General features: G+C 32.2%; 2 protein-coding genes across 2 annotated transcripts; one reads left to right on the top strand and one right to left on the bottom strand.

Annotated features, from left to right (window-relative positions):
• Positions 1-410: 410 nt before the first annotated feature.
• aux (cyclin-G-associated kinase) lies at positions 411-34,142 on the bottom strand. Its single transcript, XM_072522494.1, has 17 exons — positions 33,937-34,142; positions 33,823-33,884; positions 33,594-33,768; positions 33,265-33,530; positions 32,751-32,973; positions 29,556-29,806; positions 27,338-27,534; positions 23,751-24,090; positions 21,180-21,427; positions 19,411-19,516; positions 19,090-19,265; positions 14,707-14,900; positions 11,547-11,680; positions 9,417-9,807; positions 8,692-9,098; positions 6,205-6,366; positions 411-3,217 (listed from the first exon to the last, which is right to left on the bottom strand). Exons 1-17 carry the CDS (start codon positions 34,067-34,069, stop codon positions 3,110-3,112), a joined length of 3,573 nt encoding a protein of 1,190 aa, XP_072378595.1. The 5' UTR covers positions 34,070-34,142; the 3' UTR covers positions 411-3,109.
• Positions 34,143-34,679: 537 nt separating this feature from the next.
• LOC140434327 (LMBR1 domain-containing protein 2 homolog) lies at positions 34,680-52,852 on the top strand. The gene is made up of 10 exons (XM_072522495.1): positions 34,680-34,986; positions 37,619-37,800; positions 38,834-38,998; positions 39,053-39,263; positions 39,419-39,595; positions 39,867-40,226; positions 41,734-41,973; positions 42,151-42,352; positions 45,502-45,612; positions 48,809-52,852. Exons 1-10 carry the CDS (start codon positions 34,813-34,815, stop codon positions 49,087-49,089), a joined length of 2,103 nt encoding a protein of 700 aa, XP_072378596.1. The 5' UTR covers positions 34,680-34,812; the 3' UTR covers positions 49,090-52,852.
• The last annotated feature ends 4,742 nt before the right edge of the window (positions 52,853-57,594 follow it).

The raw sequence follows: 57,594 nt of genomic DNA on the forward strand, positions 1-57,594 counted from the left end.
ATAGGAAGCTCTGAAGATGGCATGTGTCATGTTGAAAGTACTTTGCTGATTTTAATAAAAAAATTTATACACTATCAAATTTTTGAAAACACACACCTGTTGCGAGTTTGACCTATATTTTAGAAGTCTGTAGAAGTCATACAGTCTTTTTCACAATTTGATTAAATTTATACTGCCACTGTAGTGATAGGAGAGGTAATGGGATCTTCGGTTTGGACAAACATTGTGTGACTAGCGTGGGAGATTATACTATTTTAAAGATTTCTAGCACGTCGTAACTATTTCTAAGAACGTGTTATCTCGTATTCGGCAGCTAACGTGTTAAATACATAATTTCTGATTTCATCAAAATAACTTCAGTCCCTTGTATTTTTTGTGACAAGAAATACTGAAAAAGAAAAAGAAACAACACCGAGACAAACAATTTTATTTTGAATATTGCAACATCCACGTAAAACTGGAATCTTCTGAACTTCTCTCAACAAAAAATAAACATTTTAAAATTCTTACCTAAAAAACGTATGAACACAGTCACAATATAAAAATAGAATATATTGTAAACATAAAATGTCTCTAGATATATTTAACGCAAATTAATATCATAAATTTTGTTTATTTTTAACAATTTCAACCTCTAAAGTATTAGCGAAGATACATTGTCACTAGACAATCAAACTTTAGAAAAACTAAATTGCTTCTTAACACAGGTTTTTTCTTTGTTTCATAACAAATGGCGTTTTAGATAAAGCAGAGTAAATATAACAAGCCTAGATCACATATTTTAGACCTGTTGTACATAATATTGAATTGTTATTGATATCACGGTCTTAGTTGGCAAAATTGTACAATATATTTCATTAGGGACGTTTTATATCATATAAGACTTTTACAACCTGTGTCAACAAGTGTTAATACATACTATTTCAGGAGTCCGACGGTTTTACGTCGCTTCGCAGCACGTTGACGGCTGTATCATTTTTAGAAATGAAAATGTCGTTGTTGTTGCCGAGAATCTATATAGAAATTACCGATATTCACACGGTATTTGCACTGTTGCCAGGTTTTCCTGTATATTTTAAGATTTTTAGGGAATACCTGCATTTCGTGCGTTGGCTAGGTTATTTTTGAACACAATGCAGTATTTTTTATGTATTTTAATTTACAAATTTCATTCTTCTTCAAAGAGAGGAAAATGCAATACTTGGGTCATGTGCTGAGAGGCGAAAGATATGAATTACTTCAAGTTATACTGGAAGGAAAAGTAAAGGGCAAAAGATCAGTAGGAAGACGCCAGAACTCGTGGCTGAAAGACCTGAGGAGATGGTTCGACCGCTCATCCGCAGAGATCTTTCGCGCAGCAGTTTCCAAAACTACAATTGCCATTTGGATCGCCAACCTTCGAAAGGAGACGGCGCAATGAGAAGAAGAAGATTCTGCATAACTTTTAGGAAATAACAGTACCTCAAAATGATGGAGCTCCTCTATATACTGTTGAAGTGAGAGAATATTTAAGCAGAACGTGTTTACAAGGAAGTGGTGTTCTATGTTATTCTTATATATGGCCACTTAAACACAGTGTACAAAAAAAATCCTGATAATATTCAAGAATTAGAACGTGGAATAACATCAAGAGAATACAGTAGACAGGCGAGTTAGAAAATGTTGTACGTAGTTTCAAAGGTTGGATTACTTGCTGTATGGTAATAAAACAGCATTTTATTATCTACCATATTTAGATATAGCCAGCATTAAATGACAAATATTCATGATTACTTAGCTAGCCTAAAAATCCTGAAATATACAAGGCGCCTTATTAGAAGAAACAAATTCGCTGTATTGTTTAAAAAACGGAGGATCTGATAACAAAGCAAATACCATACGAAGCTTACCCATATTAAACAACTCCTATAAAAACAAATTTATTAATTCTCCTCATAGTGGCTTCTGAAATAATTCGAGTATTATACACTGTATAAAATACTTATTTTATTACAGTCATATGTCAGCTTTCACTTTCAATCCGAAGTGTTACTTAGTTGCGATATGATTTGTTATTCTGAGCATGCACATTTTCTGTTCGTTAAACACAGAGAATACAATGGATAGCCTTACATTTCATGTGTAAGTACTTTGTTACTTTTAAAAATACATTTCTTATGGATTTTTGACGACATTCACATCTATACGTTTGTAGGTTATGTTATGATTATGTCATAACATACTATGTATATGAAATGACACTAGTCATAAGCGTAGTGAGGGGTCCTCTGCATACAACAGTACTAGCTAGACTTTGAAAGTGGGTTTGAAAGAAATCCACGAAATTTTCTTCTATTTTAACTTACTTTTTTCTTAAAAAAAAAAAATAAAATTAATTTGTCATAGAAGTGATAAGACTTTTCATTCAAAAACTCCTTCCTGTATTTATTGATTAATGATCTAATGATGGTTTTGTAGATCTTAATTTTTACTATTTTTATTGGGAATTAACTACAATTTTAGTTTAAAAGATGTTTATTTTGACGTTTCGATTTTCACTTCGGATGGAAATTTAAGAAATGAGAAAATGATTTCCGATTTTTTTGCGGTATATCTTTCTTGCTTTTTGAGTAACTAAACTAGACTTTAAAATTAACGATGGTATACAGCCAACTACAGGGATTTTCCCATTAATTTTTTTAAAATTAATATTGATTTAACACACCATTGTTTTGTTTACAGTATTTTAGAAGTAAGCAGTTTGCGCTCTGCGCACGCTTTTTAGAAACAGCGCATGTTTTAACTTAATTTAAAACGAAATCCTCCCGCTCGATCCTCAGTACGGCCCTGTCTCATTTGACTTTACATAACGTTCCTATTTTTTTATAGTTAAAAATTTGTTGTGCGAATATACATGAATTATTTGCTTAGAAAAACGCCATTTGTCATCGAAACATTACTGAGTACGGTCCTCACTTTAGAGCTACAGTTAAAAATACGTATTTATGAGTAGTAGATACGGAAACGCGGCTAGGTCTAAAATAAATAGCTTCTTTAAATAATAAATTATAAGTTACTGGAATGTTTTAAAATAGTAAAATATTAGATAGCTATCAAGGAATTATGTTAGTTAAGAAAACATGTTTTGCTGGGTAGCGTCGTTTTCGAAATCGCTCCAAGCATTGTTCAGTTCCATAAATATGAGCTTCGCCAAATTTTCATTATCCGTACCGGTTTGCTACAACAAATAAATATGGTATGATAAGTCTACAATATAACAGATAACAAAAAAATCAATTGTATAAAATAAGATTATTTATAATTAAATTTATGTTCATTTATAATTAAGTATCTTGTAGTGATTTAATCCAAAAAGCGATTGGCGTATGTTAAGAAAAACTTTTTACATGATCCGTTATGATGGCTGAAATACTAAATAAATATTAAAAAAAAGAGGTCAATCTTTGTAAATGGGTATATTTTATTTATTTTAGTAACTCAGTTACCAACTGAAGTCCGTTTGAAGAGGTTTACTCTCCGGACACTGGAACTCACTTAAAGCATGGGTGTATGTTACCTGAAGTAAAATTTAATTAAAATATTAAACATCAAATAATATTAATAACATCATGTACAATCTTTGGTAACTTTATATATTTTAAAGGGTTTTTACTCTAATATTTTGGTGTCTCAGGCATGGTAACCTGTATTTTTAACCTGATAATGGAACTGTTGTTCCGAAAACGTTCGTGTTTTTGATGTAGCCCTTTTAAGGGTTTTTATAAAATATACCCATTTACAAAGATTAACCTCTTTTTGTGATACGTGGTATACAGCCAGCTGCAGGAATTATTTTCCTTGTTGATTTTGAATAAATATTGATTAGGACACACCCCAAACGAAATAATAGTCTAAGCAGTAGATAGAAGCCAGTTATGCACTTCTAATGAAGGCAAGAACGCCTTTTGGGACGAAAAAGTAATTTTACTGTTCAAATATGTTGAAAAAGGAAAACCCATAACTAAAAAATACTAATTCTTAACCTGTATAAAAGTGAAAGCAAGCATTTATGAAAACAGACCCCGTTTAGTTTTTTCCATTAGAACAATCCACCTACTCACAAAAGTGTATTGGTAATGAGAAAATTGATAGTAATAGTAATGTACCTTGCCCCACTTCTATAGGTACTTCCCCCGTTCCCCACTTCTTGACCGATATAGAGAGGAGATAAAATCACTAAAGACATTACAGATAAACTATAAACAGTGATCTTGGAGTCTTCGAAATAAATAAAGCAAACGAGGGTCCATTCAAAATTGTCACATTAACTTAACTAAAGCATAAAACGAATGTCAAAAGATATAAAGAATACGCTAAGATAAAAAAATATAGTACTTAATTTTATTAGATAATAAAAAAATTGCAAATTCTAGAACAGTGAGGGATCCACACTATGAAACATCTACTTTATTCACTAGATTTGACTCCCTCGGACACATATTTATTATCAATCGGAAAAATCTCCTTCCTGAGCAGCACTTTTCGACCAATCAAGAAGCCATTGCGAATGTGATAAATACCTACTCTGCCACACTTCCAGGGGAATACTACAAAAAAAAAACGGCAGTTTGATTTTTCAAAATTGAGTTCCAAGATGTTTTTAGACCACCCTCGTAACTAAATTAGAAAATAATTTCTTTTTCATGGATAACACTGCACTACACTGTTAAATGAAGGGAACACTTCTGAAAAACTACAAATAGTGAACAACCAAATCAATAATTGAATAAAAGTGGTAGCTAAGACTGAGTTATCATCAAAGAGATTCAAATAACGTAATGGGAAAAGAGAATAGAAGTAAAAAGAAAGAGAAATAGATAAAGCAAGCAAGAATAAGGACAAAGAAAAGATAAAAAGAAAGAAATAACACCAGCTTTTAGAACAAACAACAACTTAAGCAAATATATTAAAAACAACAAGAGCCAAAATAAAAAGCACTTACACAGCGGTGTATACAAACTTAAATGTGGCGACTGCCCAAAAACTTACATCGGTCAAACTGGTTGAACTGTTAACACACGTATAGCAGAACATATTATAGCTTTCTATAATAGAAAAACAGATTCTACATACGCATTTCACCTTCTAGACCATAATCATTCTTTTAATGACGAATTTCAAATTCTTCACATCCAAAATAAAGGCTTTAACCTATCTTTATTAGATTCTATGGAAATTACTAAATTAAAAAATACAGACATAATTCTGAATGACCAACTTGGAACAAACAGTTTTCCCCTCCTTAACCTATTCAGTTAAAAGACTATAAAGTGTAAACACATACCAAAAATAGATAACTTGAGAAAGGCACTCTGCCGAAACAGCTGTATTGATAAGATATTATAATAAATTTTGTGGAAGTTTTGAAAACAAAGTTTTCATTGTTATATTGTTATATAAAATGAATTTCCATCAAGTAACGCTCGAAAGAAAATTGTTACATCACCATAAAAATTTTAAAAATACATAAAATAATAATCAAAATATGGAAAGAATGGGGTAAAAATGATCCATAAAGCAAAGCGATTAAAATTATGATGACGACAAATCGATAACAGATGCAGTGTGATTTTTTAAAATTGAGTTCCAAGATTTTTTTAGACCATTTTCGTAACTAAATTAGAAAAAAATATGAAAAAATAATTTCCTTTGTCATGGGTAATACTGCACTACAGTGTTCGATGAAGGGTACACTGTTGAAAAACTACAAAATAGTTGGCAACCAAATCAATAATTGAATAAAAGTGGTAGATAAGAGTGAGTTAGCATCAAAGAGCCAAATCGCCTAATAGGAAAAGTGAATATGTAGAAGTAAAAAGAAAGAGAAATAAATAAAGCAGGCGAGCACTCAGAAAAAATTGTTATATCAACATAAAAAATTTAAAAAATATATAAAATTATACTAAAAGGATAGAAAGAACACGCTAAGTTTGATCCATAAACCAAAGCGATTAAAACTATGATAATGATGAAGACTAATAATTTTACTAGAGTATGTACACAATTACAAACCCAAGAGAAGGAAACTTCTATCAACACCTGGATCAATATTGATTCAAATTGCGCAGAATAAACGAATGTAAAAACAAGAAAAAAAGTGTACATCCAAAATTATCACTTTTATATCGTATTAAATAAAATAAACTAGAGTTCTATAATGCTTACCTTATCTGGATGAACTGCTAAACACGCCTTTCTATAAGCCTTCTTAACATCAGCAGGTGAAACCAGTGTGTGCATTTCACATTTGTTCCATTTCGCTCCTTCCCAAAGAATTGTGTGCATCGAACATAAAAGGGCTCTTATATTATTTTTCTTTCCTTCTTGCTATAAAAAAAAAACTCGTGTTCGTACTTCAATCAATTTATGCAAACATTATCAATAGTATAAAGTGATTATTTCGTACATATTAACCAAATGGCATTAAAAAATGTGGCCAAAAAAATAAATATGGCATTTTAATTGTCTATTTGCCTAATTTATAAAATTCTTATTAGAGTTTTCAAAAACAGTAAACAGGGTGAAATTTTTGATATGAACAAAACGAACTAATTTTTTTAAACCGGACCTGATTTTTCCAGTTTTAATCAGGTCCGGTTTATTTGTTAAATGTTAAATTAAATGTTTGTTCAAAAAAAATTAATTTTTGCAAGAAAAGTTAAATTTTTTTACATCAATGGTTCACTTTGCTAAACTTTTTCATGGTCAAATTTAATTTATAAGGAACTAATAGAACCAAAACACATAGAAAAGGATACGTGGATTGACTACCTAAAAAACTCCATGCAGAGAAAGAACAAACGACGCTAGAACCGGAAACACCAGAAATTACCACAAATGAAGAACTTAAAATAAATGTACAGGAAGTTCGGAAAATACTTGAAAACCTGAAAAACAGAAAAGCAGCAGGTAAAGACGGGATACCAAACGAGTTACTGAAATATTATGGAGCAACAATGACAGAACAACTAACAACATTAATTAATAAAATTATAAAACACAATAAAATACCGGAAGAATGGAGAACAAGCGAACTAATTCTACTATTCAAAAAAGGAGATAAAAAAACAGCCAGAAAACTACAGAGATATAAACTTGTTAAATACTACGCTAAAACTTACAACTAAAATTTTACAAGTGCTAACAAATCAGAGGATAAGTTTAGCAGATGAACAACAGGGTTTTCGTAGTGGAAGATCGTGTACAGATGCAATATTCGTTATAAAGCAAATTACTGAGAAATCACTAGAGTATAATAGACCAGCATTTGTGTGTCTGATTGACCTAAAGAAAGCGTTTGACAGAGTAAGACTCAAAGATGTAATCCATCTTCTGTATAATAGAGAAGTTCCCCTAAATATTATAAAAACTATCGATAACATCTACCAAAACAACAAAATGGAAGTCAGAATAGATGGACAGCTTACAGAGCCTATAGAGATAGGTAGCGGAATAAGACAAGGGGATTCATTGAGCCCCATGTTCTTCAATTTGATCATGGATGAAATCCTCAAAACCGTTAACAAAGGAAGAGGATACAGAATGGGAAACAGAGAAATCAAAATACTCTGTTACGCAGACTACGCAATATTGATAGCCCAAGACGAAGATAGTCTGCAAAGACTGGTCCAGAGTTTTAACATAAGAGCAAAAGAATTTAATATGGCAATCTCGTCTTAGAAAACCAAAACAAAAGTAGTCAACAAAGAACCAACCAGATGGAAAATAGAAATTGATGGCATCAGTATTGAACAAGTAATGGAAATAAAATACCTGGGAGTTACACTGTCTAGCTGTGGAGACCTGGACAAGGAAGTGAGAGATCAAGTACAAAAAGCAAATAGACTGGAGTAAGACTATATGGCGAAACAGACACATTGACACTGAGATGAAGTCAAGAATTTATAAAGCCACTGTAAGACCAATAATGACATATGCCTCAGAAACAAGACCCGACACAGCCACAACGAAAAGGCTGTAAACTGCAGAGATAAGAGTACTGAGAAGAATTAGAGAAAATACGCTGAGAGATCGAAAGAGAAGTGAAGACATTAGAAGAAAATGTAACGTACAGTGTATAAATGAATGGACACAAAATAGAAAAAAAAAAAGAATGGAATAACCACATAAGCAGAATGGAGGAGACCCGTGTCGTCAAAATAGCAAGAGATAAGTCACCAATTGGCAGAAGAAGTATCGGACGACCGCGCAAAAGATGGAGTAACAACCTTCCATAGAGGTATTAATCCACCAATGAACAAGCAGAATGGCTCATAAAGAGGAAGAAGAAGACGAAGAAATTTAATTTATTTAATTAAAAATTAAGTAATTATGTGAGAAAAAAAAAATAAATATGTCATTTTAATTGCCTATTTGCCTAATTTATAAAATTCTTATAAGGAGTTTTTAAAAACCGTATACAGGTTGAAATTTTTGCTATGAACAAAACGAACTAATTTTTTTTATCATATCTCTCAAAGCAATCGTGCGTTGGGTAACGGAACGAAAGGTTGAAAGATGTACCTTTCATTTTCTCTCCCTCACTCAACCTTCCTTTGACTGTTACCGTTTTACGTCAACATTTTTGGCATTAAATAATTATTGCAACGTAGATTGCAAATATAAAAACAATGTAATAATATTAGTACTTACCCATTCCATAACTTTCATCTTTTCTGGATCCATATAAGTAGACATCTCTTCTTTCCTCATGGCATTCATAGTTCTCGGAGCATTATCCTTTTTTCCGGTAAAACTGTACCCCTGAGAACCCAACAAATCTCCGAACACGTCGTCGCTTTTCACCTTTCCTTTAGGCTCGTTTTGTTGTTGCTGCTGCTGCTGCTGTTGTTGGTTCTTGTTCAAAGTGTCGAAGTGTGCACGGTTGTAATCTGCTCCACCTAAAGGTGACCGGGCCTGGTGTTTGGGGGTGGCCGTATTCGAGCTCGGAATGTGCTGGGGCGTCGTTGGTGGCACTGTATTAGGGGTTTGAGATCCGCTGGTTGGAGTTGTCGATGGTGGGACCGTGGATCCGAAGTTTAGGCCTCCACCCAAATTACCTACAGTAATAATAACGAAATTGATATATAATAATCGGTTTCACACCGTTACACGCCGGTCTCCAATACTCAATCACTACTGGGCTTCTCTATTTCTCACTTCTTAGATTTGCTTCCTTCAGACATTTTTTTATTTCCAAATTTTGAAAATTTGGCATTTTGGCGCAATTCTGTGATTGGACAAACGTATTGGACCGATTGTTTTGAACTTAAGCTAGATTTTATTGTGGAAAAAATCCATTTTTTTATATGTATATGCTAATATTTTTACTATTGAGTCGAGAATTTTTCACCTTGTCCTTATAACTATAAACTTACCGAAATCTGCAAACGGATCAGTGGGTTTTTGTTCCTTCGCGTGATTTTGAGGCGTCGCGTTTTGAGCTGGAGCAGGTGTCGGAGTTGTAAAGTTGCTCCATCCACCTAAAAGATTATTGCCATCGCCAGCGCCACCTAGCGACGCGAACGGATCGAATACATTGCTAGCGTTGTCGTTCGTGTTGGGTTTATTGATTGGAGCCGAATTAAAACTAGCGAAATCTTCGTTTCCGGAGTCACCGCCCAGCTGGCTTAATAGGTCGAAGTTGGAACTTGGCGAGAGCGAGATTTTAGCGGCTGGAGGCTCTGCGCTTGAGGAAGAATTGAGATTCAGTAGATCGACGGCTTCTATTAATGGTTCTGGTTGGCTCGGCTTTGGAGGTGGAGGGGGCTATAATAAAAATATATTGAAAATGAAGATTTTAGAACTTATTTTCAGTAGCAGTCTTCAGTATAATATCTATTTTACACGTAATTCGCGTACTAGATGACATAACACCACTTTAACTAAGATAAAATAAAATACTTGCACATAGTGTAGACGTATGCAGTACAGTGTTGAACTATTGGTTGTCATAAGGAAATATATTTCCCAAATTACTTGACAGTAAGGTTAAGATAAAACTATCTGAATCGAAGATCGTCGTGTGCAGAACGACAAATGGCTTTATGGATGTCAAGCCCAATAAGTCATCTAACATCTTACCGGAGCTGCCAAGCATTTTCTGCAATTAAATATAAGGAACGGCTTAACTCAGTAGCAAAAATAATCCTTAATAACTCCAAAAAAACGACAATGTCACTTATTATAAATATGCCCCGGATAGAAAGCTTGAGAAATGACATACCAGCTACACTGCGACTGTACTGTGCTTACACAGTATCCATCCACCAGTATCACATCATATATCGTTTTTATATATGTATAAGAAACAAGGCTTATTCAGGTGGCGATACCTAACAATAACAGAGCTTGCTTGGAGCCAAATCTTTGATCAGGTTCGGAATCACCACGGGCTGTAGTAGCAGTAGAAGTTTTCATTTACCTATTTTAATTTCATGATCAATGTACTTTATAGATATTAAAACAACCAAAAAGGATTATGATTTGTTGCTTATTTCATACATAATTTGATACTGTATCGAATCTGGACCTGTGCGGATGGATGAATGACCTGTACTTTAGGCGAGAATCATGAGGGACCGGGGACTACTTAACTTGAATTTTCTAGAATGCCATCTGTGGGGTTGTAAAACAGATTTGGATGAATAAACTACTTCTGGATTTGTCGACTGTTTACCTTATTTCATCATATATTATTCAATAGCTATATAAAAACCGATGATTGTTATGGACAGTTAATCTAGTCTGTACATTCATTATTAGTGGTACTATAGCAATAGTTGAGGGCTATAATTAAATAAACTTGATGAGAAACTTCTCCAACATTTTTATCCCATCTAAAGTGTGATTTTGCTCGAGCTCTTTAAAATAGTGTTACAAAAGTTTTGCCTACGACCTCATTGTTCATTGCAAAATGACGTACTCTGATCTATTTTCTCAAGTTTGGGAACAGAAAATAGTCGCCCGAGATTAAATCCGACTAATATGGTGGGTGGTTGACCAATTTGTATCCCATAGTGTAATTTTGCCTGTGCGATGGCCGACGTATGGGCAGGGATGTTTTTTCGATAGAAGAAAATTTTTTTGCGAGACAATCGGCGTTTTTCCTTAAGCCGGCATCGAAATGGTCCAATAGTACACACACAGTACACACAGTACACACTAATTACTGCTTTATCGCGTTTCGAGGAATCAAAAAGAATAAATAATACCTTTCGTATCTAGAACAATCGCTATCAATTTTTCGGTATATACGGTGGTCTTGGCCTTTTTACGGTGATTCCTCGCCGCTTTTTATAAACTACTTTGACTGTTCTTGCATTTATGCGTATAAAAATAGGCTCATATTAAACGACGTCTATTAAAACCAAAGTAATGGCTGAGAGATGTCAAAATAAAGAGCAATCTGTTCTCAAGTAACGCCATCTATGACTGAATTATTGTCAAACAACCTACGATTGTAAATTTACGGAAATCATATTAATTTGAGTTTGAAAGATACTTACAGCTTGTTCAACATCTGAAGAGGAATCCTCATTATCTTGAAGAATACTGGTAGGCGGAGGAGGTGGTCGAACAGGTCTCTCTGGCGGCCTTTTCGGTGGCATTTCCGGTTTATTCACGGGGGCTGGTGTGCTAACTACAAAATGAGGCAAATATACAATAATGGACATAATCGCACAGAATTTTTTTACGGGAAAAAATGGAATTAAACAGCCTATTGAAGTGAGCATCTATTATATCGCAAATAAAATGTTTCTTTTAAGTTTTTAAGAAAAAGTCGTCTATAGCAGCGATAACTTATAATATTTTATAGGCCTCCATTTTCAACTTTAAATAGCGCGGCGTTTCGTGTTTACAAATATACTTTAGTCTTCAAATAAATGTAATTAAATTTGGGGATAAATAATTGCAAGACAATATACAAGTTCTCCACTTTCTTGAATCAAAGGGGATGACAAGAAAAAGAAGACGACACGTAAAAAACAAATTGACAAACACGACAAGAGAAAATGACAGTTACCATTTTTAGTCTACAATAAATCAGATAAATAAGCCTGTAACGTCAGAGTGGGAGCAGTTTACAATGCTATTGAGATAAAAAAAAATTTCACAAACTCGAATGGACTATACACTGCTTCCCGTGCTTTAAAACACTTTAAACGATCAGGAAAAACTAACAAGAACAAAAATCAAATGACTAGCAAAATTGTTTTTTAAGTAACCTTTGACTTGATACATTTTCCTGTTATACAGAGTGTTTTAAAAAAAGGTAACACCGTTTCTAGGACAGGTAAAAACTCAAAAATAATTGGGGTTTGCTTAATAAAAAAAATTCGGTGTTCTCGAATTGAGAACCGCTACCTGAACAGCCAAAATAAGTGCACCGAATTACGGACCGAACGAGATTTTAATGAGTAAGGAAATATTTAAGAATAAAATATTATTTTAGGTTTAGTTTATTTTGAGCTATCTTGAAAGGTAGTCAAAATGAGTGAAATTAAAATGATCGTAAGTGAAAAGGGAAACTCGTTACTTGTGTTGGATGATTATAAGTATCGTGAAAAAAAGTGCTTAAAAGTGGTGAAAAGTTTTGGACATGTACGGTAAATAAATATAACGCAAAATTGTTTACGCTAGTTTAGGTTAGGTTAGGTTGGGTTAGGTTAGGTTAGGTTAGGAATAAGGGAAAACAGTGATGCTATGAATTCTTTGACAAGAAAAGACATTACCTACGTAAGAAATAATATGTATTTCAACCTGTATTTCCGATGCGAAAGTGTAAATATTAAATGTAAATATGTGTACCTCTTTTATTTTTATAAATATTAAATGTAAAGAGGTGTGACGCTTTTATGTTTAAAATATTGTTTCTTAAATAGGCAATAAATATCTACGATTATTGGGATTCGTACTTTTAATAATATTTTATACCTTCTTGAAGTCTTGGTCCTCAATTCGTGCGATTTTTTCAGGTATAAAAGTAAACCCTTACTTAAAATTTCATTTTGGTCCTCAATTCGTGTCTGCCCGAAAAATTTGTAACGCCAACCATTTTTAATATAAAAGGCGTAGAAAAAAAAATGTTAAACATAATCGATGTATTGATAGAGGTATAGAAGCTCCGATTCATTGGCCTCCTCGGTCATGCGATTTTAATCCTTTGGACTACACAGTTTGGTCGTATGTTAAGGAAAAAGTATACGCTACAGAGGTAAATTCATGTCAAGAATTGGAAGACAGAATTCAACGTCACTTTAATGACACCATAGCTGATCCCCAATTGTTTAGAAGATTAATGGATTCTTTAGAAAAAAGGATAGACTTGTGTATTCGTAAAAACGGAGAACATTTTGAACACGTACTTAATTGAATTTTATTTTATGTTCTTAGTCTTTATTTTAATTTTCTTCTTGTGATTTTTTTAAATTAATAACTTAATCATTACTTTATACCAGCATCGGTTGTTACTTCATAATTTTCAAAACAAAATATTTTGAAAACTCAACACAGTGTCGAGTTTTACCAAGAGTACCTTTTTGGTGTAAAATTGTATGACTTTTAGGTTCACTTGGAATTTTGATTAATAATTCTACCCTTAAATAAGTTATGTTGAATAATACTTGATACGAACCTTGTAACTAGCGTCCTCTATGAGAGTCAGATATAAAAAAAAATTCAAGGGATGTATCAGCTTCCAAAACATAATTCTTATAAAATTTTATTACAATGTTTTTCAACTATTTTTCAGTTTTTTACCTATCCTAGAGCCTGTGTTACCTTTTTTTGAAACACCCTGTATACTATTTGTCCTTTCTTGCAGATTCAATCTAAAATTTTCATATTTTTTTATAATAAGGTACGTTCTGGCACACTTTTGTTATTTTCTCTTTTTTCTTTATTTATGACCTCATTTTAAAATATATCTGGAAAAATTCGTTTCACTACAAACTTACCATAATAAAATTGTCATCTCAATGAACTTTTTGTTTTGAACAGTAGTTTATTTACTCCAAACCATGAGTAAGCAAAAAGAACTGTTTAACATCATTAAAAAGAGAAAAACGCAATAGACGAGTCACATATAGAACTGTGAAAGATACTAGCTGCTTAGATTCACAATGAAGCTTCAAAGATCATTAGGACAATGCCAAAATGTTCGGTTAAAACACTTGAGATGGTTTGACACCATCCTTCGAAGAAGATCTGGTTAGTCTCATAATTTTCCATAAGCAAAATTACACGATTCAGTCAGATTCAAAGAGTGAGAAGAAGAAATTATTTTGTAGAGCAGACAATTGGGAAAATAAATCTGGCAATGAAGTTCCTAAAAAATATTTAAATACCTAATATAGCGTAAGACGACCAGACTACAGCAGTAGAACTGATCGATAACCTGCTGGATTATGAGACGCGTTCGCAACGTCGGTGGCAGAAGTCTCCAGATCTGGGTATTTAAATCCGGTTTTTTGGTTATTATAGAGCCAATCTGTAAATGCATTTCAAGAAACAATTCTACAAGTAAATAAAAGTTGTAAATAAATGGTAAAATATTACAGTTTTTTGTACATCACTGGAGGTACAAAAGAAAAATATCCATTCTAAGAATTCCCCACTACCCTATTTGAATTTAACAGTTACTATTATAATGTAGAAGATACCTACCAAAATTATCTACAGTTTCGTCTTTTTCGATTTGTGAAGTGAACATCGTATCGATCACTCGTTTGGTTTGATCAGTCTGCCATGGAGCTGGTTGTGAAGGTTTTCGTTCCGTATCCGTGACGAATACGTTAAGTGACACCGTGAATCTGTCCTGGAAATGGTCCTGGCCCTCCGCTAAATCATCTAAATCCGATCTAAAAACAATATTAATATCTTATAGGACTTTGTGAGACTCGAATGCTTGTAGCGATTTCTATACAAAGGAACATGAAGTCAAAAGGCTTCTTTTTCATCGATTTCGATTTAAGTACACAGCAAAATCCTTTATTTCACATTAAAAATCCACGAAATAGGTATAGGGAAATGAAGAGACTCGAACTAAAAAGAAATATCACTGTCTACATATAGCATTTTTCATATAAAAATGCTTGCACGTCACAATTTATATAAAGTGACGTCACTTATATTTAAAATTTCCAGAACGTCAACCTTAGAGTTAAAATTTTCCTAACACAGCTAATAATACGAAACCCATACGGAATTGCTCGATGTTTCATAGGCGTCAACATGGTGTAATAATCAGAAAAATAAAATCATCATTATATTGAAAATTTTAGAATTATATTGATTAAATAACCAAAAACATTTGTTATTATTAATACAGTATACTCCCTCTATAACGCACACGGTTATTACGAGGTTTCGCTTATAACGAGGTACATTAGATGTCCCGTGAAATTTCTATTGAAATGTAACCCTCTATAGCGAGGTAAATTTGCTTATAACGAGCGAAAACAAGATTGAAAAACGTGTTTTTTACGTTTTGGCCCGGCTGTAGCTATAAATAAATACCCTTTTTAACTGCGGGTAGCCCGCAATAAACTTCTTACAATTTATGATTCTTAGTCGGAAATGTAAAATTTATGATTCACAAGTGTCATTGTATTGGGTTTACCATTCACACCTAATAATATGGGTCCTAATAGACAAGATGTGAAAAGTGTTTTAAAGGTTGTCAGAAACTTTATCCAATGACAAAACGCAAATGAAGAAGCATAAAACTGTTTCACATCTTTAAAAACTATGATAGATAGAATACTGGACAATTTAAAGTAGTCAAAAATGACAAAATAACTTTATACGCTTTATACATATTTACAGAATACAGATTTTTTGTTTTAACGTATATCATTGACAGTCAAAGTAAACAACTCTTTTTTGTTTTAATGCATTTCATTGACAATAAAAGTAAACAACTTTGTTTTAAAAACGCCATTTAAACAATATTTATTAGCATCTTATATTGCTCCGAATGGCTTCACTATATAAAGTTAATGTTTTAGAAAACTACATATTCATATGTATGCACAGTATTATTGTTGTTGGATATAACGAGATACGCTTATAACGAGGTAATTAGTCTGCCATTTCAGTTCTCGTTATAGAGGGAGTCTACTCTAATATAAATTTTATGAAATAAGTCTTTAAGTTTAATATTCCACAAAATAATAATTTTAATTAAATAGATTAGTCAATTGTACGCAACTGATACAGGAATACTTCAAATTTTATTGACAGTTCCGCGTGTGGCAAAAGTGTATAAAGTGTTGCCGCTTTTTTAGAGTAAGAATTTTGTTTATGTTTTGATTTCTTGCACAATTTGATCATAATATAATATATATTAATAATTGTATTTATAAATACATATTAAATTTAGATTAATAGCTTTAAAAACTAATTATTGTTGTGTATTGTGATTGTGCTTAAATAAATAGTCTGTAGAAAGCTGATAAGCTTTCATATAAGATAGATTATTTTGAACAAGAAATAATGACGGGACGTTTTTACTATTAAAGCCCCAAAAGAGGTAAGTTTAAAATTTAGAATATATAATTTTGTATTAAAATGTTTTCTAATGGATTTTAGTGTGTTGCAGTAGTCTTAAAACTAAGTGTATTTACTGATAATATAATAGTTTGACAAATAGTTGACATTTTAAAAATTCCTCACTTACTAACTATTCTGATGTTTTCGAAACGCTGTGGGGTTCTGACGTCGTAAATCTTGAATGACGTGCAAGCATTTTTATATGAAAAATGCTATATACAGGGTTATTCTTTGAAGACAACTATACATAGAAAGCAGATATTTGAAACGAACATGAAAATATTCAAACGAAAAGCAACCAACAAGAAAAAAGGATTAAAATAGATAAGAATCTAGTTTCTGGGAAAAGATTACCAGTTAGCAACATATTAACAACAAATCTACAGGTAGTTTTATAGTACCAATTTTTAAGCGTCATCTGTCAAAAGTTGAAGTATTATTTTTGAAATTACAGGCGTTAAGTGATGCTACTTTTGCAATTTTAAAAACAACGGAAAAATCTAAATTGGGTAAATTTATGCTTCTTTATGGGAAAAATACTGTTCAAGCAAAGACTTGATAAGTGTTATTTGGACTCTGCTTTACCGGAAACAACGGTTAATATTTGGTATGTTCTTCTTCTTCAGGTTCCTTCTCCTATCGGAGGTTGGAAATCATCATCGCTATTTTAATTTTATTGGCCGCGCTTCTGAATAATTCTAATGAGCTGCAACGGAACCACTCTCTCAAATTTCTTAGCCAGGATATTTTGCGACGTCCTGGGTTCTCTTCCCTTCCATAATTAACCTAATTAATACGTACTTCTCGCCCCTCATTATCTTTCTAATCTTTCTAATTTTAACAGTTTTTATGACTTCACATTCTTTCTTCATTCTTTGTAACACCTCTATATTAGTTACTTTTTCAGTCCACAATATTCTGTAGATTCTCCTGTAGCACCACATCTCAAAGGAGTTTAATTTTTTGATTTCAGACTGTTTTATTGTCCACGCTTCCATGTCGTATAGTAAAGTAGAAAAAACGTAACAACTTAGCATTCTTGTGCGGATCTCTAGATGAAGGTTAACGTTGCAAAGTAAGTTCTTCAATTTTATGAACGTGTTTCCATTTCTATTCTAGATCTGATTTCTTTTGTTTGATCATCTTCGGTTAGCCACGTTCCTAAATATTTATATGTTGTTACTCTTTCGATCGTTGTATTATTGATGATCAGGTTATCTACATTTTGTGGTTTTTTTGAGAATATCATTGATTTTCTTGAGATTCATTTGCAGTCCGTACCTTTCCCATGCATTGTATACATGTTGTATTATGTACTGTAGATCTTCCATGTCACTTGCAAATATGACCGTATCGTCCGCATATCTAATATTATTAATGCTATTTCCATTGACCAAAATACCTTCCACAATATCCAATAAAGCTTCTTGAAATATCACTTCACTGTAGACGTTGAATAAGAGTGGTGAAAGTATGCACCCTTGTCGAACTCCTCTAAGTATACTTACTTCCTCTGTCAGTTCTCCTTCGACTCTTATTCTTGCTTTCTGATTTTGATACAGATTCGATATTCGATAGATCTCTACTATCTATGTTTTTGGTCATAAGAATACTTAAAAGCTTTTCATGTTGAACTCTGTCAAAAGCTTTTTTAAAATATATGAAGCAAGCATATATGTCCTGATTCATATCCAGACATCGTTGTGTCAGAACATTGACTCCGAATAATGCTTCTCTAGTTCCTAGAACCTTTCTAAAACCCATCTGTGAATCACTTATTTCTTGTTCTAATTTCATGTGGATTCTGTTATGTATGATTTTAAGGATGGTTTTCAATGTGTGGCTCTTTAATGCAATTGTCCGATAGTCATTGCAATCTTTAGCATTTGTGATTTTTGGAATCGTTACAAAAATTGAGAGAAGCCATTCTTTGGGTATGTGTCCCGTCTTGTATATGGAGTTAAAAAGGTCTACCAAGACATCAATATTATCTTCATCAATTATCTTCAATAGTTCAATTGGTATATTATGGTCGCCCAAATTCGACAGTTGTCGCAGAAAACAAAAACATCAATACAATGGTTTTGGCCGATCGTTAATTGACGTTGCTCCAGAAGCAGGAGGTTGTAGGTAACAGAATATAGTGTATTCACGAGTTTGAATGAACATTTGTCAAAACAAACAAAACAAAACAAACAGAAAACTGTGTTAAAAATTGGTGGAGAAATTGCTCATGGTTGTGGTTTGTCACTGCTTAAGAACGATAACCATCAGTTTTTACACGCATAAAACATGGATTCTCCACTTCACTCTCGAGTCAGGTGCGTAGATAACAGCAGGTGAAAGCGTTCAAAGCGAACAAACACCTACAGTTTGACAATACATTGAAATTGCTTAGAATAGAAAAGAATGAGAAAAAGAGGGAACGCCTGTGTAGAAAAATGGATCTTTTTATAATATATATAATTCATTAATACTCTAATACGTAATACTCACTTCATATATTTTATACAGGTGTCTTCTTCTGGTATATAACCCGTATGTAGTTGAATTTGAAAAATTTTGATACCGGTTGCTTTGCCCTGCGTCATTACACCACCCAGTATATTTCTGGCATGGTATACTATTACGGATACATCCCCACATACAGTGGCGTTAATTTGAAGGAAACACTAAAAAACAAACATCTTAAAGTTGTATATTAAAATCAATTTTTCAAGAACTTGTGTAAATTAAGTAATTCGTTTTATTCAAAGACTAGACTGTTAGCAAACCACCCTTGTATAAAACTTATTAAATGCCATTATTACTGCTTACCTTTCCTTCTGCTATATTAAAAAGCCTCATTCTTTCATAATCTTGTAAAGTAGATAAAATACATCTATTTTCACTATAAACTTCTACGTAAGGCCTGCAACCATCCCTATAAAACATAATTAGAGATTTATTTAAAGTTATAAATTTTAGTCGATATGAATAGTTTTTTCTGCAAGGTTAGATTATTTACAAAAGCTCATGAACCTGACTAACTAATTTGGTGACTTCAATCTGCGAACGAATCAATGAAAGGCGACTGCCGCGCAATTTAGAATAAAATTAAAATTGTCAATGTTTTTAGGATTCATTTTTTTTCGGCCATGCGTATATCCAATGTTCATGAGGTTTTGCATCAATTCTACCCGAAAATGCTATTGTACAATTTAAAACCTTAATAGTAAAGGACCTGAAACACGCAATGAGAGATACGATGGAGAAAAATGTTAAATATACAAATAGGAATTAAATCAGCCCTAAAGATAGGAAACAAAACATGTCTGTTGCAGTTGTAAAACCAAGAAGAGAAGGTAAAATTAATGCACAAAAATAACTAAAACAATTTAAAGAAGAAAGATGATTTGAAAGTATTAGAGAACAAAATGCAGAATGAATTAAATAAAATTTCCAAAAAGTTCGAAATGAAAGTAACTCTGTATAAAAGACAATAGATGGCAGACTATAAAGATGTTTAGGAAACGGAAATGAAAAATCCGAAGTGGAAATCGAAACGTCCAAAATACATCAATTGTGGCTAATTCCCATGCAACATAGAAATGTCAGAAGAAAATAGTTTCAGAACAATATTGATATATTTGTAAGGGAGGAAACGAAACAAGCGAATTAGCATAAAAATGATTTATAATTTTATAGTTAGTCATCAGTTAAAAAATTTCGTAGTGGTGTTCTAGTCCATATCTGACAGAACTTGTATGTTGAAGCAATAAAAAATTAGGTTTAATGCCAGGGTCCTCCAAAAACGTATTTTTTAATAAATTTTATTTATAGTACAAAAGATATTTCAAAATCAAACTTTTTACAAGTGAAAGTAGATACAAGTACAAACAGTACATTAAACTACTTGAATCTTTTTTTCAAAATGGAAGCTCTGAAAATGGCTACTCAGTTCATCCAAAATGTCATCATTTCTTAGAAACGAATCATCCGAAAGCAAAAAACAAAATGGTTTCATATTCTGTATCGAATTGGCTATGGTCGATATTACAATGAAACAATTCACCGAAAAAAAAAAAAAAAACAAAATGGCGGAATATTTCGACCCTTTTTATACTTTTAATTGTTTATAACTTTTTTAAATAACAATGAATAATTTTGGTTGTAGTACCGACCAAAGAGAGACATCTAAAGGGTAAAATGTCGTTTAGTTTATGTTGATAAGTGCAATAGTTTCGAAATACGAGTAACAGTTGAAAAAACGTAGTTTCGAGAAAAGCCGATTAAAGTAAACAGCTGCTGTCACCCGGTCCACTTGAGAGGCCGGATTAACCGCTTAGCGCACACCGCTCTCCCCTCCCCTCTATATATTCCAAGGTCGCGTGGGTCTTCGGGACTAATTCTATACTACACAATTTTTGAAAAAAAAAATCGATTTTTTGAAATTTGTTTGAAGAAACCTGGCAATAGACATGCATGCTCCATCAGAGAATACATATCAGGATATAAAATGGGAATTTTATAGTAAAATTTAACTGATATTTAATAAAATACCAAATATCACCTAATGCGTCTGTCAAAATACAAAGCCAACTTACCTTATTTTTGTAAAAAGCGGAACAGGTTGCATTTGTATCGAAACTAAAGTTACGGGGTTATAATGCGGATAGAGAGGCGGGTTTCGGACAATGTCAGCCAGGTAATAAAGGTACCTAAGTTCAGATGGTCTCATGTTAGGAGGGCATCGTTTTACGGCGAACATTTGAAGAGCGTCTTCTGGCACTTGAAACAATCCTGAGTATATCAATAACGCACACACTAGTGTCGCTGAAGTTGCCTTTCCGTCCTACAAAAAAAAAACAACTTACAAATTAAATTTTACCAGAAATATTCAATTTTCCATGACTGTGGCGCATAAACCGGGCTGACTTTCACCGATGACATGGTTTGTAGATATATGCGGAGACCTGCGACTTAAGAAAACCCAACAAGAAAGAGTCTAACGGAGTCAAATTGTACGATCTCGATGGACAGTTCAAATTACCTCCATGTGAGGTGATTAGAGGTGATTGTAGAGGTGCCAGGACTGTTGGGTTAGTGGTGGACACTAGACTGAGAAATTTTTTCACAGGATACAGGTTGGTTGGTTTAACTGGAAACGAATGAGCGGGGTACTCTGTGATCGAAGAATCTGGAAAGGGCTGAAAGGAAAGATAAGAGTGTGGTGAGACCTCCATATCACAAATCCATCAAGTTTTCTGACAGAGGGACCAAATGTACAGATTATGCAGGATTTTCCATCGACTCATACCACAAATTCAACAATTTTCCTAACATAAGGAATAATTGTAGGGATCATGCTGGTTTTTCACTGAGACATACTTCAAATCCATAAATTTTCATGACATAGCGACGAAATGTAGGATTATGCAGCCTTTTTCTCTGATTCAGACCACAAATCCATCAATTTTCCTAAAATAAGGACTAATTGTAGAGATTAAGCAGGTTTTTCACTGAGTTATAATTCAAATCCATATATTTTCATGACATAGCGACGACATGCAGGATTATGCAACATATTTTACTGATTCATACCACAAATCCATCAGTTTCCTTGAGAGAGGGACTAAATGTAGGGATTGTCCAAAATTTTACATTGATACATACCGCAGATCCATCAATTTTCCTAACATACGGACTAATTGTAGGGATTATGCAGGTTTTTCATTGAGTCTCACTTCAATGCCATAAATTTTCTTAACATCGAGAATAAATGTAAGATTATGCAGCTTTTTTCACTGATTCATACCACAAATCCATCAAATTTCCTGACAGAAGGACTAAAAGTAGGGATTATACAGGATTTTCCATCGACAGTAAAAAACCTTCATAATCTCTACATTTTCTCATTATGTTAGGAAAATGAATGTATTTGTGGCATGAATCAGTGAAAAACCTGCATATTTAGTCTATATGTCAAGAAAATTTATGGATTTGAAGTATGGTTCAGTGAAAAACCTGTATAATTCCTAGATTTACTCCTTATGTTAGAAAAATTGATGGATTTGTGGTATGAATCAATGGAAAGTTCTGCATAGTCTCTACATTTAGTCTCTATGTCAGGAAAATTTATGGGTTTGAAGTATGAGTCAGTGAATAAACAGCATAATCCTGAATAATCTCCACATAACTTTCCAATAAATGGAAAATCCTACATAATCTCTACATTTAGTCCATCTATCAGGAAAATTGATGAATTTGTGGTATGAATCAGTGAAAAATTCTGCATAATCCTACATTTATTTTTGATTTTAGGAAAATTCATGGATTTGACGTAAGATTCAGCATAATCCCTACATTTACTGCTTATGTGAATAAAATTGCCATCAATATGTTCTATGAGTTAATGGATAATCCTGTATAATTCCCACATTTAGTCCTGCTGTGACGAAAAAAGCTGCTTACTCCTACATTTAGTTTTTATGTCAGGAGAATTTATGGATTTGAAGTACGAATAAGTGTAAACGATGCATAATTATTACATTTACTAGTTCATTTATTCCCAAACAATATTTCTTGTAATCTTTTGGCACGTTCTCGCCAGAATCCGACTTAGTTTATGCGCATCTTCATCAAATTTGAATAGAGATAACCGTGTAACCCTGCAAACTCACTAACTATCTTTGGTTCTTCTGTCAGGAAAACTGATGAATTTTAAATTTGAATCAGTGCAAAATCATTACATTTAGTCCCAATCTCTTTCATATCTTCTGATCTTTTTGTATGTTTTCGCCAGAATCCGAATTAATTTTTGCGAATCTTCCACGGTGCGAAACTAAAAATAGTTGAATAGAAAAACAAAGAACACACAAAGATTCTCCTTCAGTAAAGAGGCAAAAATGGTTTTGTCCAAGAAACGTGTGTTGTGTGATACTAGTGGAATTACCTTAAAAAATCTACGATTTGCCAAATTTATTCCTACAAGCCAGACTAACAGGAATAAATTTCGGTAAAAAATCCACTGACAACCTAAAGACGCTCAGATTAATATTACACCCATTGAACATGCGTTTTATTTGTCAGGTGCCATGTAATTATCGAAAACCCTCTTATCTATCTACCTATTTTTTTAATGGTTAATAAAATAATCAAAATACTTATACACTTACCGTACAATGTATCACAACTACATTTCTACTATCTCCCGCTAAGTACTGATAAATATCCTCGCACAATTGATACATGGAATTCAAAAGTGGAGCCCTAAACGTTTCCGGATAAGCGAAAGAACAGTCTACGATTCTGGCTTGTCCGAATTTTGAGTGGTAAGGTTTGCGGCTTAAATTATACACGGAATATTTAAAGTTCGGGTGTCTAGAGTCCAAAAACAGTCGAACGTCCTCGATGTGGTTGGTTTTGTACGTAGATTCGAATCCTTCCGAAGGATACGGCATCACTAGTATTCTAGAACTTATGTAGTGGATGTCCAAGTCAGTCCGCGCCATGCTTCTGAAAAATTCAATTTGTTCTTAGTACATACAATATATCTAAACAGCCAAAATATTACAAAATTTCAAATATTCAAGAAAATTTTGATAAAAATAGAAGAATGAGTGTTTATTAAAATTAGGTATCAATTACAGATCCATCGACTTCCATAAGCCTTTTCATCAGCCGCCGTGTTTTTCGTACAGTTTAGTTTATACATTAATAAAGAAATATCTATTAAATTATAAAATTTTAATTAAAGAAAGAAATAAAATTGTTTATAAATAAAAAAAGGCTTTGGAAAATTTATAAAATAATATGTATTTTCTTTAAATGATTTAGAGCGTGTATACTCTATTCGCTCCATGCGTGACTGACGCGACACCTACCGCCTTCATCTCACAGTTTTGGACCTACCAATTTTCAGGTTAAACATTATGACATATGTTTGACATTGTTAAATACATGCGAAATTGACAATTATTAATAATTAACTTTTTAATTATATTTTTTCAGTTTATGTACAAAATAAATGTAGTATTAAAAACTGGGTTTCTCAAAATTCAACATAATTTATCTTTTCAACCCCAAACGGAAAAGAAAGGGAAAAATCTAGTACTGGCAAATCAAGTTTTTCACGTGAAAGAGCATATAATTAAAAAGAGTAATAGTAAAAGTTATGATATAAAAGCTACCATAAATTCAACATAATTTATCTTTTCAACCCCAAACGGAAAAGAAAGGGAAAAATCTAGTACTGGCAAATCAAGTTTTTCACGTGAAAGAGCATATAATTAAAAAGAGTAATAGTAAAAGTTATGATATAAAAGCTAAAGTCATCAGGCACCCTGCAGTTAGCTTGAAGCTTTATAAAATATTTAAGGTAAATTATTTATATTTTTCCTATTTCAACTGCATAAAAATGAAGTTATGTGATATTTACTTTTTCATATTAATAGCACGGATCCATCTTTTTATTTCCTCTAATTTATATGTAATCTTTGGGAACCTATAAAAACAACACTTACTATTTTTGCTATTATTAGCACAATTAAATACGCAACATTTATTTGCACACATTTTTGATAAAATTTATGCGTAAAAAGGTAGTTCCAATTTTGTCATATTTCGCCGCTACGCACGCTGGCATCGTTTCAAGGTACCCCTACCATGATCACGCACGGAGCGAATAACGACATCGCTTGGTTGTTCCTTTTCGTATAGGTATCATAATAATAATCGATTAAAAAATTGATTTTTAATTCAGGCACTTTTTTCCTTATTTCCGTATGTTTTTTTAATAACTAGACTTCGGTATTTTCATCTTAATTATGTGTTCACATACACTTTCTTGTTATTTATATTACTAACCTAACCTAACATGTTTGTTTACAAAAAACTGCACGAAAAAAATGGCTATGACAAAACTATGTAGTTTTGATTCGGATGTAAAGTTGTGAATTTAAATTTAACCTATCATAACCAGTAGAACGGATTCTTTTTAAAATAGCAAAAACATAGCTAAAAGTTCCTAATTTGTTTTTGATTCTTCTTCTTCTTAAAGTGCCTATCCGTTCCGGATGTTGGCGATCATCACGGCTATCTTTACTTTATTTATTGCAGCGCGGAACAGTTCAGTGGTAGTCGTGTTATACCACTTTCGTAAATTTTGAAGCCAGGAAATGCGTCTTCTTCCCGGTCCTCTCTTACCATTTACTTTCTCTTGGAGAATCAGCTGGAGAAGGCCGTAACGTTCTTGATTTCTCATTACATGTCCTAGATATTCCAACTTTTTAGTTTTGACGGTCATGAGAATTTCACATTCTTTCCCCATTCTACGCAGGACCTCCACATTAGTAACTCTGTCAACCCAGGATATACGTAAGATGCGCCTATAACACCACATTTCGAAAGCTTCGAGCCGATTCATAGATGCAACAGTCAGTGTCCATGCTTCCATTCCGTAGAGCAGAACTGTGAATATGTAGCAGTTCAATAGACGGCATTTTGTTTTTAATGATATGTCTCGACTGTTGAAAATGGTTCTCATATTGGTATATTGCTCGACTCTTTCGATATTCTGTTGGTTGATTGTAAGTTGAGCGTTTAGTATTGGTTTTTTACTAATTGTCATAAATTTGGTTTTCTTTATGTTAAGAGCTAGTCCGTATCTGTTGCTGACTTCTGTTATGCGATTTGTTAATATCTGTAAGTCATTCAGATTATCGGCAAAAACTATAGTGTTCTGCATATCTAATGTTATTCAACCATTCACCGTTTATTAGTATTCCTTTCGCACAACCGTCTAAAGCTTCCTTAAATACCCATTCAGAATAAATGTTGAACAACAATGGAGACAAAATACAGCCCTGTCGTACTCCACGTTCTATTGCAATTTTATCAGTTAACTGGTCTTCTATTTTGATTTTGGCCGTTTGATTGTAGTAAATGTTTCTGATAATTCTAAGATCTTTGTTGTCAATTCCAATTTCTTGCATTAGAGTCATTAATTTGTCATGTTTTACTCTGTCAAATGCCTTCTGGTAATCTATAAAGCATACGTATACGTATATTTTTGATTAGTATTAAACAAAAGAGGCGCCATCTACATAAAGCGTCTTTTCATGCTGTCTTCGTCGGGGATAACGTGTTTATATATTTTCTTATGATCTATATAATCTGTATGATCTATTACCATATCCTATTTTTCTTCTTGACATTTTCTTTGCTGGTCGACCTTTTTGACCGCCCTTTAAGTAATTTTCAATCGAAGTACGACTACGTTTGGCGATAAACCTTCAAAACGAAGAATTTTTAACGTGGCTGTATTAAGTTTTATTAATTTCGTCAAAAATGCGGGATATTCAGTGCCATGTATGGACTGCGCTGAATATGTTTCACTTTATCTCGTATTTAGAACAAATTTGAGTGAAAACTGCACATTTTTTCAAAGAAAGGACTATCGTTTTTCTTCCAATTTCACAAACTTTGGCGATATAATTATCAAAAAGAAAGAATTTTTGTTGTTACGGTATTTAGATTTAGTAATTTCATCAAAAATATGCGTCATGTAGTCCCATCTATGGAGTGCACCGAAAACTTCACCTTACCTCCTAAATGGAACAAATTTTGGTAAGAACTGCACATTTTTTAACGAAGGCTCTTATGTATTTCTTCCTCTGACACTATTCTATATGACATAATCTACACGATAAATAAAATTAAGGCTACAACGAAGCACAATATAAAAAATAAAAAGTGTTCTTACTGTTGCACTGTCGCCATCACTTTACTACTAGTGTCTTTGAGATTTTTCAAAAAGCTACCAGCCCCTCCTTTAATGGACGAGAACAATCCGGATTGTTTAGCTTCCATGGGTCTTTGCTGTTGTTGCTGTTGCTGCTGCTGTTGTTGTTGTTGAGGTGGAGCGTGTCTTTGTGGTGGTGGAGTCGGTCTGGGAGGAGCCTGAAATATTTTTTGTTTAAAATAGAATAGAGTGCTGAGTGCTAGAAGTGATTACAATTAGCTAGTTGCAGTACGAACTAGGAAGAAATAAATTTCCTATTTTTGGTCCCATCCAACCCGGAAGGTTTGATAACAAGACGACACGACACTTTGCTAACAATATCTCTTCGTCAACTTTTAAAAGTATATATATATATATATATATATATATATATATTTCCACCAATTATATATTGAGAAAATTGAAGATATATAAGATCAAATGTAGAAAAATCTAAAAATATTGGCAGCGCGAAACTGGAAAACCAAGCCAAATAATAGTGGGGAATGGAAACTGATCCTAGAACCGAGCAAGAACAATGGTTTCTAGAACCAAGGATTATGAGATTGGTTTACATTATTTTTAATAAAACCTTTTTTTGAACTATTTAGAAAAACATTTGTTGTTCAGGTTAAAAATGCAGCTTGAGCAATCTAAACTCGAACTTATTGAGCTCCATCATTATGTAGAGATAGGATTGAATGACAGAGATATCATTCAGCTTCATTGGAATTTTTCTCAAACAACACACCACTTGCTTCCTTCCACTCATCAATCCCCTTAATTCTACTGCATGAATCTCCATCTATTTCCCCATTACTCTGTAATACCAATCCGAGGTACCTAAAATGATTTCTTTCCAAAACTTACTTTTCACAATCAGTCACAATTCAGTTAAAAAAGAAAAATATTTAAGTAACAATACAAAAAATAAGGCAAAAAAATATAATGTAACCTAACCTAACCAAACCTACAATAGTTGCTTTATACTATGTCTAAAGACTAGGGATGGTTGGAACAGGGGTTTTTCAACAACTGTTATAACCTGTTTCAGTTCCAAAAATTACCTGTTTCAAAAAAACCGCTTCAGTTCCAAACTGTTCTAACACTAACACTGACACTGTGTTACGTACGGGTTGCTTCAGTACCGGTTCGGTTTGTTCCAGAAAGTTTGTTGCGTTAACAATAGACCATTGTATTTGTGGTTGTATGTTTTGAAAGTTTGAAGTCTTGTCGCGAGTCGCAGTAGAATTAAATTTTAGATAGTTTTATTGCCGGTTTAATACCTACGTGCTATTTTTCTTTTAAGTAAAATATTCTTTTATGATGAGTTCGAATTCTTTATTGAAAATGGAAAGTGTATCAAGGCACAATAAAAGTAGGCCAGTTTGGAACTTTGTTACCATAGTTGACAACACGATTGCGAAGTGTAATCTGTGTCAGTTACAAATCACAAGTTACAAGTCGTATAAATCATCAATAACAAACTTAAAAAAACATATTGAAAGAAAGCATCCAACTGTGAACATTCCACAAAAATCTGTTATGTGTGTAAGTAGTGACATTGGAAATATAGAAAACGTTGTGGACAGCGCCAGGGTTGTCACCATTACCACTACTAGCTGCAATTCACAGTAGTCAAGTATACACTGGTCTCCTGGTCTGTTGTGTGATGAAAACTGTTATATTGGAACAGGAAAACTTATTGATCAATATCTGTTCCAACCTGTTCCATATAAAAACCTGTTTCGAAAAGAACAGATCCTGTTCCAAAGTGGCATCTCTACTAAAGACATTCTCAAAAGCACGTCCTAATAAAACAAGGTCTATTTTATTCCCATTTAAAAATATCCTGTTCATTGGAGAATTTTTACAAAATTACACTGTTAAAATTTGATTGCAAAATTTTGAGATAATCTAGTGAATCTAGAAAAGACATCAAATTACCATAGGTTAAATGACGTTCGCTCAAATGACTTCAGGAGAAATTATGTTAGGTCAAATGTCCTTTAGGCGATCTGTTTTAGATAAAGTGCCTTTAGGTCAAATGTATTTAGGCGCGAAGTGTTGCGTTAAGTGCTATATGTTTGATGATGTTTTAGCGAGCATTCGTTGCGATAATATATCTCTACTGATTTGATGTCATTAAAACTGATAGTGTTAGATACGATGCAAACAAATAATAAATGTTAAATATTACCTGTTGTGGAGGCGGTCTTGAGGCATCAACAGCTGGAGGGGCAGGTCTAGAGGGTGGCACCTTCGTAGCATTATTAGAAGGTCCATCGTAAAAGGTTGACTGTGATTGAGGTTCTGAGCTTTTGTGATGTGGAGTCGATAAGATAAGAGGTGCCTTAAGATCGTACCCGTTAGATTCCGCTATGACAGCAAGTCTTTCAAGAATATCTGATACTGTAATTCTTTGTTGTGGGTTGGCTTGCAAACATCCTCCTAATAATGACAGTGTTAGTTAAAGGGCATTTTTCTAAATTATTTTAATTTAATAAATTTATACATTGAAAGGTAAATACACATAAGTTCTGCGTCCAAAATTTTTTGGTCATATAAATGCTATTAGCATTGTCACAGAGACTTGCAAAAGTCATCTTGACTTAAAATGTTCATTAACACAACCATCTTGAGCTTATTAACTAGATTATCGACTAAAAATTAATCTTGGCCACAGCTTTTTTGCTAAATTTTTGAATTCAAATGTGGTCATAGCCTTGTTCCGGGACGAATTTCGTGAAGATAGACCAAAATCGACTGTTGCTTTAATAAATATCGATGCTGTGCGTGAGGTAATATTGCAAAATCGTCATGTTACTACCATGACATTGACGCACGTTTGGGTATGAGTTCCACATGAGTAGATTTAATATCAAATGAAAATGTGGTTGTTAAAAAGATTTGTACAAAAAGACTCATGTTGATGAGTTTAAATGTTAAAAAAAAATACTAAAATCTGGTATTAAAAAGAGGCTTAAAAGATTGTGACGAGTGAGTAGACAATGGAAAGTACTTGGTCGCCTATTTCTTCAGAAAACTCGGACATACTGCCAAGATATGATTAAAACAAGATACACCTACGAATTCTAAATTTTACAAAATTTTTTAATAATTTTACATGCCAAAGGTATTAAAAAAACCGCCAAAGATGGACACTGTCAGTTTTTATGGGTTAGTTAACACAGTGATTTTTTACGTCTTAAAAACAATGTATAATCCGCTATTTATTCTTGATTTAGCTCCATATGAATTCCTTTTCTTCCCGTCCATCAATTATGACTGTCTGATTCAATAGTCATCGCCAAAGGTGTATTTATCTTCTTAAAAAATATTCATGAAAGAACAGTAAATCAATTTTTTATTAGAAACATTTGTTTTTATAGCTTATTGGCCCAAAAATTAGGAAGTAACCTTCGAAATATGACAGATTTAAGCCATATAAAACTCACTCCCTCTAAGGGAACAATTCACTCATCCCAGATACCTACAGTATCACAATAATTGCGCTCCGAGGGTACTCATTCCATGTTATTCATGTTTTACATACTAGGTGATCTGGTATGCCAGGGTATTCTCAAAAATGTTCTTATGCATCTAGACGTTAGGAGCAGTATTGATTTTTTCATGATCTTAGAAATATATTCACTAAAACCCAGCTGTATGATATTCTCTAATCAAACCTAGTTTCATAGGCTTGATAGTGATATTGATATTTACCGTTTTGCACCTGAAAAGCTTTAATGATATATTTAAGGTAATTTCTGGTTAAACATTCTTGATCCTAAAGGACAAGTAGAAAGCTGTCTGTTTTGGGAAATATCTTCCCTGATGTCTACTAATTTTTCGACACTGTATTGTCAACATAGTCTTGGCTGACTTTATCTGGATACTGCATATGCAGAGGTTTCCTCCTCCATATATACATTTTTTCTATGTACAATAGATAGTACTGTGTGTGCATTTATTTTTGCCTAAGCTCATCTAAGTTAAAAGCAGGTTGTAAAATAGATGTTTGAAATTGTGATCCTTCTGAATTTTAAGTATATAGTCTTATGGAAGAACATTGTAAAGACCAACAAAATTTATCTTACAGCCTTATCACATCTGATAATCTTATCTGACCACACTATTTTAAATCAGATTATAACTATATGTCAACTGCTTAGTTTTTGTTTCTATTATAATATTATCTTCCAACTTGAGAAGTTTTAAATAAAAAAATACAAAAATTATTCATTAATATATTTTTTGTTTCAATTTTTGATTTTTCCATGTATACTATCGAATCCAATTACAATTTTATGATGCTCTTTTATTTATTATCACAACTGTCATCACAACTGTGTTAAAATTTTGGAAAATACACTTTTTGTGGATTTTTTCTTAAAATAGGGTGCTACATTTATTTGTATTGTAGATAAAATGTTCTTTTAGCCTCATACACTGTTCCTATGTTCATGGATTTCAGATAGGTTTAAGCACCTGCTGCTGAGCCTTTTTTTTAGATAAAATTTTGCTTCAAAGGGTACTTAAACTATGTTCTCACTGCAAGGCTCATGTGTGCTCGCATTTTGGTTTTTTATGGCCTACATTTTAATTTTTTGTGTTCTTTAACGTGTAAAGAAAAACTAAATATATGAAATAAGATAGATACACAAGAAGCAGAAATACAGCTGGAAAACATGGGAGAGGAAAGAGAGACATATAACATCCCAACAGAGGAATAAGTAATTAAGGCAATTAAAAAACTGACAAAGCACAAATCGCCTAGAGCAGATGGCATTCCTAAGCCTTCTATCTTGTTAAACATTAATATTTTTTCACTCACTCACTAATAATTGTATTTTTTACACAATTTCTCTTTTATACTGAAATTTCTGGAAACAATTCAAATAATAAACACTAAATAATATTTTTTAAAGCAATGTCAGCTGCAACAATAGAAATATAATTAGGTATACATTTTAAAGCCTGAATTAAGTAAGTTATATAATAAAAATTAAGTAAGCTGAGTAAGCATTGTTATCAAACAAAAATTATCTAGTTATTTTCCATAACAAATTAACTGGTATAAGGTTTCCCTTTATCTTTAGAAATATGAGACAACAAAAGAAACAACTGTTGAATTAATAGGTATCATTCTTTGGTTATAAATAACTTACATCTACTAACTAATAAATATAGCCTCAGAAATTTACTATAATCTGCATTTATCTATTTTGTTCTAAATTATCAAATAATTTATAAAGAAAATACTGCAACATTTAAGCAGTCAGTGCAAATATAACAATAACTGTAGATATAAAACAACATAATTAATGTTATATACCATATTATAGCAACCTTTGATCAACTCTAAAATTGAACAAATCATTCTTATACTTACTAATTATTTCATGAAAGCAGGAGAACCTAGGATCTGGAGGAATACTGTAATTTGCATTCATTATCCTTAACTTTGCACTGTCTTCAAATGGATGTCTCATAAAACACAAGGTATACAAGATACACCCCAGTGCCCATGTATCAACAGGAGTACCAACAAAGTAATTGTTCCAAGTATCAACCATTTCTGGAGCCCTATACATTGGTGTTGTGAATTTGGCCATCTAAATAAAGCAATTAAATATTTTTTATTAAAAACATATACACTACCTTTGGAAATGTCAATTTAGAACTTGGTTTAATTCATATATCTACTGATTTTATATTAAACTGGGATACTCAATACATTTTACACTATTAAAAAACAAATATTTATTGCAAATAAAAAAGTAATTGATATTTTTATCTTCAATTTTAAACTTTTAGAGTTTTCAGTCATCACTATATTATATTTTTGTAATACAATAAAAGTATTAAGTGTGATTCACTTAAATTAGAGGTATTCAAGTACATACATTTTCTTCAAGACCAGCATGTTGATTGGCAGTCCACGATATGTCAGGCCTATACACTTCAGTTGTAGCAGATCCAAAGTCACATAATTTTATACTACTTTCTGCACTAATTAAAAGATTTTCAATTTTCAAATCTCTATGGATAATGGGAGGATTTTGTGAGTGCATATGGGCTACAGCTCTGCATGTTTGGTAAAAAATTCTTGTTATTAGATCTACATCAAAAGCAGAAGTACGTGCTTGCAAAATTTCAACTAAAGATCCACCTAAAAGCCAAATTCCGATATATTTTCCCTAAAGTCTAAAATATCACAACAGCTTAAACATACCAGGGCATAGTTCTGTTACCAATAAAAATTCTGATTGGCCATGTTGCGTTTGGGATTTATCAATAAAAGAAGCTGTTAAATATTGAATTATATTTGGATGACCAGATACTTTCTTTAATATATTTATTTCCCTTATAATATTATTCTTGCTTTCTTCATCAGCTGCTAACAGTCTCTATAACAAAGGATAATTATACCACAAGTAATTTATAAAAAGCTTTGATAATACCTTTAAAGCATAGTCTTTTCCTGTTGTTACATCTTGTGCTACAAAAACCACAGCAAATCCACCTAAAAAGTGTCTAATTTATTTAAAATGTTTAAAAATCAATATTAAAAATACCTTCTGCAATAACTTTTTTTATTTTTAGTTGAACATTGGATATTTCTATAGTTTGTCCCACAAAACTGTTTTCAATCTGCCCGTTCGTAGGACCGCTAAAATACTCGAAGGCAGATTTAAATAATTCACTCATTTTTGTTCACAAATTCATATTACTGATAAATATATTTGAGACTATCCTGCCTCCTACTAACCGTCAATGTCAATGTCAGTGAGGAGAGGAATGACAGTCTTCTGTTTGACAGCTCCACTACTGCATAAATGCATTAATTGTGAAGGTCACCATGGGCGTAGTGAAATTTTAAAAATGTAAAAAATTAAATTAATAAGTTTACACATAAAGTTAAATTATATAAAAAAATAGATTCATATTATAAATACCTAAACATTATCTACAAGTAACTCTAACCACAAATAGATTGTTGTGCTTTAGTTTCTTGAGTTATTACTGTACAGCTTAATGATCAAGTCTCTTATAACTTTTTGAAACTTTTGTCACGTAAGTAACAGCTGTCATATTTCAGTAATGTCATAACTCTGTCAACAAGACAAATAGTCGGTGTTGCATATGCCTATGTGTTATATTAATGATTTTCATGTTATTGATATAAAACAGATTATTATGAATCTATAGACATTTCCCAGTATGTCTTCTGAACAAACTCAATTTAAACCCGTCTTAAAGAAACATGGACAAGTAATAATAGAAGACGTTCCTGGACTTGTATTTTGTAAACCCCGTTTGATACCCCTTAAAAGCTATACATTGGAAAAACTAGAGAAGATGCAACAAGAAGCTCAGAAAGTTCAAGAAGAAAATAACACACAATAAGTTATAAGTGATCGTACTCTTAGTAAATTGTATTTTATTTCAAAATGAGCTATACACCTTTGGTATCAACAATATTGTTATCTTTTATATTATCGTCGTCAGTTTTGTACCGATATGGAAATTGGTTTAGGCATCGTTTATTTGTAACATTAGTTGTGCTACTAGCTTGGTATTGCAGTTTTCTCATTATATTCGCTTTGCCTTTGGATGTTATTTCAGTAAGTATATTGACAACTACTATACAAAACCAACAAAATTAATTTAGATCATAATAATAAGAATTTAAAACATATTAGTTATACTTTAGATTTAAATGAAATACAAATGATCTATTAGTCTATCTAAAGTCTATTGATCTATCTAAATAGTCTGCTACATATATTTAGGACAAGGACATGAGTACAGATATATTTTTATAGATAATAATCTGTGTTTGTTATAGTAATAAATATATGAGATCTACAGTCTGTTAAAAATTTTATTAATCAACCAAACCTTTTTGAGATTAGTTCTCAGCTGTTTCTTTAGGATATGTTGATGTCAATTGATCAAATACTGCCTGATAATTTATTATTATTGTCAATGTGTGATGCTTTCTTTGTTAGTGAAATGAATGTTACAATAAAAAATGTTGACATTTTTTTCGAAGTTATCAGATATCCATGATCACAATTGACAGCCAATTGTATGATTAGTTATGCTTCCAAATTCTTGAATTAGTCTGATTCATATAAAAACCAGTGATGCAACACTATGGGACTTATAAGCCAGTAACTGTACAACACAAGCACAAAATGATTTCAACAAAGAAAAGTAAGATAAACCATTTAAATATTATTGTCAGAAGAAATTTTTGTTTATGGTCTAAGTATAATTTAAGGTATTTATCTCGTCCTCCAATTCATTTATTATATCTCAAACAAATGTGAAAATCATTTTCTGTAAAAAAGTTAAAAAAAAAAGAAAGATCCAAGAGTTGAAAACTAGTTTAAAGAGAGAGCAATTCATATTTATTAAAAATTGATTTGTTGAATTGTTTCTAGATAACAAAGATTTTTTATTATTTTTCTCATTTGGGTTTATTAACAAGCTCTATGTTCAAAAATACTAAATGTGAGTGCTGTTTTGAATATTTCAGTATATTTGACATAATGGTCACAGTTAAAGACCGATTCTAGAGAGAAAGGCAAGATTCTTAAGAAAATGCCCTACATAATAAAGTGATAATGCCATTAACATTAGATTACAGAAAATAAACACTGCTGTGTGTCTCTGAACTTCATAAATGCCTGTCCAATTTTTCAGAGCACCAAAAATTTTTTATTTCTAATTTAACTGCCACCTATTGGCTGAAGTACAACCAGTTATAACAACAAATGGCTTCCAAAAAAATATAGTATGAGCTGTAAGAGCCGCAAGTTGGCTGTGAAGCCAAAACCAGAGAAAAGTGTTTATAACTCTGGTTCATCAGGTGTGCAACGGAGTAAATATTTAAAATAATTCATTCATTTTATGTTATAAACAGTAGATAGACCTAGTCTTGTTCACAAAAAATTTATTGACTACAAAGTTTGTTATTATAGCAAATATCCGCATAAAATTAAAAAATGGGTAATGCCAATCACTTGTCATTTAACAGTACAAAATCTAAATTAATTCCCATTAAATGAAATGGATGAAATTATCAAAGCTGAGATTGGAAATGAATTCTTAAGTCTACATATAATAAACTTAAATTTGACTGCCATTTTATATTTTTGATGGGGTAGAATCTACAAAATAATGGATTTTTATATGGATGCCAATCAAAATGAATTTTGACATGGCTACAATTGTTTATTTCACTTCAATTAAACACATCTGAGATATGTATAACCTTCTGGAGTGGTTGTTAAATCCATTTCAGAAAATGCTGATCTCTATTTCTAAAACACCACTAAAAAGTTTTTTTTTGTTAAGTCTGAGAATCCCTGGACTAAATTGAAGTCATGGGAAATTCAGGTCTTTTGAAAACCCAGATTTGTAGGCCTGGATCAGTAAGTGACCCTGGTCTATACTCTGGGTCTCAAGTGAGTTGTATCCAAATGTTTTTATCTAATCCTAAAAATACAGACTTAATTGCCAATAAATAAATATATATTAGAAAGTTACTGACCATAGAGTTGCTGTGTCTTATGGATATTTAGTTAGTTTAAAATAATGATAAGACTAGTAAAGGTGTAATAAAAATCGATTTTTGGGAGATACAAAATGTTCACATACAAAAACTAATACTTTAAAATTATTATTCTTCTAAGGAAAGGGATGTGGTTCTTCGACCTGGATCAGTTGTGAACAATCCATCAATCCATTGGTTTTCTCAGCTTTTAAATTATATTGTTTAAGGTCCAATTACCTCTATACAATTGAATCTTGTCCACTGGAAGATTTCTTGTTTAGCCTCTCATTCTAACCATTCATTTCAGATGAAACGTTTCTGAATATTTATTTCTATGAAACTCATATCTGATGTTAATTAATGTATTTCTCTTTTAACTGAAGATAAACTTTTATAACATTAAGTGAGTTCATTTTAATAAATTAGTGAGGAGAATGACATTTTTAATCATATTTTCATTACTTTAATTAAAAAAGTACAATTTATACAAAATTTATTTTTAATTTTTCCCAATTTTCTAAACTTCTGCCATCTATGCGCAATGAAATTAATATCAATAAGTTGATATTATGCCCTATACAGGGCATTAAAATACCAGCTATCTAAATAAGTAATAAAAGGAGTAAAACTCTAAAATAATTCAATTTATTTAAAGGTAGTAACAATTTAGTGCATGTTATTTATCTTTGTAGACTGTATATCGTCAGTGTAGCAAGGAAGACATTGACGATATAACAACAGAAAATTCAAATTATACATTGCATCCCACAAATATTTCCATAAATGACTGTGAACCTCCTTGGACTAATTTACCCAAAAGGGTGTTTGAAAATTTATGGCGCACAGTCTACTGGAGCACACAGTTTTTAACATGGTAAGAAAAAAGATAATTTTCATTATTAATTTGTGTTTTGGTAGTTTTAAGTAGTATTGGGTGATGTTTTATAATTTTTTGTTTCTCTCTTGCATCTTATCAATAATAGGTTTTACTTCTTTGTGTTGAATGCTTCAGCGGGATCGGAATAGCAGAATGTTAAAACTAATAGAAAGAAATGGAAATAAATATTAAACAACAGAATTTACATAGAAGGACCATGTAAACATTTACTTCTTCTCTCCACAATCTTCTTGGTCTACCCCTTTTCCTGCATTTGTTGGGGATCCACTATTTCGCTTTGGCCATAGTTGATTATTCATCCTTTAAAAATGGACATACCATTTCAGCTTTTTGAATTCTATAATTTCCAGGATGTCAATGTTTATGCACATCCATTCTCTGATTTCGATATATCTTTTCTAGATATTAAAGTAATTAAGTATTATTTCTATGATACTTCTGTATATCCAAATTTTTTGGTCCAAGCGATGTGATTATTTCAGTTAACATATTGATGAATTACATTGCGCCATTTTAGTTGCTGCTCCTTTTGTATTCTGACCATCGTTTGTAATGCTTACACCGAGATATTTACAGCTATCAGCATTTTCAATTTGTGTGCCTCTTAGTCCTAAGTGCCTTCCTATCTTCCCACCACTACATAATCTGTTTATCTGTCTTTTCGTAGCATATATAAGTATCATATAATCATCATAATCATCCTAATTTTCTTATAAATCAGTGTATTTTAGTAAACAGCTTTTGGTAAATGGCTTTTTGCAAATGTGCAAGTAATAATATCACATATTTTTCTATTAACAATCAAAATTTTACCCCTTTGCATTAATTTATAGTGGAATTACTTACTTTTAGGTATCACTGATGATCCATCTGATAACAGGGAAAAACTTTTTGAAATTTTGTTAATCCTTTTGGATATTTTTAGTATAAATTAAATATACCAATAACACAAGAAGTTTTACACTTCATTGTAAGTTTTTTTATTAGATAGATAATTTCTCTTTTTTAGGCTGGTGATGCCCATGATGCAGTCTTACATAAAAGCTGGAGATTTTTCCATCAAAGGAAAGCTAAAATCTGCTTTAATAGATAATGCTATTTATTATGGATCCTATTTACTTATCTGTGGTGTTTTGTTAGTGTATCTTGCACTTAAAGGCATTCACTTAGATTGGTAAGCTTGTACTCCAAGTATTATGGATGTATTTCTGAAATTGTTTACTTGTAGGAATAAATTAAAAGCAATTGCTTCATCTGCTAGTAATACATGGGGATTGTTTTTGCTGGTTCTCTTATTCGGGTATGCCTTAGTAGAGGTGCCAAGAAGACTTTGGAATAAATCTAATCACAGTTTAACACTAACTGAGTCCTATTTTAAAGCAGCAAAGTTAAGCTCTGATAGATGTGAGGCAGAAGAAACTGTCGATGATGTATTAGAGGTAAGGTATTTATCATATATTCAATAGTCTTGCTAATATAGGCTTAGATATATGTATGTATGAAGCACTATCCCCTTTTACCCTTTTCTTTTTCAGACAATTTGAATGCTACTGTCGAAAATTTACTGAATAGCAATTTTTTGTTATTTTTTTAGTCTCTGCAGGCGGTTTCATTGGCAGTGCGACCTGGTCATCCGTTTTATCCCTATTTGGAAACAATATTGATGAAAGTCCCCGCAGAATTGCAAGACAGGATGAAGAGACGACAATTGCCAGATGATACCCCGACTGATGTGCCTAGTGAAAAAGCTCTTATTCGGCTTCATAAACAGGTGAGTATGGTAGATGACCAATACTTAAGACTTATATTATTTCTGAGATGACCTGGGTTATATTACTCTGCATAATAAGCTGAAGCAATGGGTATAATTCTGTTGTGAATTATATCAGTTATATTATGCAGAATTTTCGATTTGTATCAGTTAATATTTGGTCTAAATCACAAAACTTTAGTACTACTCTAAATCACTACACATTTATCCAACTTCTTTTTTTAAATTCCAGGTAACATACTTTCTCTTAATGCTGTAATATATTTTTCAGACTATAAAATCCTTACAAGTTCTACAAAGAACTGAAACGCAGTGGAATTTAATGGTAGAAAAAATTTTCGAGTTAGAAGATACTTTAAAAAACCAAATATCTCGAGACAGAGTATTTAAAAGAACCTTCGAGAAGAGACACAGTTGGTTTGGAAGGTACATTTACACATCGAAGATCGAATGGTACTGGAAGTGTCTACTGTACTGCTATACCCAAAAACTGTTAGCTGTTCTAGCTGGAATATTTTCGGTCTGCGTAGTGTGGTCAGAAGTGACATTCTTCAGTGCCAGTCCCCCACTTTCAATCTTTGCAGTTATCGTGAATGCGGCTACAAGTCATTATGATTATTTCACAATTCAGGTATGTATGTTTTATAAATAATGTAACGAGATTTACACTATTTATTTCGTGTACAATTGCTTTATTACATTATATCATATATAGTTTGGACTAAAACTCCATAACAATACTACTGGAGATAATTCATATGGACTGAAGCAGGAGCTCTAAAAAGCTTGTCAAATATTATCGAAAAGTTTGGATTAGATGTGCTAGCATTGAGAAATAAAGCAAAGCTGGAAAGAGACAATAATAGAGCCCAAGAAACATTAGATTCGAGATTAGAAATCACAAGTCGAAACGAAAAGAAGTTAAAAGAATTTACAGGCAAAAAAGAGAGAATATCTGGAAAGACAATTAAAAACAATACAAGAGCACTATATTAGCAAAGAAATAAACAATTGCTATCAAGTGAGAAGTGAGGTAAACCGGAACATCAAATAACACAGGGACAATTTTTTGTAGGAATAAAGAAGGATTACTCATTGGAAATAGCGCAGGAAAATTAAACAAATGGTCACGAGCAATATTTTGAAGAACTGTTAAACAATGAAGAAGTTATTCAAATAAATGAAATAACAGGTCAATTGATAATGAGAAGGAGCATGTAGAGGAACCAATAGAGCAGGAATTAAAATAACCAATAAAATGATTTAAAAAGGTAAAAGCGCAGGGGAAAATGTAATCTCAGCAGAAATTTCAAAAATGGGAGTAGATACAATACAAAAAAAGCCATGTAATTTAATACTGATAGTGTGGCGAGAAGAAAAATTATACATAATAGATCGAAATAGCATGAGAATGATATAGTAGATGAATATAAAGAAGGGTTTAGAGCAGAAAGATCGAGAGTGGATCAAATTTCTATCTTAAAAATGATACATAATAACACCTATGAACGAAATCGGGTACTTGACATGCTCTTTATTGACCTTAAACAGGGTCTCTATAGCAACTTGAGTTGCTTTCAACATGTTCTCATAGACACCTCGTCTAAGGGTTAGCAACCCCAATGTTGGAGTCCTACGTCTATAACTATAAACTTAAACTTAATAAACTATAACTATGGATCCGATTTCTTGGAATTTCTTGTTTAGTTTATACACCATCTTGTAAGAATGAGCTTGTTGCGATGCTGAGCCGCGAATCAATTGAAAATTGTCTCATAATCAGCCTGATAACGCAGGTACAATGTCAACACGTTCATGTTTACTGTACTTACACGGAATTGGGTATCTACGACGACATAAATACAGTGATCAACAATCGTAAAATAACAAATACCGTACGTCCCATTTTTTATTGTTACAATTCGGCATCGCACAGCAGTGTTGCCACGTTGCACTGATGTATAAAAGCGAAACTACTTACCTATGCTTATGCCTACGCACGTAATATGAAGAATGCGATCTTGGCACCTAAATCAAGAAAACTGTTGATTTAGCCACGCTCTACTTTTAAAGGATTTTTAATAAATATCTATTAACCTAATAATTTAATAACAAAACTCAATGATTTTATTTTTTAGATATTATCAACAATAACAATCTTATATATGTGCTACTGCGCATTTTCTACAGTACTTAAAATAAGAGTCCTCAATTTATATTACCTTGCCCCTCATCACCAAACGAACGAGTACAGTCTAATATTCTCCGGAATGATGCTGAGTCGGCTCACTCCACCACTGTGTTTGAATTTCCTCAGCTTGATCCATATGGACAGCCACGTACTCCACACCGACGTTTCAGAAACTTCCTACACGAAGGTTAGTATTTACTTTTGCATTTATTCTTTGTCTGTGATTTCTGCTAAATTTTCCAAATTGTACTAGCTGATTCGAAATGTGGCAACGATATTTGTTTTACTTTTAGTGTTCTTCAAATTTTCTATCTGTGTAACTAGGACATGATAGTGATTTATGAATCTTAATGTTTGATTCTAGATCATGGGTCACATGGATATCATCGGCATAATTTCTCATGGCTTTAATATTTATTTCCCCATGGCTATACTTGCCTTTTGCCTTGCTACGTATTTTAGTCTAGGATCTAGGATATTGTCAATGGTCGGATTTCATCAATTCATCGGAGACGACGAAATGACTACGGATTTAGTAGAGGAAGGTAGAGAATTGGTAAAACGAGGTGAGTAAAAATTCATATTAGTTTTCAAAAACCGTATTACAGCGTGAAATTTTTTCAATGAACAAAATGAACTAATTTTTTAAAACCGGACCTGATTTTTTCTAGTTTGAATAAATCAGTAGGTTAGGTGGTATAGTGGTAGTAGTGTAACATTTGACAAAAATATGAGATACATGGGACTTACCGTTCAAGTAATGACTAATAGAAATTTCAGTCAAAATATTTATGAAGAAATTTATTTATTCAAAAATAGGAAAAGCCCTAATATACACAAAAGTAATCAATGTGTCGCATTAATATATAATAAGATAAAATTAACAATTACACTTAAAATATAGTACCTACAGTTATAAAACAGTAATAATATAACATAAAAACACGACTAAAAAACAACTACCTAACTATTGGTGCTTTTATTATGGTTCATTAATATGCTTTTAAACATTTGTACAGATGAACAACTTTTAACTGTTTGAGGAAGCTTATTAAAAAGATGAAAACCCTTAAATAACAAAGAGTTTCCCGAAGCCGTCCTTTTTTTTTTTCAAAATGTGTAAATTGCAATTACCTCGAGTACGGTAATTGTGAATATCACAATTCCACTTAATAAACTCACAAAAGTGAGCAGGGGCCAAATTATTTAAAATTTTATAAATGAACACCATTGTAAGATGAAAAGACTCTTTGTTGAACTAAAACTCATTGCAGCGTGCTAAGCATTGTTGCTATAAGTGTATATCTGCTTCCACCAAGAATGATTCTCATTCCACGATTTTTTAATTTTTGCAACTGGGCAAATTGATTTAAATTGAAGAGAAAAATAACCGATGAGCAAAAAATCGAAGAGAGGTTGAATAACTGCATTAAAAATTGTAATTTTAGTTGAAGTTGACAAATTTTTAGATATTCTCAAAAAAAATTTTTTTTGGTCATTAAAAGATAATAAATTATCCAATTGAAAATCAAGGTACTTAATTTTTGTGATCATTTATATTTTATCATTGTCAATTTAAAAAATTAATGGTATTTATATCAATATTTGAGTATTTATATTTAGTTGTTATTATCATAGCCATCGTCTTTAACACATTTTTAGTTTGTTGATCTTTAAATATTTATTAACAGACTGCAATGCTGAATTCATTCTAGATACAGCATTTTCTAAGTCTGAACCAAAACATGCAAGTAACATGTCATCTGCATACAAATTAAGGAAATCACATTTAACAAACAAGTTTATATCATTTTAACACAATATAAACAAAACGAGTCCTAAGATACTACCTTGAGATACCTAAACGTTAACACTAATTTCAGAAGAAGTAATATCATCAATCCTCACTTGTTGCTTTCTATTCAATCAGTAATCTTTAAACCATTCAAGAACATTTCCTTCAACACCATAGCCTTCTAATTTAGTTCTTTTTTTGCTTTTAACATACTAACTACCACATTTCTTGCTCTTTTAAAATTCTACCATTTGGCATTTAAACTCTTTGTATAATTTATCCCTAATTTTAATTTTACTATTAACTTCATTATCAAACCATGTTATGTAACTTTTAATCTGACATGTTTGATAAAATTTCATTGTAAATAATATTGACATCAGTAGAATCTAAATCTCAATCACAAGAACGTAAATTCATTTGGATTTGATATATTTTTTCCTCGTTAAGATATCTGTAACGTTTGAAAAATATTACTAAAACTGACTGATATTATTGAATGATCACTCAACTTGGGAGTTGACTGAACAAAACAACTAATCAGATCATTATTAACAAGAACATAATCAATTAAGGTTTCACCAACATTCGTAATTCTAGTAGGTTCAGTTAATAATTGCTTAATACCAAATTGTAAAAACATTGCTTTAATTTTCTGTGTGTAGAAGCTAGTACTTAAAAAATCCAAATTAAAACCACCCAGTAAAATACAAATGATATGACTTTTAAATAATTCGTCAAAAATATGCTCTAAGTTCTCTAAAAATACTTCATCAGAACTAGAAGGTGAATAATATATGCCGCTCAAAACAATCTTGTAAGAATCTACTTAATAAATGTACACCAAAAATTATCTTCTTTAACAAAAGTTTTAGCGGCATTACACTTAAGGTTATCCTGAACATATAGTACAACACCCCCTGTAGATCGTTTAGATGAATTGCAGCGTATCACCTTATACCCACACAAAGCAATTTCAGAATCTTCAATTTCACTTGTAACTCAAGCTTCACTAACCACTATTATTTTAGGATAATAACACAGCAAACTTAACTTAATTTGGTCCATTTTGTTTAACAATCTCTATGCATTTAAATATAAAATATCAATATTAAATAATATAGTAGGACTACTTACTAGTTTTTTTTTTGAGATACATTTATGTCTTAACCACACCGTCTAACTGTAATTTGATTTTCTTGAAATATTCTTTCTGGGCTTTTGTTTGATCCAGGGAAATTCTGACATCCAGCACTCTAATTAATCTTTTATTTTTGACAACAGTTTTAGCATCTTCAGCTGTATTTAATACTACTTTAATGGGTCTCGTTCTGTTAGCAAATTTTCCCAATATAAATAGTTTTATACTATTTTTGTTAATATTACAATCAGTCAAAACATTAACTACCGCATGTTTGCCCTCTGCATTACGTTCCCATTTTTTTTTAATTGATTCATTGAGATTAAATATAATTGTATTGGAAGCCCTATTTTGCTTCTCCAGCATTTCGGAAATAGTATCCTCCATATCTGGTGCAACAGATGTGACATTTTCCTTGTGTAGAATTTTATTTATACTTTTCTTAAGCTCACTTACTTCGTTAACAGAGCTGGTACCTTCTGAAATCCCACTTCACACTGTTCACAGAAAAACTTTAGTTTACGTTTCGTTTTCAACTGCATGCATTTAACTTCAGATGCTGTTAGATTACCACATTCAATACAAAGAACTGTTCTGCATCCATCACAAGAAATAACTTGGTTTAAGTCAAATTGGTTATCACACTCGGCGCATGTATCCATTTTATTTATTAAAATATAGAACAAATACAGAAAACTTCCTGGATTATGACTATTTATCAGATATTATCAGTTAGTTAGATTAAGTGTTTGATTCACGTAGACTGTACATATTTTTAGAAAAGCGTAGAAGACAGAGAGCCGAAGAATCATCAACTAGACGCCGGGAATACAATGAAAGATTTCCGTCAACGGGAAGATTTAGACAGCCTAGAAACAGTACCGAGATAGGTAAGCTCCATATAATGCATTAGATAAATTAGTACCTATTTGATATTATCAAAGTGAATAACAATCCAAGTCGATTAGTACTTTATTTTTTATATATTATGTACAATTATAACAATAAATATTTCTAATGTCTATTTAAATAGTAAGGTAGTCTTTGACAGTCATGTACTTTGTGACAAAGTTGAGTTGAACCGCGACCTTGAGCCACTAAGAAGGATTATTTTACTTCCACTTTGTTCTCAGATTAATAGGCGTTGTCAGCTAATTGTTGTGTTCCTCTGAGGTATTTATATTCTCATTGCGAAGAAAAATATAAATATTTTCTATTGCTTTTAAAATTATTTTATCTAAAATATTTCAATTTCCTACATTAACCGTTATCCGTCGCTGTTTAATCTTTGGTATAGTTCGGATGTAAATATGTCCTGTCGGTACAAAGTATCATCAATCAGCCCCGATTTGTCTATTGTTTAACATAATCATCCTCAAATGTCCTCCACCTGTCTCAAATCGCAGGCAATAAGTTTGATATGCCCAAAACACAACAATTCATCACGACTTAAAGAAGGCCCTGATAGAGACCTCCATCATGCAACCTCTTCTGTCCACTGCTGGACATAGGTCTCTCCCATTTTTCGCCACTCTTCACGGTTCTGTGCGTCTTGTTGCCATTTTTTGGATATTCGTTTAATGTCGTCCATCCAGCGTGTTGGTAGTCGTCCTCTGCTGCGTTTGTCTTTTCTTGAGCGCCAGTAAATTAGTTTTCTGGTCCATCTTGAGTCTTTTAGTCTCGCTATGTGATCTGCCCAATTTCATTTCAGCTTGGCTATACGTTCGACGACATCAGTGATACCTGTTCTTTTCCTTAGGTCTTGGTTCCTTATTTTGTCTTTTTTTGTCACGCCGAGAATCGATCTTTCCATGCGCCTTTGTGCCACTCGAATTTTTAGTGCTGTTGTTTTTGTGAGAGTTTCTGCTCCATATGTCATAATAGGAAGAACGCATTGGTCAAATGTCTTTCGTTGCATAGCTATCGGGATGTTGCTCTTAGTGAACCATACACCGCCCAAGCAAGTGTTATTCGTCGTTAAAATTCTGAAATTCAAAGATCTGATTATCCTTGCTTATTCTGATTTTATGACCGAGATATATGTACTTGTCTGTCAATTCTACCACTTGATTTTGGATGGTTAGGTGTTCGCTGGAAACCAAATTTGTCATAAATTAGCATTTGTTGTGCTTCACGCAGATCTTCGGTAATAAGTACTATATCGTCGGCAAAACGCAGATGATTGAACATTTCTCCGTCTATTTTTATTCCTCTAGTTTCCCACTTTATCATTTTAAAGGCGTATGTGAGGACCGTTATAAATAATTTAGGTGAGAGAGTGTCGCCCTGTCTCACATCTCGCTTTATATGAATTTCTCTGGTGGTATCATGTGGTTTTATACGCATTGTGGCGTTTTGGTTCAATGTTTTTACTAACTTTGTAAGCCGGTAGTCTATTCTACTATTGTTCAGAGCAGTTATAATGCTGTCTAATTCCACGGTATCGAAGGCTTTGTGAAAGTCTACGAAGATAAGTACCAGTGATCTGTTATATTCTACCGATTTTTCTGTTAATGATTTTACTGTTTGTAGGTGATAATTTGTTCCGAATTTTGAGCGGAAGTCAGTTTGTTCTCGGGGCTGATAGAAATACAAATTTTTTTTTAGTCTTGTCGTAATTATTCGGGTAAACATTTTATAGATGTGGTTCAATAAGCTGATTGGTCTATAGTTTTCTAGGTGCGCCTTGTCTTCTTTCTTGTGTAGTAAAATTTTTACTGCGTTGTTCCATGTTTCTGATCTGCAACAATCTGTTAGACAAAGGTTAAACAAAATTTTTATTTGGTTGAGAAGGGTACGTCTGCCCATCTTTATAGCTTCTATTATGATTCCGTCTTCTCTTGGTGCTTTGTTGTTTTTCATCTTTTTCATTGCGTCTTGGATTTCGCTTAGTGTGATCTCTGGAATGAGCTCTGGACCTTGGTTGATGATTTTGCGTGATGCGGTGGCTTCCAAGTTCGTTTGGTCTTCTCTTTGACTTGTGTATAGTTCTTGATAGAAGTCTTCAACTATGTGTAGTAGTTCTTCTCTATTTGATATGAGGATTCCTTTGTTCTTTAGTTTGTGTATTTCACATTTTCCATTGTTTAGCCGTCTTCTCAGGACTTTCAGACTTTTATTCTCTTCTATATATTCTCGGTGGACCTTTTTATTCTTAAATCTTTCCTCATAGCTTTTGATACTTCTTTATTTATTTTTCGTAGTGTTTCTTCGTCAATGCTTTCACTTCCTTTGATTTCTCTTCTAGTTTCCACTAGTTGCTTTGTTTCAATGATTATTTTTTCGTCTTGTCCTCTTTTAGGGCAGTATTTTACTTGAGCCTCTCGAATAGCTTCTACGATATTTTCGTTTAGGGTATTTACATTATTTATGTATTCATTTTGTTGTAGGATTTTATTGATATTGTCTTGGTATTCATTTAAATTCGTTGTGTCGTCCAATGTCGGACTGGCTTTCTTCCTAATCATTTTGTATTTTTTTGTTATTAAGTCTAATTTTAGTTTCGCTCTTACCATTCTATGATCGCTACCTGTGGTAAAGCTATTAAGGACTGTGACATCGTTGAATATATGTTTTTTGTCACTGATTATGTAGTCTATCTCGTTTCTGATCTTGCCATCTGGGCTTTTCCACGTCCATCTTCTGTGGTCTGTTTTAGAGAAGAAACTATTCATCTGGTATAGATTTTGTTGTAATAGAAATTCTAGTAGTGTTTGTCCACGCTCGTTTATGCCTTTGGAACCAAATTTACCTAGTGCTGTTTCCTGTTCATCCTGCTTTAGACCGATCTTTGCGTTAAAGTCGCCGCATATAATCGTGTAGTGTGTTGGTGTTTCTTTCAGTGCCGTTTAGATATCATCGTAGAATTCTTCAATCTGCTCATCCGGATGGTCCGTTGTTGGAGCATATACTTGAATAATCTTTATTTTATACCTTCGGTTTAGCTTTACGATTAAATAGGCTACTCTTGTGGATATGCTTGGAAGAGAACTTATAATATTATTAATTATAGTATATATTAATGTGAACTTTTGAATAATAGTATTCAGGCTTTTTTTAAAAAACTGCATAAATTGCTATTTTCAGTGCGGCAAATGGAGGACCTGGACACAAGTCGCTCAGTTCTCAGAGACTCGCATGGTTTAGATTCCTACAACGGCACTAGATTCGCCTCCGAAGTGGACACTCGATTTCCGCCGAGCGAAGACGACATCGACTCCCGATTCGGGGCCAGTACGAGAATAAACGAACGGATGAATTCCAACGAGTTGGATCCGAGATTTTCGGACAACACTTTTCAGTTGGATGGTTTTTATAGGAACAACAGGGTAGGCGGGCCTCCGCGAGGGATTTTCGACGATGTTTAGATCTTGTCAGAGTTGTTTAGATATATTTTCAATAGTAAGTGGCTATGCACATAGAAGCACTTTCGATGTGATTTGTTTTTCAGAGTATAAGATAAATATAATGCAGATCTTCTCCCTTTAATAAAAACTATTTTTTACATATAAATAACAGAAAAATGTTTAAAAATCTCCACAGTATCTTCAATAAATTTACGCTTATTTAAAATTCAGTCAAATAGCAGATATTTGACTGGTCAGCTAAAATGACTATATGGACAGAGAATTTATTGTTGTTTGTTTATCATTTTCTTGAGCAACGCTTCCTTTACTTCCCTTCTGTAACGGTACTCAGTATTGTCTCGTTTCTCTCTGTATGTGTATCGATGTCTTTCCACTATTATTTCCAATTCTTTTTTTTTATCGAAATAAGAATTTTAAAAAAATAGCCTTTAGTTTTGTACATAAGAATATTGAACAGAAGATTGAGAAAAACATTGTCAGGTATTCAGCCGTTCAACTTTGATGAGAAGCTTTTGTAAACGTTTTGAGAAAATATCATTTTGTCATTGTCTATGCGTGAAGACGTGGTCGTTCGACACCTCAACCCATTGGCAAACTGAACACAACTGCCAATCCACCATTGTCAATCAGACCTTATATACGAGAAATGTAAAATGCTGGCAAATTTGCGACTGACGATCTGTATCATTGGTTGCCTACTTTAAAATTGTAATTTTAAGTTGTACATAGCAATCAGAACTTTATCGAAGATAATAACAAAACTGAATGTCCTAATTTTATAATACATCTATTTTTTCTACTCTTCTCTACTCTGTATTATGCATATACTACTATCATTGAAAATATGAATTTATGCACTAGCTTGTACTTTTAGATGTGCTCATTCCCACTAAAGTTAGATATGGCCTGTTGACTTAACCTTATGAGTTTACTACGGCGATTCTTAGGGTCATTATCACAACTCTTTAGGAAGTATGTATATTTTTAAAAAAAGTGGTGCTGGCATTTTTCTCTGGACGGTTATAAAAACTGCTGATAAACATTTTACTTATTTAAAATTCAGTGCATATTACCTATTGTTATTACATGCCTGAAGAGAAACAAATAAATCTCTGGTATAAATATTAGTGTATATTTCTGCAATTGTAATATTAAATCTCAAAATTGGGCCAGAAAGAAGCTCTACTTTATAAAGGCAACTCTCTTTATTTTTGGCAACCCTTTTGTTCCCTACTTTGTTGATTGTTAAGTTTTTTTTATTGTAAAATATTATAAATTGTATTATGTCTATTTTAGTAACCAGAAGTTTCTAGTAATATTATAGAAAACCACTATATTAAGGTTTGAAATACATTTTATTATGTAATATAATGATTTTCAATACAGCTGTTCCAGTAATCTTCCAATTTATGTATTATAAAGTATGACTCTGTCATATTTTTCATCGTCTATACTGTCTAATGACATCCCTAATATTTCTTAATTATATTTTAGGATTCCCCAGAGCTATCAAATAACCCTGTTGTCTGCTGATCTGAGTAGGGTGTCATATAGGTTTCAGATCCACTGGCCAAGATTCTCAAATAATGAGATTGATTCTCTAGACTATAAATCTGGCCTTTTATCAATTAATTAGAAAAATTCTACATACAAGATTCAATGGCTTCTTCTTCTTTTCCTCTAGATCCATCACATAACTCTGTTCGTTACCGATAAAAATGTGTTAAATATCGTTCTACCAGGTTCTCATTTACCCTCTATTCTTTGTTTTATTATTAGTTGGAGAAGGCTGCATTTTTGTTTCCCATAATATAGTTCCAATATACAAGTTTAATGGAGTTGCGAAAATGTGGCGGTAAGATTAGATTCTGTAAGATTTGATGTTTCCGTATCATCCAGCAGTAAGAGATCATATTATTATTTGGGTGGGATTGAATGCGTTTCGGACTTTCTTACTGTGTTTTATCGCTTCCGAGTAACCCAATTTTTTTTGGGTTATATCAGAGATAGAGATTCCTTGTTTGTGGCAAGATTATATCATTAATGTAATACAAGTCAAACAGCTACTTTTGGTTATTAAAAAGGACCATAACCTAGTTTAATTGTAAATATCGATACCAGATTATAAAAAAGATACCATTTGTAATATCAATTAGTGATCGGCAGGAACTCAGCAGAATTGTATTTATTAGGACTTTATTTCTATATTTAACGTTTGGTTCATCCAAATGTCCCAGTATATTGTTTAAACTTAAGAATTCAATATGCCCTTTTTACTATTTTAACATTATGTAAGTTAGATAATTAAGTTGTGATATTAGGCAATCTACAAGATTTGATTTTAATCGTTTTAAGTGACTTTGTAACTATTTGTAGCTTGAATTCATTCCTGCGTGTAAGAGTTTGTTATTTAATGATGATTGGAGCTGTTATACTGTTCTATATCTAATTCACTTTATTTCGTATTGTTTCATAAGTACCTACAATCTATCTACATCAGATTTGTGGAGAAATATTAATCAATTAAACGTTAGCATATGTTTAATTGTAATGTCATATTTCAGTGCCTATCTTGTAATATATTGTTTGTTAAGCTTTTATTCTTACGATATGATACTTTATTTGCTATACTTACTTTGTAATGGTATATGAATACTATTACAAATTATACCAGCCTATTCTGAATGTTATACTAGAGATAACTGGATATATAACAGAAAAGAAACGTTTATTGACTGTTATGTGTGTCACAGACCTTTGACACGTGGCAGTTGAGAGATGAAAATCATAATAGACACCTGCGTATGCTAAAAATTTAATTTTATGGACGTGGAGTTTATTTTAGACATGGATATTCAAGCTTTCGTTTTGGTAGTCATCTGTGCCTAATGTAATGATCCTGTTAAATATATTTATGGTCTCATTCATATTCATGCTGTTTCCTTTCTGATAAAAATAATATTTATGTACTTTTAATTATTTTTTAAGTTGACATTAGTGCAATCAAATATTGACAAATGTACATATCGTCGATTCACAGCAACACAGGACGTCTGATAGTAGTAGTAGTAGTAACTTTAGGATTTCGTTTAATGTTTTGTCAATGTCCTATTGTTGTTATGCGGCGTCTATATGTTTCGAATTGATTTAGAATGTTTTAAAGACATGTACATTTTAAATTATTTGTATGTTTTTTACAAAGAACTGTATTTAGTACCATTCCAGATTTTAAAATGTTTTTATTATAATAAAAAAAATAAATTATAGGACTTATACTAGAGGAAATCAACAATAATGACATTGTTTAACGGTATATTTAACAGAAATGTATTTTAATAATTATAATCTTAATAATAGACATTATTATCAGTCTGAAGCATCTTTATCGCTTTCAGATGATTCACTTCTCGATTAATATTAATATCCAGATTAATTATTTGTGCTCATTTATTCCACCAACAGTGGATGTTGTATTTGACCACGGAAGTGTGTAATATATTCTAGTCATTATGCTAATATTGCCCGACGTACTAATTGATTTTATTACCTTGTCAAATTGTTGAATTTCTTATAACTATTATCGACATATTTCACATTGTGTTACTAGTCAAAAAAATCATTCGATTTATTTTTTTTACTGTGAAATATATAGCCAATTTTACACGTACTCAATTAGAGTTAAGGTAAAATCACTTATTGTTTACAGCTAGCGAATTAGTGTCTTTATATTTGTATTTAATAAATTGATACATAAAACAGTGTACTTTATTTATTTTATAAATGAATATCAAGAATTTTTTAAGAAAGCCACCCGTATCTCTAATGTTAGTCCTTCTGCAGTTGGGGAAAAATAGATACGGCTTAGACTATAGTATATTTGAAGAATAAGCTGGAGTAAATTCTCAGAAAAAAAAACTAAATTGTTAAGCATATTTTAGTACGTGTGCTTTTCTTACAACGTCAATATTTTAGCTTATTTTACGTTGGGTTTGACTATTTAGATAGAAATTTTTTCATGTCACATGGACTATCGTAAAATTTAAATACCTGCTATTGTTAGAACTGTGTAGGCTAGGGTTTTTTCAGCTGGTCATAGACGTACTTTAAGGGTATTACATTATTTGTTTCGGTTTGTTAGATATTTAAACCATTTTCAAAGCATATTATATTTATATAAATCTGTTTATTTTAGTAACGTTATTTATGGTTATTTTTGTCGTTATGATAATGACCCATTAAATAAAAAGAAAAAAAGAAACTCTTAAAATACATAGATATTTAGTTAATGGTCTTTTGATAGTTTAGATAGAAAAAGTCGATTAGCGAAAGATGGTTTCTGATAAATGTGAACGCTATCTTAAATAGTATAAATTTCGATTTTGTTTGGAAAACCAATGATTAATAAAATGGTTAATGGTCTTTAAAGAGTCATTCATTAATATCAGAAAATTTTTGTTTAGTCGATTATAAGCGAGTGAAGAGATCTGACACAGTTGTTTTTTGCAAGAGTGAATAGTGAGTTTATAGAATATGGAATTAACGTGTGATTATACACCAGTTAAAAAATTAAAGTTGAATCATTTATCACTTAACGAAAAGAGTGTTATCCTTAACGTCTACAATTATTTTACACAATCCTTCCAATACTGTTGATAGTATAGTTGAAATTTCGTCTAAAGTAATGGGATATTCAAAATCAACTGTATATAACATTTTAAAAGAGGAAAAATCAGCTGGCATAACGCCACCCAAACCGAGACCAGGAAGACCAAAGTTGTCGAAAGTGAATGTGGATGAATTTTTCAAAAATGCAATTCATAGAATGGTCCACTCATTTTTTTTTTAACAAACAAATACCAACTTTAGATAAAGTTTTACAAGCCATTACCGACGATCCCGATTTACCCACAATAAGTAGAGACAAACTTTGGAAAGTTTTTCATGAGTTAAACTTTAAGTATAAAAAAGTGGGCAGACAGTCAATGCTTATCGATTCCGAAGAAATTGTGTGTTGGAGACGAGACTACCTCAGAAAAATAAAAAAAAATGAGGACAGAAAATAAGAACATTTATTATTTAGATGAAACGTGGGTTAATGAAGGGCATACTGTAGGGAGAGTATGGAAAGACAAAACTATAAAAACATGTCGACAAGCATTTCTGGAAGGATATTCACCTGGTTTCAAGGAACCAACAGGTAAAGGTCGACGATGAATAATTGTTACCCATATAGGTAGTATGAATGGATTTCTTAAGGAGGGTTTACTTTTGTTTGAATCAAAAAAGACCTGTGATTATCACGAAGAGATGAACGGAGACGTGTTTGAAGAATATTTAGAACAGATGATTGAATTCATACCTAAAAATTCAGTTATTATGATGGACAATGCAAGTTACCACTCTAGATTAGTTGAACGTTTACCAACTACTCAATGGAGGAAAGATGAAATTGCAATGTGGTTAACTTCTAAGAATTTAATCTTTGACAATACAATGACAAAAGCAGAATTATTAGAGCTTGCTAAAATTAATAAACAAAATTATAAAAAATATGTCATTGAGGAAATAGCCAAAAAACGAGGAATCGAAATACTTCGCCTACCACCGTATCATTGCGAGCTAAATCCGATTGAATTAGTATGGGCCGAAGTTAAAAGTAACGTTGCTCGAAATAATACAACTTTTAAATTGTCAGATGTTACTATTCTTTTTCATAAATCAATATCCGAAGTAACGACTGAACATTGGCAAAAATGTATTAATCACGTTATGGATATTGAGAAAAATATGTGGGAGCTTGACCATATAATAGATAGCAGTATGGAACCTATAATAATTCATCCTGGATCGGATAACACTTCGTCTGAAAGAGAATATGAGGAAGCTTAATTTTACATTTGAACCAATTGCCGACAACTTCATTGTTTATTTTTTATTTATTTTTTATTGCTAATATAATTTTCATTCTTATTTCTAATATTATTAGTATTAGGAATATTATTATTTATTAATAGGAATATATAAAAACTTACAGTTTTTGTGTATGTATTTTACGTTTCAGTATAATTTATTGTGTTTTATTATTTTATATTAACTGATAATAGAATTTTTATTCTTTTTATGTATATCTTTTTATTTTAAACCAGTATTGGATTGGATTAATTACTTTGTTCTAAATATCCAAATAAATTTAACGCAAACTTTTCTTTTAAGATTACGTTTTAGTTAGAAGATGTGCACGCCTATGTATTTCGAGGTGCGAAGATTAGTATTCTGAGAATTTACTCCAGCTTATTCTTCAAATACACTATATGGAAGTAGGGAGAAGCGTACAACGCATCCCCGTTGTGTGAAAGCACCCAAATACCATTTTTTACAATATTGACTGTAGCATTTCGCGAGTCTACTTTGTGCAAGAAATGTATACAAGTGCTACAATCTCTTCACAAACGGCCGATATGTTAACAACCGATGAAAACATTAAAGAAAATTGGCTATATCGTTATGACGATGAAACTAAAGACCAATCATCCCTTTGGAAGCTACCAGAACAGCGACCAAATTCAGTCAATGCTGAAAGTGTTGCCGATTGTTTTCTTCAATTACAAGTTCTTACCAGAAGGTCGGCCAATAATGAATATTATTTGAATTTGAAAGAAAAAAAACGCCCGGAATTGTGGAACAATGATTGCCATTGCTTGTTCATGTTTTTTGTCCAAAACAATCACGGTAATTATGCTCCAGCTACAATATTCACCGGATTTGGTCCCCTGTGACTTTTTCTCGTTCTCAAAACTAAAAAAAAAGCATGAAAAGGTAAATTTTTGCCTCGATTAAGGTGATAAAGATGATAGAAAATCTCAAGACTACGAAAACTGTTTGGGTATATCTGAAGGGGAAAAAATAAATATTGATAAATAAATTTTTTAGATATTTTTAGCAACAAATCTTGTATACTACACGTGAACATATTACCATTAACTGTGTTCATACTGAGTGTTACCTAAAGGGTTGTAGCCATGTTTCTTTTGGAATTCATCCTCGACGTAATATTAGGGAGTTTTTGTAACTACCTAACGTAACGTATCTCCCTATACGTAAAGAAGTAACGTATCGAAGAAATTGAGAGTTAAAGTTCTGCACGTAACGTAACGATGGTGTTGCCCTCATCGAATTAGTGATAAACTAATAAGTTGTCAGTGCCAGACTTATCCTTGTCACTTCATCGTATTTTTGATATTCAAAATAAATAACAAATATTTTTTTGAACAATTTTTAATTTTGGAGATGGGCGCGATATTAAATGTAGGTGCCTTTATTGATGATGAAGAAGACAAAGACATAGAAGATGCGTTTCTTCTCCACATCTTACACGACTATACGGCCGCTTTAATTTAGATACCATGTCTGATATACAATGTAAATCTTTTTCGCTTTTGGATTAACTTCCACCTTTCCGGATGGTCGTAAGGGTTCTGGCCTACGTCTTTCTTCAACAAGAACAAGTCATCTTCATTGCTGAAGTGAAGTCATTTTCTACTGCTCTTCAATATTTATAAAAATCAAAACAAATATACTTAACCACAAATGTGAAAAAACACGTGCCACGTGTACTGATGAAATGTGGATGTTGATATTTTGGTAATCGGGTAAGATCCCCTTGTTCATTCGGTTACTTTCGGCTCGATAGGGATGCGTATGAACTTAACGTACCAGCCTGTTACGTTAGGTAATACGTTAGTTCAACCATTAATGCGCATGTTTATATGTCAAAAAGATACATTACGTATACGGATTTGCTTACACAAAAACTCTCTATTAAAGCTGGATTTCCAGTTTGACGGACTGGAGACGTAACAAACGGACTGTAATATTATTTCAATTTATAAATCGCCGGAGTGGAATTTTTGCGCATGAGTAGAAACAGTGGCTAGAGTTGGTGACCATTATACTATGATATCCTTTTATTATTATTTTATAAATTATTAACGTCCAATGTAACAAATAATCAACAAAATCAAAATTCGAATATGCTGATTAAACAACTTTACAAAATGGTGGACGGGCCAAACAGTTCACTTTGGTTGACAGCACAAAATTCTTCCCGTTGATTGGCCAGACGCAAGTAACGCACTGTAAAAGATGAAAGTTGGTCAACTCTTCCGTTTCACTTACGTTCCGTTATGCGTTTACGTTCATTTATAAATAAGAGTACACAAAATTCTATGTTGATCTTTTTCCAGTGCGTCTACGTTTACAGTTATAAATCCAGCTTTAGAGTTTATTGATGTGGAATCGGTTCCAAAGTTTGAGTTATTCTAGGAGCACGTCATGTCCAAACAAATCTATTAGAAGAATACGTTTCGTTAATAGTGTTAAATAATAAATTAAATGTAGTGATTACAGCAACTTCCGAACCTTGACATTTGGTGCCATATTGATCTGTCAAAATACCTGTCATTTATTTAGTGTCTTTTGCAAAATTACTATGGATGTATATAGCGT

The sequence above is a fragment of the Diabrotica undecimpunctata genome, chromosome 2 (genome assembly GCF_040954645.1).
Source record: "Diabrotica undecimpunctata isolate CICGRU chromosome 2, icDiaUnde3, whole genome shotgun sequence".
Lineage (NCBI taxonomy): Eukaryota > Metazoa > Arthropoda > Insecta > Coleoptera > Chrysomelidae > Diabrotica > Diabrotica undecimpunctata.

Coding starts and splice junctions, on each gene's coding strand:
- aux (XM_072522494.1), bottom strand. CDS start 34,069: ATGAGTGAATTATTTAAATCTGCCTTCGAGTATTTTAGCGGTCCTACG. Junction 27,535..29,555: donor CAAGACCGCCTCCACAACAG/GTAATATTTAAC, acceptor AAAATATTTCAG/GCTCCTCCCAGACCGACTCC. Junction 14,901..19,089: donor ACCTGTATAAAATATATGAA/GTGAGTATTACG, acceptor TATTGTTTTTAG/ATCGGATTTAGATGATTTAG.
- LOC140434327 (XM_072522495.1), top strand. CDS start 34,813: ATGAGCTATACACCTTTGGTATCAACAATATTGTTATCTTTTATATTA. Junction 39,596..39,866: donor TTATTCGGCTTCATAAACAG/GTGAGTATGGTA, acceptor TATATTTTTCAG/ACTATAAAATCCTTACAAGT. Junction 40,227..41,733: donor ATGATTATTTCACAATTCAG/GTATGTATGTTT, acceptor TTTATTTTTTAG/ATATTATCAACAATAACAAT.